Genomic DNA, 72,089 nt, shown 5'->3' with positions numbered 1-72,089 from the left:
AATTCTTTGCTGTCAGGGACTGTCCTGTGAACTACAGGACATTTGGCAGCATCTCAGACTCTACCCACTAAATGCCACTAGATGCCAGTAGAGCTTCCAAGATGCAACAGTCAAAAATGTCTCAATGTCCCCTGGGGGGTAAACCTACACACACACACACACACACACACACACACACACACGCGCATCCCTGTCCTTATTGCCTCTGGTTGAGACAGTGGTCTTTGAAGGTAAGTTCATTGCAAGATGGTAAAAATGCAGAGCAAAGGTAAATCCCCAGATGAAAAATGATGAGATACATTTTATTCCACTTAAATTTGCCAGCAGCTGTTGGAAGGGTATCCCAATACTAAGGAGAAACATTTCTATGGCTCCTTTGATGGTTCCCTTGCATAACTCTATGGAGCCTGAAGGAGACAACTTGAACAATTTTCCATGATCAATGCTAATTAGGATTCTGATTGACTAAACTAATAGCAATCAAGTAAATGATTTAAGGAACAAAGACTTCTTGGACAGTGCTAGTGGAATGGCATTTTAAAAGTTAGCTGCTGGGGCATCTGGGTGGCTGAATTGGTTCAGCTTCTGCCTTGGGCTCAGGCCATGATCTCAGGGTCCTGGGATGGAGCTGCCTCAGGCTCCCCACTCAGCAGGGTGACTGCTTCTTCCTCTGTCCTTCCCCGGCTCTCATGCTCACTCTCTTGCATGCTCTGTCTCTTTCTCATAAATAAATAAATAAATAAATAAATAAATAAATAAATAAATAAAGTCTTAAAAAAAACTTAGCTGCTTATTCTAGGATTATCCTTGATCATAAAGAAACTTCGTTCTCAGTAGAATGTGCATTTCCCGCCTCTATGTTTCACAACAATTTTCTGATCTCCATGACATATTAATCATGTGGCATTTTGATTGTTTGGTAAAGTATCTGTCTCACTCACTGGGCTATGTGGTCTTGATGAATAGTGAGCATTTTAAAGTTATTTTTATGCCTAGTATATAAGGGGGGAGGATCACTAAATAAGTGTTGCCTAAATAAATAAATATTACACTTGGATGATTCATAAACAAACATTTGTTAAGTAGTTGGATATGTCAGAAATTATTCCAAATCCTGGTAATAGATAAATTAGGGCTGCTGCTTCCTCTAAGAATTCATGGCAGAGTGAAGGTGAGGAGCCTACAAACAGGTAGTTAGAATAGAACAGGTAGAAACAAGGTTAAGGGGCAAACTAAGGCAAAATGATGAGCAACCAGTACTATTTTTCAGAGTACAGAAAGTCAGGCTAACTCAGAGTAATACTTTATTCTGTAAATCATACATTCACTTTTGTGTCAGTAGAAGGAAATTCTGCATAAAATGATGCCTTGAAAATCAATTTCAGTTAGAATAATTAAACAAGGAAAAGTAAAAGTTGATTATTCTATTCTAAATATTGAAAAAAATGGGAGCAGAATCACACAGTGGAAAGCATAACGGGAATGGGAGTTAGAAAGTGTGAGTTCAAGTCCAGGTTGGCCCTATCAGGTGAAATCACTTAGGTTTCATAGTCCATAAACATATGGGTTCTACTGTTTTTAATAGATGGGTTCTACTGCTGTCATAACAAATTACCCAAATCTTAGTGGTTTAAACCAATGCTAACTTATTATCTTAACTTCTTGGATAAGAAGTCTGCCATAGATCTCATTGGGCTAAAATCAAGATGGCAGCAGGGCCATATTCCTTCGGGAGCCTTTTCCAGCTTCTAAAGGCTGTTCACATTCCTCTGTGGCCCTCTTCTTCTGTCTTCAAAGCCAGCAACATAGTGTTTTTCTAACCCTGTTTATGAGAACACATCTCTTTCTCTGACCACAGCCAGAAAAATTCTCTATATTTAAGGATTGATGTGATCAGATGGGACTTCTCTGAAGACCACAGAAACATTTCTTCATTACAAGGCTCTACCCTCAATCACAATCTGCCAAGTCTCTTTGGCCATATAATGTTACATAGTCATAGATTCTGGTGATTAGGACGTGGACATCTTTTGGGGGTCATCATTCTGCCTACCACATTGGTAAAGTATAATTGTCTTAGGTAATCTTAAAGATAACTTCAGACCTGAGCCTCTGTGGCAGGGAAGAGCTACCATCCCGTGCCTTCCCTGGGTGGAGTCCTCTTTTCCAGTCAAGTGAATATGTGAACATCTGCTTGCATAGGGCTTCACCATCTGTAGGGCACCATCTTAGGAGAACTTGAAAAATAGAAAATGGGTTCAGATGGAAGCATGAACGATTCAGCTTTATTCTTTAATAAGAAGTTTCCAAATATTTGAGCTTGGTGGAGCAACATTGACGATCTACAGCAGCTTCTCATCAGTCAAAAATGTGTAAGGTTAGAGATCAAGACAGCATAGATGATATTTTGAGATAACAAATCTAGAAATCTTACAAGATTGTTACCTCTGTGAAGAAAAATATAATTGAACACAACCTGAATTCCAGGTACTATATTATCAGAAGAAATTCTAGTATAATAGATACACAAAATATTTTTCAATTAAAGGGAAAGATGCCATAGAGCAGTGGGATCTTTTTGGCAGTTCTCAGCTTTCTTTCTTTTTTTTTTTTGCATTTAACATATTGATAGCAACAGCTCTTTGAGTTATGGGGATGTTGAAAATGTGCATCACCCACAAAATACTCTCTTATTTGGGGCTTGTTCTTCATTGCTGTAACAAGAAAGAAGGAGGAGAGATTGAGGAATATATGGTTCTTTCTATTTATGAAATGGCCTGAACACATAAAAGCTTCCTTCCTGGAAAACAAACAAACAAATAAATATAGTCTTCCACAGTTAGCAATTTTGTAACCAGGAAATTCTGAAACATTTGTTATGTTTTTCTTATCCTACTCTAGTTTGACAACTTTGCAGGAATGACTGTACTTTGAGAAATACTGTCTGGACATTTTTACTGTTATGTTTTTTCTTCAGAAAAACTACTTGGTAGAGAGCAGAGTGGAGAAAAACTATTGAAACAATACGATAATTCTACAGTCTTAGAATTTTAGAGTTTAAAGTAATCATACAGGCTATTTCATTCAAACCCCTACAAAACATGCATCTGCTCAGTACCGTCCTCTATAAATGGCTATCTAAATATGACTGGATGTTCACTCCTTCCTCACCATCAGTGTCTAGGGTTTTACTTCCTGATAACCCACATCTGAATGCATCTGATTGTTTACTGTTCTGAATAGCACCCAGGATAGAACACAACGTTCCTGCTGAGATTAAGCTGGGAATGAGTCTATCATCTTCTTTATCCAAGACATCAGACAAGTCTATTATCCCACCTGTGTTGCAATCACAGAACTTATCAACATCTAGTACAATTTCAGCCACTAAACCCTCAACTACTTGACCATATAAGTTATGCAGTCATGTCCCTTCTACACTGCATTTGCACAGGTAGTTGACACTTATCTGTTTGGATTTCACCTATGAAGATGTGAAGATTGTGACTATCCTTTAAGGATCCCCCTTCCTCCCACTGGCATTGGATCCCACAACTTGAAAAGTCATGCCTCTTGAGCCATTGTCTCTAGAATTCTCTAGCTACTACTGGTGTCCTTGGCAGGGGTACTACTATCTTGCTTATGGCTGATGACCTCAGCATAAACCCATCAAACTGGCCCTGGAATAATTTTCAAGATCTGGTTTTTCCAATGTAGTTTATGGATTTGGTATATATTTATTTTGTTACCTGTTGTCAGAGTGAAGGGAGTTTAAAATGGATACGTATGGATAAAATAATCAAATTCATTAACATGACAGAGCCGGTTTCTTACGGGAAAGCTAGGCTGCCTATTACATAGTCTGGGTTATGATTCCCACAGGGTCGCCAGCTTAGAAGAAACCCCTGCCTGTGCAGTGAGGCTTTGAATTCCTTTAATTTGTAGCTATCGCTTAATTAGAAGTAAGCTTTAGATTAATATATGTGGAAAGTTAACATATTGACATGATTTTATGCTGAAGAAGAAACAACTAATACCAGATTTGTTCCCAAGCAGATTTGATTCAGAATAGTAAGGTGAGGATAAGAGCGGATTGTTCTCAATTTGGTTCTGTAAATAGTTTGTGACAATTCATTTATCTGCACAACTGAATTAAGCGATTCAGGACTAAAATTAGAACCAACACGGCATGTGGCTCACAGTTCCTGAGGCAGCTTCTTCTCACTCTTTCCAAAATACTTTTGAAGACTCAGAAAGAATGAAAAATCTCCAAGAAAATGGTACACCAAGACTGACATCCCATTAACTGCCAGAATTTTGGAAAAAATTCCACCAACCACAAAACCTATGGAGAGGAACACAGAAATATAATCAGAAGCTCTCCCAGCTTCTGCTGCATGGAGGAACAAATTTGTTCCCATGAGAAGACAGGCTAGAGCTTCATTTCTCCCTCACTGCCTACTTCTTGGCTTTGCATTCTGAATCTGAAGTACCAACCTCAGAATGAGCTGCACAGGTGCCACTTTTTGAGGTGACCTGAATAATATCTGTACCCACCCTCCATTAGAAATTTCATTTTAAGCCACTTCTTAGACTTCAAGAGAAAACATAAGAGGGGAAGAAGATAGTCAGAGGTGTCTGGATCCAGGGAAGCTTAGTTAACAATTAGTAAAGCAGAGAGGATGGAAGGAAACCTGAAAAGTCACTCAGTTTTTCCATGTTCTCTAGCTCAACAACTACAATTCCAGTGTTTTTCAACATGATTTAGTCTCTCCCTCTTTAAATGTATCCTGACTCAATTTCTGTGTATCTCTCCCAAGCATGATTTTGTCCAGATTTATAGAACTTAGTTTTGAGCATAAAAAACAATAACCATATGAAACATGCTTTTTTCAAACAACACATCCCTTCCCAAAATCTCTATGCACTTGACCCCCATCCATACTGTTCATATATGTCACAGAGCTAGCCACTGAAAATGGGGCTAAGCCCAGACCTTATCAGTCTATCCTGTAGGTTTAGATCCAGGACAAGGAAGATTCTATTAATCTCCTTGGAATTATACTATTGTCTTTCTATTTTTTTTTTTATGATAGTCACAGAGAGAGAGAGAGAGAGGCAGAGACACAGGCAGAGGGAGAAGCAGGCTCCATGCACCGGGAGCCCGACGTGGGATTCGATCCCGGGTCTCCAGGATCGCGCCCTGGGCCAAAGGCAGGCACCAAAACGCTGCGCCACCCAGGGATCCCTACTATTGTCTTTCTATTAACTTTTCGTGAACAACAAGGAGGAAGAGCAAGGATAAATTAGATACTCTGTCCAGCAACACACAAAGGAACTGCAGACACATCCCATCATTTTAGAAAAAAGAGAGAGAAAAATACAATGGAGTAATTGGTACATCATCCCGAAAAATACCTCTGGAAATTATTTCCCAAGAGGGTTTTAAATATAGTAAGTTCCTTTGTATCTTTGATATGATAGAGAAATTATAAGCTCCATGAATGAGGAACCACAGGATAAAAAGAGACCTGTGTTGGAAGCAGGAGTTCGACGAGTAGAGAGAGTAGCAAGCATAAAGTTGGAATCAGTGCTGGGAGCAGGAGGTAATAGCTGTTGCTAGGGAAAAAGGAAACCTTAATATGAACTATAATTTTGTGAGGCTTTCTGAAAATGCAGAAGAAAAAGAGAAAGAAACAGAATCATGAGAAAAGATGATAGATATGGATTGTAGAGAAAAAAAAGCTAACCTAGGTATCACTAATGTGCTTATAGAAAAGACAGGACAAGACAATACAAAGCTTAACCAAAGCAATAATAAACTTTTTAGCAATGATAATTTTCTTGGATGGAAGGACTATGTCTTCAGACCCAATGAACTCAAGTGGCAACAAATAAAAATGAATTTGTCTTGGGATGCTTGGGTGGTTTAGTTGGCTAAGTGTCCAACGCTTGATCTCAGCTCAGGTCTCAATCTCAGGGTCGTGAGTTCAGGCCTCCATGCTGGGAGCAGAACCTACATAAAAATAAATAAATGAATAAATAAATAAATTAATTAATTAATTAAATAAAATAAATAAAAATTTGTCTTATAGACATATGATGACAATATTTAAATGTGAAGTTAACCAAAATGTCCTATAAGAATCTCACATGGAAGAAAAAGAAGGTCATCTCTAAAGGAATATATCAGGTAGCCTCTGATTTCTCTTCTGCCAAAGAACAATGAAGGAATTACCCCAAGAAACGTGGGAAGGGAGAAAAAAGACTCAAAAAGTTGTATACCTAAGGAGGTAGCCTTTCATATGTGATCACAACCAAAGGGACTTCTTAGGTATGCAATTATAGAATAAGAGTAACAATACATACTCCACATAACCCATCTGACAATTATATAAAGTCATGAATGCAAGAACACTTGACTGCTACCCAGTTCTGCATAAAAAGTGTTTCCTACTGTCCGCATGACAATCACAGATGTTTACTAAGATTAAATTAGGAAGCAGTCATATAAGGAACCTGGCATGCAATAGGCTCTCCTTACTCTTTGTTGAATCTGAGAGACACGGTACTATAACCAGTCATCTCACAGTGGGCATGGGACATTTATATGCTGGTACTGAGACCCATTTTTTGAGCCTCCACCTTCTCTTCTGTAACATGGACTACTGCAGCTAAAATTTTCTCTTATATCTACTGGTCTATGTCATTTAGAATTCTAAGGAAATAAGCAGAGCATATTATATTAGGAAGGGCTATACTTTAATATTCTTTTGTTTCCCATGCTAGGTTTTACTTAAGAGACACAAAACATACTCTAGGCAGTCATGCTGGAGAGGTGAGTAGTGGGCTTCAAATAAATAGCATTTTGATTTTGCATGTCTGGTCAAAAAACCAGGGAAGGGACTTGCTTTAAAATGCTAACAGTTATGCAAATAGGTTCTAGGTGTATATACAATGCTTTAGGCATTATATTTAAGGCCAGATAAAGAGTTGAAATGCAAAAAAAAAAAAAAAAAAAAAAAAAAGAGTTGAAATGCTCTAACCCATAATATAATACTCAGGGTGAGTGAGAGGGGATACAGCCGTGATGGGGTTAAAGAGCAGCACAGTAGTAAGATTTGTTAATGGAATCTCTACGTGGGCTGTGTAGGAACTTAAAACACATTAATAATAAAAGCCCTGCTTTAAAAACTGACCTTGTAGTTGAAAGATATGCACTTGTATCATTACCAATTAATGTGTTAGGTAACATAGCTTGTACTTGGAAAGCAACAAGGAGGAGTATCTAAATGATATTCACACATCTTAATTAGTGTCACTAATAGTACTTTTGCCATCTTTTATGAAAGCAACGGCATTGCGTTGCAAGCACCTTGTTATAAGCCAAACCAGAAAGTTAGATTTGAAGCCAAGTCCACACAAGTGGCTTTAAGTTATGTTGCCTACATGACTGGAATGTTTCTCTAGGGTCTCTTCTTAGCTGCAGGGCTTTTGGAAGCACTCAGCAATAGAGCCAGACCTGAAGGTAATGGTGACTCATGGACAGCATTACAGGAGCTCTGTGAAATCAGGATGCAGAACCAGGAGGAGAAATACTCAAACCACAGATCTTCTTAGAGGGCCCCTACCCATGCCTGACCAGTGATTTTAATATTGTCGGTAAAGAGATATAAATGTGTCATCCGTGAAGTCAGTATCTGCTACTGAATATTTGATGGAATTTTTTTTGAGAACTAGGTTTGAAAAGTTACCAAAAAAGAAGGTCCAATAAAAAGCCTTATTAAAAAATGTTGACACCGGGCGCCTGGGTAGCTCAGTTAAGTGTCTGGCTTTGGCTCAGGTCATGATCCCAGGGTCCTGGAATAGAGCCCTGCATCGGGCTCTGTGCTCAGTGGGGAGCTTGTTTCTCCCTTCCCTCTCCCTCTGCCCCTGCCACTCTGTTTGTGTTCACTGTCTCTTTCAAGATCAAATAAATAAATAAATAAATAAAATCCTTTTAAAAAAACTGTTAATGCAGTAATTTATTGTGAGACACATCCAAACTGGTAGAATTTAGGACCCATCCTGTAATGAGTGTATTTTAATTCTTTTGCCTTCTCTGGAAGCTACAACATACAGTTAAATTTTGTTGTTGGGTTTTCTTCTGACTGTAAAAGTACTACATCCTCTAACTGGTGTTGGAGGGGGAACTGGCACATCACAAAATAGAATGAGGAAGAACAAAAAATTCATAATTTTTCATTCAGCCTATTTTCTAATACCTTCTTTTCTATATAATTATTAATACATATTTATTCATAAATGCAATATTTAGCTTAAATGAGGTTTTCTTTTTGTCAATCTCTTATGTCATTAAAATTTTTCAAAAGTGTAATCAATATAAAGTAGCCTACATTGTAGATATACCATAACTTGTTGGACATTTGAGTTAATTCCAACTTTAAACTATTGGAAATATTTCTGGGTTAAATATATTTTTTCATAAACTTTATTTACATCTTCAATTATTTTATTAAACTAGATTCATGGAAACACCATTTCTGAGCCAAAGGGTACATCCATCATTAAGATTCTTCAAACATACTGCCAAATGGTTCTAAAAGGCTTATACCGATTTTTACTCCTACCTATTGTGCCTAAAGGTGCCCCACTTCAAACTACTTCATTTTTGTTTTTAATATTACTCTTCATTAACAGTGAGGATGATAGTTTTCAGATTTATTAGTTTTCTATATTTTCTCTTCTAAGAAAATGATCTGTTTATACCCTTTTGGGCCCTGGCATGTTCATTATAATTATCTCTTGGAGTCAATTAAATCTTTGTGCATTAATAGGCATTTAAATTTAGGATTTTATGACAATAAAAAGATCAAGATGCCATCCTACACTGTAGAATGAAAACCATATACTTAACCATGATTCTATAAGCAATTAATCACGATATACTATAGTATGGCAGGACTCACAGAAAATCTTCCTAGCATTTTGCTATTAATCATTTATTTGTGGGTTACATTAACACAGTTATATAAGGTCAACTGACTGTATCTCTAGAATGGAATCATATTAAGAACAAAACTGGAGTGATTATAAACTAAAGACACTTTACAATACCAGCTGTGATATCACTATTTTTAAAGACAATTTTTACAACATTAATGTTCATTTCCTCACTCTGTTCCCCACATCCAATTGATTTGTTAACATTCTGCTTTTTTTTTTTCAAGCAGCACAATTATATTTGTTTTTAGGCAACTCTTCTACTCTAATTTAAGCATTCTAGACACAAAATTTTTATAGAAATATACTTCAGTGTTAAAAATACAAAACCAGAATCATGAGGCTTTAGATCCTTTCTGAAACAGAGGAACAGTTTCACTGATGAAACAAAATACAATATTATAAAGCTACATTAATTATTTCATTTCTATGACTAGTCCTATTAACCTGGTTCACAATTGAGGCAAAAGTAATTTTAACTAATAACATTACACATCTTTCTTACTTTTTGCATGTAAATGCAGAGTTACATTCTAGGAGAGTTACTATAGCAATAGTATATTCTATGCTGCCATGTGAACATTTTTAGAAAAGATGGCAAGAATTTGCTCTTGGAAATATCTCTTTCCAACAAAAATAGAGATCCAGTGTGGACAGAAACTTCTGAGGGCAGCCTAACTTTGTGTCTGTACTTATAGAAGTATAGAGTTGAAATATTTTTCTAAAACTGTTTTGAACTTAACTGAAGATGTACTCGGAGCATTTTACTTTCATTTAGCTTTAACTGATCTGTTATAACTAATGTTATTTATTTGTCGTCTCTAAAAAATGCTTTTGTTGTGATAGCCTTCTCCTCTGAGGCTTATACGCATCTCCTACTTGAGTTCTGGTCCTGAGGTTTATACAACGGAACAGTAGGAGTTGCTTCTTTCCTTCCTTTGTGTTATGTACAATAGTCTTTAAAATCTGGCTAACTACATATTATCTAAGCATTTCACTTTTTTTTATGTTTGTACTACTTTCATTCTGTGGTGAGAATAAATCAATTCAGCATAATATCCTATTTAATCATTGAGCAGAAGAAATCTAAACATCCCCATTTTATTCCAGTTCAAATAACCAGTTTTCAAAAAAATTTCTAATTTGGCTATGTCTCTCAGATCTGTTAAGCAGAGCAGGAAATTTTTGGGAGAAATGCCATCCATATGACCATGAATAGAAAGCAGTCTGCCTGTATCCCACACAAAAATAATCCAGACAACTTAAATATATATAAACATTTAGAAATATGGATTGAAGAATCAAATGTCTTCTTTTTTTATTAACTTAATAAACATCTTCTTAAATTGTTTAATTTATGTTTAATCATACTAATGCATTTAAAATTTGCATATTAGTGGGTTGCTGCGTGGCTCAGCTATTGAGCATCTGCCTTCTACTCAGGGCATGAACCTGGGGTCCCAGGATTGAGTCTCGTATTGGGATCCCTGCATGGAGCCTACTTCTCCCTCTGCCTCTCTCTCTCTCTCTCTCTGTCTCTCATGAATAAATAAATAAAATCTTTAAAAAATTGCATATTTGGGGTGTGTGTGTTTGTGTGTGTGTGTGCATTCCTCCTTTCCATTTCCTTGTTACATTAAAACAATTTCCTTAGCTCTTCACCTGCATGGTTGACATCAGTAATCCTTGTCTTCACCTTCCTTAGTGTTGATTTTTGGATGATCTAACAAAGATTTGTGGGGTCCTGTTGTTCAAAGTGGGGTCCTGAATTGGCATGAAACATCCCAGGCCCCGAATCAGGGTCTCCATTTTTAATAAGACCCCCAGATAAGCACACATGGTAAAGTTTGAGAATCACTGCGATAAAGCACATCATCTTCACTTCTAAACACAATTTTTAAAATATAGCATTTCCTTCTTCTGGGTGTGTATTGACAGAAATTTTATCTTGGGGTTGCAAATACTTTCACTGAAACATGAGGAAAAATTTTCCACTTTGTGCTATAAGAGCATTTTCATGACCCATACAACATAACCACTGAGTACCTTACTTTTAAAAATGCAGTTTAATTGACTTACTAAAACAGCATCTAGGCCTAGAAGCTAGGAAATTATACCTCCAAGAATAATGACTAAATATGTATTACATCTATCTTTTTTAATGTTTTAAACCTATTTAATCAGATGATCTTCAGAAGTAACCAAAGCAAGCATTGTTTGAGGAGGTTTTGAGGAAATCTGCTTTCTCCAAAGACAACTCAGTTGTTAAAAAATCAAGTCATGGGTTGGGATGTTGGTAATACCCAGGAGTATAAAAGACTGTAAAAATTTGAATATGAGGAGCATTAATTTGGAAGTGGGTAAAAGCCCTGCCTTATGTTTGGGAATATATGGTTCTTGTTGAACACATTTAAATATAAATACTGGCAGAGCATTTCATCTCTTGCTCTATTTTGGGATGTTCAAATGTGGTGTATCCCTGAAGGTCTTGATAGGCATGAATAAAATCTTTCAATAAAGTAGCTGGAGACATATATACCACATATGCCTATACTTACCTGTAAACATAGATGTCTAGTCACTTACAACACACACACACATACACGATCGAACATATTATGATGGGGAAATAAGGCTTTTAAGAAACCCAGATGCCTCCAGAACCTGGCTTCCCATTAATTTCAACTCGACAGTGAAGGTGTCCGGTGAATCTGGTTCCTCCTGAATTTAGCTGGCTCCCCCGCTCTGTAATTCTTGGGAACCCATCAAGCTTCACAGTGTGACTCCAGGATGCCTCTTTGTTTCTGTTGTTTTTCTCAATCTTGCTGGCTAAATAATGTAGCAAGCCTAATAAATTCAAATAAAACTTCTGATTGGTTTGGCAGCAGTTTAACAATCTAGAATAATTTACTGATCTCAGAGACTTCATGTGAGTCCATAATGTTTAGACTAGAAATAATAAAACGCACTCAATTGATTAAGCTGTTTGTAGATGTCTAAGAATTAGCATATTGTATAATTGCAAATATTTTATAATTACCAAGTGGGGCTGATAAAAGGGTTCAGTGCGATTGACTGCTGGACTGATAACCCTTGATGAGAGGAGAATCTCAATGAAAGGGGAATTCTCTGTGTGGGCTGAATAAGAGAGTGCCTGGGGCCCCACGAGCCCAGCCTCTTCAGATAGCTTGTTACCTGGTGGGCAGCCCAGATTCCCCAAAGCCTGGAGCCTTGGAACCTCACTGCTGAGTGGCTCTGTCCTGAGAAAATGCATAACTGAGACCCACAGCTATCCCGAGACTGTACCTTGTTCTGTGCATTCCTACTGAGCGATTGAAATCCTTAAAATTCAATTATAAAAGCAAAATGAGGAAGACCAACTGATGAGCAGCCATAGTTTTCTAATAAGGTCTCTTTTGCTTCTGTTTGTTTTTAAATAATTCCTTATGATTTTATAGTTTATTTTTTTTGAAGACTTCAATTTCATATTGTCCCTGATACTTTTTCTTTCCTAAACTTAACACATGTTCATGATCCTGAGAACCTCTAATATCACATTAACTCATTAAATGGACAGTGCAATCGCTCACTGCTCCCCCGGTCAAGCTTCTTGGAGGCAAACATTTTAAAGTTGTGTATATTCTTTAAGTCTTATCATCCTAAATAATACATTCTAATCTGTATTTCTTGTTCCATAAACTTTAGTGAACAAGTCAATCCCCTCCCCCTTTCACACCCCCTTCTTACATTTTGTAAAATAAAAAATTTTTTTAAAAACTTTCAGTTCTTCTTTTGTTTACTTTCAAATTTTAAAATAATACAATTGTTCTCCTGATTCCTCATCTGTAAACTTAATACAGAGTCTCTTGATTGTTGTCGGGGTGGGAAAACTTCTCCCTTCTTCCTTTCTAGGTTGCTTGGCCAGGCAAACTATTACAATGACATAAGACAGATTAATAGGAGAAAAACGAATTTAATTACATACAACAGGAGCCTCCTAAAAATAGAAGAGTGGGGGAACAGCCAGGTAACTGAGGCTTCTATAATATTCTGAGCTAAGGAAAGGAGCAGGGGTCTGGGAATACAAAGAAGTGGAAGGCCATTCCCAGAAAGGCAGGGAGGTGTTTGAAAAAGCAAGGGTGCCCTGTTGTGCCAGTACATGTTTTAGGTAAAAAGTTACCTGTGTTAATAGCTTCCTTTCTGGTACAGGCTCATCTCCCACTGTAAACCCAGGTCTTTGAGAGAGAGGTAAAGAGCTTTTCTGAACCTGCTGGGTTTTGATTGCCTTTAGATCAAAATAATAATTATGCCCAAGTGGCACATTTTGAGGAAGACTTGTCCCAAACCTTCTCATTCTCTACTATCTAAGACGAAGAGGAAATTAATGCCCATAGTGTCCAATTTTATACTTTCACATTTAACCTTTACATGTCAGTAAGTTATTCTGTACCTTGTTCATGGATTAGTTCTATAAACCGGAAATGAATATAATTCACAAAAATTTTATAATATATTATGCAAATATAATTTATTGTATACTAGGTCACTTACAGGAAACTACTAAAATCCTAGATTATTAGTCTTAGTCATTTGAAGAAAAAATATTCCAAGCAACAAGGTCCAGTGAACTATCTTTCCCCATATTTGGTAATTTAAGTTATGACAAATCTTAGTGTTCCACATATTTTGATCATTATCTTTTATCGACATCTATTTCTTTCCCTAGGGCTTTGAAGCATCTCCCATTTCTTCCAAGTTAACCAAAGAACAAATAGGTCTTTTTGCCAAACCACAAAGATATTTCAAATTGGATTCTGTTGAAGCAATTATTCCCATTCTTCTTTATATATCAATGCTTACTTCCTCTTCTCACTTGACCTGATTATCTCTGGGCCTCTACACAGCTGAGTCTGTGATTTCATTTCAATGCAATCTTCAGTTTTACTTTTCTTAAAAAAACAGCTTTCCTGAGCTGTAACTCTTATGCCACAATTCACTAACTTGTATGCCACAATATTCACCCATTTAAAGTACATAATTCAGTGATTTTTAGCATATTCACAGATATACATCCCTCACTGTACCATCACCAAAATCTAATTTTAGAACATATTTGTTATTCCCCCACCCCCCAAAAAAGCTCTGTGTCCATTATCAGGTCCTTCCATACCCTGCGCTTTCTAGCCCTAGACAATCTCACATTTGTTTTCTGTCTAAGCAGGTTTGCCAATTCTAGACATTTCATATAAAAGGAATCATGTATTGTGTGACCTTTTGTGACTGGCTTCTTTCACTTAGCATATATTGTCAAGGTTCATCCATGTTGTAATCAATATTAGTACTTCATTTCTTCTTATTGTTGAATAATATTCCATTGTATGGATATTCATTTACCATTTAAAGCCATTCATCAGTTAATGGACATTTATGTTTTTTTCTACTTTTGATCTATCATTATGAATGATGTTTTGAATATTCATATACAAGTGTTTATGCGGACATAATCTTTTTTCTGGGGTATATGCCTAGGAATTGTTGAATTGCTGGGTCAAATGGTGACTCTATGTTTAACCATCTTGAGAAATTGGCAAACTATTTCCCGGAGTGACTGCATCATTTTATATTCCCACCCACAAACTATGGTTCCAGTTTCTCCACATTTCACTAACACTTGTTATGGTCTGTCTTTTTTATTTTAGCCATCCCCTACCCCCAAAAAGTGCTGTCTCTTGTGGTTTTGAGTTGTATTTCCCTACTTACTTGATCATATTTTATGTACTTATAATTTGTATATTTTCTTTGAAAAAATATCAGATGCTTTACACATGTATTAAGTTTTTTTTAAGAGTTCTCCACATGTCCTAGATACAAGTCTCTTGTTAGTTGAATTTCAATAATTTCCTCCCACTCTTTGTATTGTCCCTTCATTTTTTTAGTAATGTCCTTTGAAACACAAATGTTTTAAATTTTGATGAAGTTCAATTTATGTTTCTTTTTCTTTTGTTGCTTGTGTACTGGCATTATATCTAAGAAGCTATTGTCTAACCCAAATCCACAGAGATTGATTTGTTTGCTTTCTTCTAAGCATTTTATAGTTTTAGCTTTTATATTTAGGTCTCTAACTGATTTAAAAGTAAATTTTTGTGTATGGTGTGCAGTAGAAGTTCAACTTCATTTTCTTGGCATGTAGGTAGCTACTTGTCCCAGTGTAGTTTCTTAGAAAGATGATTTTTTCCCCTATTGAATTATCTTAGCACACTGTTGAGAATCAATTGATCATGAATGCCAATGTTTATTTCTAATTCCCAGTTATATTTCATCGATTTATATCTCTATCCTAATGTCAGTGCTACAGCGTTTTGATTACTAAAGCTTTCTAGTAGCTTTTGGGATTGGAAAATAAAAGTCCTCCAACTTTGTTCTTCTTTTCAAAATTGTCTTGGATATTCTGGCTCCCTTGCATTTCCATATGCATTTTAGGATTATCTTGTCAATTTCTGAAAAATAAAAAAAGCCAGCTGGTATTTTGATATAAATTGTGTTAAAACTGTAGATTAATTTGATATTAAGTCTTCAAATCTATAAATATGAGATGTCTTTTATTTAGATCTTCGTCAATTATAGTTTTCAAAACTGCAAGTATTGCACTTTTTTGTTAAATTTATTCTTAAGTATTTTTTCCTTTTAGTGTTATTGTATATGAAACTATTTTCTTAATTTCACTTTTGGATAGTTTATTGCCAATGTATAAAAGCACAAATAATTTTTTGTATATAGTGAACTTGCATCCTGCAACCTTGCTGAACTTATTACTGCTAATAAGTTTTTAGTGTATTCCTTAGGATATTCTAGGTTCGTGATCATATGATTTGTGGTGGAAAGATCTTTCTTTTTAATCTAGATGTCTTTTATTTCTTTTTCTTGACTAATTGCCTTGGATAGATCTTCTAGTACAATGTTAAACACAAATGGTGAGGGCAGATATCTTTGTCTTGTTCTTGATCTTATGGGAAAATCATTCAATCATTCACTGTTACATATAATATTAACTGTTGGTTTTTTTGTAGATGGCCTTTATGAGACTGAATAAATTCACTTCAATTCTTAGTTTCTTGGGTGGTTTTACAATGTAAAACTTTTACATAACTTTTCTATGTCTATCAAGATGATCATGAGGTTTCTGTCCTTTATTTTACTAATATAACATATTACATAATTGGTCTTTAGATGGTAATCCAAACTTGCAACTTGTTTTGGATAAATCCTACTTGGTCATGATATACGATCTTTCTCATATGTTGCTGGGTTTGATTTGGTAATACTTTGATGAAGATATTGGATCTATGCTCCTAAGGGATTGAACTGTATTTCTTTTTATTTTTGTGATGTCTTTGTCTGGTTTTAGCATTAGGGTAATTAAGTCATGCTTCATAGAATGAACTGAGCAGTATTCCTTCCATTTCTGTATTTTGAGAAAGCTTGAGAAGAATTGATGTTAATTCTTCTTTAAATGTTTGATAGACTTTACTGGTGAAGCCATCTGGGAAATAGGCTTTTGTGGAAAGTCTTAAAATTATTAAGTCGATCTCTTTACTCATTATATGTTATTATGTACTATTCTGGGAGTATGAACCAAGATTATACAACTCCATCTAAAATCAATTTCTTTCTACCACAAACCTTACAAGAGATGTTTCCCTTAAATAGCCCCCCATCTGCATCTCTTTCATTGACCTGGAGCCTCAAATTTCTACTACCTTCACCAAGTACTTCCTACGCAGTGGGAGAGATTAAGCCTCATGGGTCTCTACTACATACAATCTGAGGGAACTTAAACAGAAACATCTCATAATGTGTTCTGACATCATGTTTATTTGAATAGTCAAATGCCCTCTATTGCTAGGCAGCCATACTTTAGAATCACACACATTTGGGTCTGCTCTTTCTTCCTATAACTTCTCAGCCTTTTGCTTTTTATTTAAAATGTGGTTGTAAACAAAGTGTGACTTTATGGTAGAAGAACCAGAGCCTAAAGATGCACAATGAATTTTGTATTCTGATTGGAGAATTTTGGTGAATGTGGGTAAGAAAAAAAAAAAAAAAAAAAAAACACCGAAGCTTAAATACTCATTAAGCCACTGCTAGCTATATAGTCAAAAGTCTATTGTGGATTCTAGTCCAGATTAAACTATAACTCACTTGATGGAAATTTTTAGCAGAAAAACAGATGATGGTAGGGAGATAAATGCTAAGGACATTGGCAGAAGGGGACGTCTCCACAGTTTTCAGGGTCTGAATATTTAGGCAGACATTGCATACTAAATCTTCACTTTCCGAAGTAACAGAGCCATGCCAAACATTTTGTAGCAAAATACGCAAGCTGGAGTTGGGGATTACGAGACCTGTGTTTATTTCTGGATACATGTTTGATAGGCAGAACACATGTGTTCATCCATTCTGAACTCATTAACAAAGCAGAAACATTAGTAAAATATGTCTTTTGCTGGTTTCTGGGATGGAAGAGGGAACAATTAAGCTGTAAGACACTCCAGGGTGGGTATTATGACCTAATAATGACATGCCCTGGTAGTTTTGACTGAGTGCCATTAACTGCAAAGGCATATCATTGCTCGTCCATAATATGCACCCTGGAGTGTCTTATTGGGAGGATATAAATATTAATTCCTCAGGAAACTCATTCAGCAAAAGAAGACACCATTGCTCTAAGATGGGGGATACATCAAAATCTCCATGTTGAGTTCAGTTTCCAGAGCCAGAATGTTTATGCATATACCCAGCAAAAAGCGGTTCAATAGAGCCCGAAAGAAAAGAAGTGAGGGAGTCAGAGATGTGGATTTGCATTCCACCTCTGCAGTTTCCACTAATCGGTCCTTGTTTGTTGCTCCAACACTCATACTCTCAGTTTCCTCTCTCTCTAAGTAAAGTTGATGATGCAACCAGCTTATTTTGTAGTGTGGTTGGGAAATCAAATGAGATGGAGATACTTTAAAAGTCGTTATATAATAAACTATGAACTGTTTAGCAATATATATATATATATATATATATATATATATATATAACAGGCCATAATACATAGCAGACAAGAGAATTTAAAAATACAATATCAAGTGTATGAAGGTTTTATTTCTTCTTTTTTTAAGATTTTATTTATTTATTTCATGAGAGACACAGAGAGAAAGGCAGAGACATAGGCAGAGGGAGAAGTAGGCTCCATGCAGGGAGCCCGATGTGGGACTCGATCTTGGGACTCCAGGACCACACCCTGAGCTGAGGGCAGATGCTCAACCTCTGAGCCACCCAGGCATCCCTGAAGGTTTTATTTTAAAGGAAGAATTTGATGTGTATAGAGATTTGGCACCAAGTTCTTTTAGTCAAGCTGTCCTTTGCAATTGGCACTCATTCCCTGGGGTTGGTGCTAGCCTTCCTATTGACATTAAGCCTTCCTCTCAGCAAGATGCAATAAACAGTTCAAGACCACATGGCCATTTCAGGAGAAGAGGACAGTGCAAAATTGCTATTTCCCTTGAAACATATTGCTTGAGACCAAGGGTGAATATTTTGGTTAAAATAAATCTCTATTTTAACTCTGCAGTTCAGTTTTTGCTTTTTTACCTATCTGAATTTTTGTTTTTATTGTGAAGGCATTATCTCATTTTGGTAACACTGGGAGTATGATCTTGTCACTTTTAAGGGATTTTAATGAATATTTGTCCAATGTGGGTAGAGGTTATAACAGAATGTCTACATTTTTTAAGGTCCCCATTTCCTGGCTGTGTCGGCTAGCCACAAAGCATTAAAAAAGTGCAGTTTATTTTGTCCATACAGCCTTGGTGATATCACTGATAGTAACTAAATCAGCAGCACTAATATTTATGAAGGACAAATAATAATATTTAATGCTTCTGTACACATTATGTGAGCACAATAAATAAAAGATTATTGTATATCAGAATTCCTGTTAAATACATGCACAGAAATCAAACAAAATGGGTTGTCCATTGTTTGTAATTAAGGCTCCTCTGAAATACATAAAAGAGATGCTAAAGGTAAGAATTTTTCTTGGTAGATGTGATGATTTTGCCAACTTAGGGGTAAGGAAGCAACATTATTTATTTTTTGTTTTCCCATGGGTCAGCTGACTTTTCTTATCCTGTGAGCAAGCCCTGTAACCCTACTTCAACTGAGCTATTTTATAAATTCACTAACTAGAGAAACAGTATGAAGCAGTGTAAATAGGTCAAAGCAAATTTATCCCCCCACTAAAAAGAAAGCAAAACAAAACAAAATTCAAAAACCCCAAAACTTAGTTCATCAGCATTACCTTTATGAAGTTTCTTTTCTTGCATCCACCTACACCTACTCTGTTCAGAGAGCAAAGGGATAAAAGGAGGACTGGCTGCCCCATAAAGCCCAACGATGTGAACAGAAGAGAAATGTCCAGTGGGGTAGCAGCTGCAGGTTAGGATGGGAGAATGCCTCTTGAAGTGAGCTGTAAGATGCCGGAGAGGAACCAGGAGATTTACAGAAATAGAAAAAAAAAGGCTGTTTTTGCTTGTTGTTTTGGTGTTTCTCTCCCTGTTAGAGGTGCAGTATAAACTGAGATTCGGTAGTATCCAAGAGCTACATTTGACGGAAGTAGAGGGGTTTTAAGGTACAAAAAGAAAGGTTAAAGGATGGTAGAACAAAATTAATATATTGTTTCAAAGAATATTTTTCTGTGTGAAGGCATATGGGAGTTGATGGAATTTAGGAGAATATAAATATAAAGTAGCATGGCTCCTGTTTTCCAGGACTTCGCAATCTATTAGAGATGAGCTAAGCTGTCATAAAAGTAACTTTAATATCACATAAGTTGGGTCAGTGCCGTGAAGGTTGAGAATAATGGGAACTAAATCATATGTGGGCCTCCGTCGAGGGCAGGCTAGGGGTGGAATCTTGTAATGGGCCAGTTATAAGGAAAGTATCAAGGAAGGAGCAGTCATATCTCTGGATGGATTTGACCAAAACAAAGTAATCCTAGAGGATCAGATAAAATGGAGACATGACAATGGACTTACACTATGGAAGAAATAGCAGATGGGGTCCATGTAGAGAAGCTGAACATGCCAGGCAGAAACATCCAAGAAGATATATTGAAATATCTGAGGTGGTGGAGTCCTGCATCAGTCAATCCCTATGACTGCAACTCAGAAGCATGCTGCTTATAGCTGTAGGCAGGCAGTGGCACCAGGTAATTCTGAAGCAGGGGGAGGGGGACACTGACAAGAATCAGAAGATCCTTTCAAGACCGACATGGGTTATGATCAACACTTCAAAGATGAAAACATGAAACAGGAATTCAGTTATGAAGAATAGGATAGGCAATGACAAGCTAGGGTTTTTGATGTGATCATGATTTTGATTTTGCTGTGATGCCCAGGAATGGGGAGCAAAACAGGTATTGGTGAGGTGATAAGTAGAATGGGGCTTCTGGATAGGTTGAGAGTACCTGCTGCACACTCTTTCTTGGGAACTGAGATGTACTTAAAATTTAATGATTTATTTTTCAAGGCCATATCAAAATATCCCTATTGAAATGTCCCTCTATCAAAATAATCACATTAAAATGTCAGGTACCTCAGCATGAAACCATAGCAGAAATTCTGTTGTTATAGTTAGAATAAAGCTTTATGGCTAAAATAGTAGCAGTGCTGACTTAATCTGGAATCTTGAAATGTTGGCTGGATTAATTTAAATCCCTCGGTTTCGGTAAAAATGGTCCTATGCACAGATGCAAAGTTGAGGTTCCCTATGAGCTTTATACCAAAGGTTTCAGTCATAAGTCACAGATGACCATGTTTATAGATAAATGGCCTAACACCCGGACAGAACTTAGGAAAAGGTGCATTGAGGATCGGCCTTGAAAACTAGCAAGATTTTATCTGAAAATGGAAACTTTAACAATTTTTTTTAAAAGTCAATTTTTATGTCATCATCTCTATGGAGTATGACTTTTAGGTTTTAAGGCGATATAAAGATGCACAAAGAAAATAGCAGTTGTTTCTGTTATAATCTTTTATCTTCTAAAATCATATTAAACTAAAAGAAAAATTTCCCTATGACAAAAACTTAATACTCATAGTATATAAAATGCTCATATGAATTGGTAAAAACATGAGACCTTAAAAAATAAATAAGTCTTTATTTACAGCACAAATATATATTGACTGATCTCTATGCACCAGGACTGGAGCTGAGATTTAGTAGAGACTGGAAAATAAGACTGGCATGGCTGTGACCTTCTGAAATTCACAAATGTTGCCAGTAAATAACTTCAGCATTTTATGTAAGAAGAAAATGCTATAATTAAACAAAATATGAAAAAATTATATTTCCTAGTAATGAAAATACAAAAATTCATATAGTAATAAGGTATAGTTATTTTTATTGGGCCAGCAAATTTGTAGTAAAAATAGTGTACTCATATATTATTGGTGGCAGTATAAATTGGTATAACCTTTTTGGAAAACAATTTATCAATGTACATCAAAAACCATAAAAATTTTATATCTTTGGCCTAATTCACTCCTGGAAAGTTATCCAAAGGTAATAAACCCCAGGGAGAATGTTATACATGGAGTTATTAATTGCACCATTATTTATAATAGCTAAAAATTAGGAACAACCAAATGTCTAACTATAGATAGAAGAATGGTTAACTGAATTATGGCACATCTGCTGAATGGAAAATTATGCAACTTTTAAAATGAGAGCTATGAAGATTATGTGGCCAAGTGGAAAAGGATTATAACTAGAATGCAAAAATATATGTAAAATTGACTCTATTTATGAAAATACGTATGCATATGTAAAAGGAAAAGAGAAAGGGCTATATAAAAATTGAAATAATTGTGTTAGGAAAATAAGATGTGTACTTTGATCTCTCCTACTGTCTTTCAATAAACAAACATGGCCAGAGATACAATAGCATATGTAAAAGCGTATGCCAAATTAGATAAAATCGTGGGCCCAGGTATATGACATGGAAACAATTCTAGTTTGGCTCAATCATAAGATAGAAACAGACAAAAGAACAAGATCATTTGTAATGCTATGGTGAGTTCAAATCATAGAGAGCCTTTTAACTCTATTTTGATGCCATTACATAGAAATAATTAATCAAAAGTATGATTTTGGAAAGGCAAACAACAGGATAAGAACTGTGGAGCAGAAGGGTTCATTTGGCCAGCGATGCAGAGCGGATTGAAGAAGAAAGAAACTAGAGGCCAAGAGCCCAGAGAAAAGGCCATCGCAGTAATTTAGATGCCAGTGATCAGGAAGCGGTTATGGAAGATGAACGAAAGGGATAAGTGAGAAATGAACTATAAAGGAATTGACAAGCTAGGTCATGACCAGACATGGGCTTTGGAAACTGGGCAACAGGAAGGATGGCAGTGGCATGAACAGATACAGAAAGTTGGAGCAAATACAGGTTCCCCAGGTTCTAATACAGAGTATGTAATTAAAATATGTTCTCAAATATGTTTTTTCTAGTGAACTGTGACATTTAAATTTGAGCAGAAATGCCCCGGTTAAAAAGGGAAGTCAGAGCCCCACCTGCCTGTAGGCACCCCTGAGTCATGTCAGAAACCTACAAATTATGACCTATCTCTCCTTCAGAAATGCATGATGTAGACACCTGTATTTTATGTGACTTGGGCTCAGTGTTGTTCCATATTGCCCCTGAACAGGACATCTCAGTTCTCATGATTTCCAGCAGCTCTCTCTCCTTTCCTTTCTTGTACCTTCTTTCTTGTAAGCATTCTGAGCTCTTGAATGTTTGACCCACACACATCACTTTTACCTGAGCTGAACGCTGATCTTGTGAGGTCCAATCCCAGAATGTTCAAGGTGGATCTCCCAGACCTACTGAATCAGAATCTCTGAAGAAGAGACTTGGCATGTGAATACATGAGAAACATCTGGCCCAGTCCCTCCTTCTCATTTCACACAGAAGAAAATTAAGGCCAAGAGGCCTCTGGCCAAACTCAGGTTTTCTGACTCCTAATTCAGCATTCTTACCGTAACGTTACCAAACAGCACAAAAAGCTCTGTCACTGGAAATCAAAATGAACAAAGCATGCTTGGGAAGTATTTCCTTTTCTTTTTCCTTTAATAATAACCAACACTATTGCACGGTTACTCATAAAATGTTAATTACTCTCCCCTCCCAACAACATCCTGATTTTTAGTTTAAACTATTAGCTTGAAGCATTAGGCATTTCAACAATGAAAGCTATTCTCTTTTCAATATACCTTCAATTTTTTATTTCTTATAAATATTCAATTGAATATTTCCATTTGTGGTGTAAGTTTGCTAATTTACTGGATGTTGATTCTATTCCCCGGAAATGTCACTTGGGTGGCCCTGCTGGGCTAAAATGAAAAGTCTAAGTACTGATTTTGAACCCATAGTTCTGCGTAGGATTCAACAGCTGTTTGCTTTCCCTAGGGCATTTGAGAATAACTGTAGTTTCAAGAGTAATCAGAAAAGACTCCTCTTTGAAAATAGAAGCTTTCCTTAAGGTAGGATTCGTATTTTTAAAACATAAAGAAGTTAACTCTGATGAGATGATTATGTATAATTCATATTTTATTGGTAATCCAGCATGGAACAGTCTTTCATCAAATAAACTGTAACATGTTGATAGATTAAAACCCTAACAGAGGCATCGTATTTCTCTAGTTGATTACATAAGGAGAATTTGTGGGACATTTTGTTAAAGATCTGCTTGCACTCCTTCACCTCAGCTCTGTGAACCCTCAAAAAGGAATTAGAAAGACATGAGTGGTATTACTAATGATGAAGTAAATGACCTCATCTTCAAAGGCAAATGGCCAATCAGTGGATACTTGTTTTGAATACAGGAAAGACACCACACACCCATTAGGAGAGATAGAAGAGCCTGATAAAATTTAGGAAATAGGATCTTAGGAGGTCTGCAATGAGCATGGGAAGAACAGGCTTTAGCTTCTCTAGCAGATAAACTTAACACACCATGGGAGTTCTCAAACTCTACTTGGTGAAAAATGCAAACTTTAATTTCTGAATCATTAGTTTGCCTCATAATCCATTTAAGAAATTAGTAAGGTATCTTGGGGGTACAAAATAGATATTGCCCTGAAGCCCAGGAAATATTGGTGAAAATATGAATTCCTATACACCAAAGTTTCCTGTGCTTAGACCCCCCACTTCTGAAATGTCAGGGGCCCTTCAGCCACCCTCGTTGGCCAGTCAAGAGTCCATGGGGAACAGGAGAACACACCTATAGCCACTGCAGAGTCCCAGTGAGATGGAGAGTGAGCTGAATGTGAGAACGAATGGATGGACACCAGCTGTCTCTTCAGTTGGGAGCAACCACGTGGTTTCTCTTATTTATACCAGGACTTCAGAATCCTAGGGAAGATCTGCACAAGACCATAGTCGGCTGCTGGGGCACAGCAGGATCTAGAGCTAGTGATGGGGCTGAGGTTCACAGTCATACATACACTGGGACTGCCAGGAAGTTTGCTATAAGACTTGAAGAGAAGACAATGCTATAAATCTGTGCTTGGAGAAACCTCTGTAGGTGGTTCCATTATGACAACGCCAATGCTCTTGTCCACCACCATACATTTGTTTACCCAAAGAACACACAAAAAGGTGAAATTTGTCTTCTTTGTTCTGGTGAATACATAACGTTTTCCCCTCTTGTTGCCTAGAACATTCACATATTAAAACAGGAAAATCTCTTTTTCTATCTACTGAGAAAATTATCTATTTTTTCAGAAGTAAGTCCATTGATACTAATTAATGGTTTATCATGGTTCTAAATGCTCACTGCCCATAGAATCACTCGAGTCAGAAACTCTGGGGGTGAACCTCAGGTATAGGATGGTTTTCAGAAGCACTCCAGGCTAATTCTCACTATGACCAGGGTTGAATCCCTCTGCCATATGGAGTTGGCTCTCAGCACTTTTAATATTGCACAATTTCTTTTTATGAATGTAGAGTATTTAGCATTCAAATTTTCACTGCATTATATTAGTTAGGGAACTAGAATGTGGAGGATGGGAGGCGAGGCAGGGAAGGTACCCATTCTGCTTAGATGATTCATTGCTTCTATTTGCTCCCAGTGTAATCTGTGGTCACCATCAGACGTTGTGGTCTTCATGGTATATCTCATATCCAGTTCTTTCTCAGTTGCTGTAGTAACAGCAATTTGCCATCTTATTTTAAGGAATACAATTGTGACATAAAAAATAAGGTTCAACTTATAGGTGTGCAGATGGCTGGCATCTGGGTGAATGAGAAGTTGTGCTTCTCTTTCTGTCTTTCCAGAACTGTATATTTGCTACATGTTCCAGTTCACTTTCTCAACAATTCTCTTTTTATTAAGGAAATAAGACTGCTTTCTGTGGGATGAACGCAAACTGGGTGAAATCAGAGACATTCATCCTACGGAGCAGAATGAATGACTTAGCTAACAACTGAATTCAAATACTAAGGAGAGTGTGTCCTTATTTCCACTGCCAGGCATGTCCCTGCGGCAGAAACAGATGCACAAGGTTTTTCGGAGCCAATTGTAAGTTTAAATCATTGTTAATAATTATTGTTCATTTATCACTCAGTAATCTATGATTCAGTGTTTTCCTGAAAGAGGCTCTTACCAGATGACAATTTTGTCAGCTTCAGCTCTAGGTGCTAAGTGCAAGGACTTTTAGCCACAGTGAGGAGCTAGCATGAGCCAAATACAAATATAAAATAACACTTAAATGTGAGCTTGTGGCAGAGGGACCAGATGTACGCTGAAGTTCAGGGAAACCTTCCCTGTGGAAGTGATCTGCATGGAGCTGGGCTGTCACAGCAAAGTTAAGTATATAGGGTAAAGGTAATGGTGAGCATTAGCACATCCATTACACTACTATACCACTTGTCATTGCTGTTGGTGAGACCCCTGCAAGTAGTGAATGGGCGCTGAAACTAGCTGGATAGTACCAAACTTTTACCTACCCTGTCTACTTCCTCAAAACTCATCTACACAAGTAGCCATCGTTTGCCATGTTTACCAGATGGGGGACACTGAGGCTCAGAGGGCAAAAGTGAGCTCAGGGCTGCCTCCCGCTAAACTGCTGAAGCAGGATTTAAGCCAGCTCTGTTTGAGTTGGAAGCCCACACTCTTAATCACTGCTCTGTGCACTCAGCACATTTATCTTGCACACCCTGAGATTTTATTGCAGATTTCTTTGGGGGATAAACATGTGACAAATTACAATATTTGAAATCTGCTGTAACATTCATTATACTGTTTTAACTGAAGCTTTCAGGCGGCGATTTCCATCTTGTTTTGGAACAGACTCCCAGACACCGAGTTAAAAATGGTCGTCTTCCTTATGAAGGACACTCAATCAAGTGCTAGGCATTCAAGGTTTCTTGCAGCCAGATCTGAAAGATAAAGTTCTAATGAATTCTCTTAAGAGAGTGTTGGAAATTCGTCCTTTCGAGCCCTGCATATGTCAAAGAATTCAGCATACTTAATTGGAATTAGAAGGCTGGGTGTAGTACAAAGTAAATGGCATTTACAATTGCTGGGTTATATATCTGCCATTTCATCGAGGTGGAATTCGAAAGCTATCATGGCAGATCATCTTTCTTTTTGGTCTTTCTCAGTCTCGCGGCTTCTCTTCTTCGAGATGGCCTTTAAAAGCACTTGACATTTTGTTTCCTTCTGCATGGAACGCTAGTTCCTAATTCACTTAGTATCTCTCTGCAGGACAATGTCTCTGTATGTCTCTGTCTCTCTCCAGGTCTCTTTCTGAATCCTAAGCCTTTCATATCACAGTTTTTGTTTAGTTGTGTCTTATTTTCATTTCATGCTACTTTTCTTTTTTTTTTTAATTTTATTTATTTATTCATGAGAGACACAGAGAGAGGCAGAGATACAGGCAGAAGGAGAAGCAGGCTTCCTGTGAGGAGCCCGATGTGGAACTTGATCCAGGGACCCCAAGGATCAAGCCATGGGCCGAAGGCAGATGCTAAACTGCCGAGCCATGCAGGCATCCCTCATGCTACTTTTCTTATCTTCATATACCTTGAAGTTTCTTTCCAATTTTTCTTTGACTTTTGGACTGTTTCATGTTTTACACCATTTGTTGTTGTTGTTGTTCTTGCTCCTTTCTCTTACATGAAAAGGCTATTCCTCCCTCACTCCCCTTCTATAGCTTGTAGTTCCCTTTCTAGGGTAGATTTATTTCATGTGCAGAAGAGTCTGGATTTATTGGGAGACTCCTAGACAAAAAGCCCCATGAGGGCAGGAACTGTGTTATGCCTGGCATTGAGTACCAAGTGTTCTATATGTATATGCTGCCTGACCACAATTCACATCACAGAAATAGTGACTGGAAGGTTGAGTGCCCATGAAGTAATACACAAGATTTGAATACAAAATAATATTATTTTCATGGTAACTCAAAACAACAAACAGCTTTAGGAAATTACAAAAGATGGATTCTAAAATTGTTTCTGAACAATTGGAATATCACAGGAAGGAGTGTTTAGTCTTTAGCCAAACTACTTTAAAAAGGATGTCTTTTGCTTTAGATATTCAAGTTTTGGCTAAGTAATGCTTGAGTAGCAAACTGTTTGAAGCAACCTGTTTAAAAACATTTATCTCATTAATGTAATTTGGATATGTAAGATATTTTCTTTTAAGTGTTATTTTTAAGTCTGAATTGATTCAAGTAGACTGCAAAGTGCGGAAAATAAAATATGACGACGTCCAGCATCAACCAAGTCAGATTACACAGATATCACTATATTTCCTTCAAACTTGTATTTCTTAAAGAAATAAAGTGTTTTATATAGCCAAAGTTCCATCCAATTCTTTTACTCCATTCTCAGAGGGAACTAGTATTCTGAAGCTGGAAAGTACATTTCCTTCATAGTTTGTTCTTTACTTTTTGTACACCAAGTGTAGAAGAGAGTACTATTCTGTTTAAAAGCTTACAAAAATAGTGTCATACTCTACGTTTTTTAGCAACTTACTTGTATACTCAATATTCTGGATATTTAGCTATCTTGACACATGTAGATATAGTTAATGTTAATTATGTATAGTATTTCATCTCATGAATAGGCCAAAGCCTATTTACTCAATTTTCAGTGTCACTGTAACAATGTTGTAATTAAAATCTTGTATTGGCTTGCTCATTCATTCATTCATTCATGTTTATTTTTTTTCATTCATTCTTATTTACATCTAAGTATTCTAGGGTAGAATTGCTTAGGCCTAAAATATGCATCTATTTAACTTTATGAGGTTCCTCTTGTTTTATTCATATTCTTAAACTATCTCTTTTCTAAGTTGTCTTCTATTTCATTTACTGAAATTTCATTTACATTGAAATCTTTAACCTGTCAACTTAAATTAACAAAGTTTAATTTAAGCACTGTGTCTACTATTCTTCTGAACAATAAAAATACTTTAAAACGCTTTAATTCCACACACTCTTTCCATTTTAAAATGTTATCATCTGGTATTTTATTTCCATCCTGTTTTTCAACTCCTAAAGATAATCATTATCATTATCATTATTATTGTGCTCATTGCTCGGTATTTGTTTATATTTACCTACATGCATACCAATTTTCTAAATTCAGTATTTTTTCTGGACTACTACTGTTTTATTCCTCATTACTTTTGGTGAAGAATTTTAGGCAGTAAAATCTGTCACTTTTTAAAAATTCTAAACTTACATTTGAATAATAGTTTTGCTAAGTATAAAATCCAGTTTCCTTCAAAGTTTTGACTCTATAATTTTATTATTTTTTATCTCTGATGTTTTTGTTGATAAGTCTACTGATATTCTAGTTTCTCTTCCACTGGAAGTGAATTGCCTTATCTCTGGTTGTTTTTAAGATTTTCTCTTTCACTGTTTTGAGATTTATTTTTATTTACTCTGTTGAGGAATTCATTTTGATTTTTTAAATCTGATGATTCATATCTTTCATTAATTCTGAAACTCCTTTCAGTACTGCATCTTTGAATATTCTTCTTCCCAAATTGTTCTTATTGTCTCCTTTTAAATTCTTGTTAGATTGTGAACTTTTTTTTTTTTTTTTCAGATTTTTATTTCTGTTTTTATTTCAGAGAGGCAGAGACACAGGCAGAGGGAGCAGCAGGCTCCATGCAGGGATCCCGATCTGGGACTCCATCCTGGGACTCCAGGATCACACCCTGGGGCAAAGGCAGATGCTCAACTGCTGAGCCACCCAGGAGTCCCAGATTGTGAACTTTTAATTACATCTTCCACATCTTAATGTCTCTTCAGTATTTTCTAGATTTTCACTTGTATTCTATATTCTGGATAAATTATCTCAGATTTATTTCTTAGTTCACCAGTTCTTCCTTCAGTTGTATCTAATCTGTTTGATTTACCTATTAAAGTGGTAATTCTTTACATTTTGTTTGTGGGAGTTTCATCAATATAATCTCTGTGTCAGGCATTATGGCAGTATATATTGAAAAACTTAAATTTTTTCATCTCTTTAAATTATGAAATAATCTTTTAAAAATTATTCCAAGGAACTCATTGGATAATTTTCTCATTGTTATACTATGACAGCAGTATTTCATTGCATAAAATGGAAATGTCTATCAGTAAGGAAATGGTTAATAAGTTATTCACTATCTATGAGGTAAGACAACATTCAGCCAATATGTTAGCAAACAAAACATTACGGAAAAAATATTTAATATATGTTAGGTAGGGTAAAGCATATTGCAAAGGAATATGCATACCATGAGAAAATTTTTGTGAAAGGAAAACAATATATCATCAAATAAGAAATGCTATTAAAATACAAATCACCATGCTAACACTGGTCAGTTCTGGTTGACGGCATTAAGAATGATTTTTATATTGCCTTTTTTTTCCATAATTACTCCAAATTTCCTACAATACCTAAAAGTTTTTGTAATAGTAAAAGAAAACAAGTTTGTTATATAGTGCTCATTTATTAATAGAACATAGAATAATTTTAAGCAGAGGAAATCAAATCCATTGAAAATTTAAGAAGCTAATATAGCAATTAAGACATTAGTGGTACAGTTTCAGTGTAGGCAGAGATATGCAACATTAAATAATCCAAATATGATTTATTGTAAAGGAAAACCTAGTATCAAAAGGCTCCAAAGTGTTGTGACTGGAAGAAGAACAGTTCTAGGAACAAGACACTATAGAATTATGTTTCTGGACATAAAGAACTAAGAACCAAACCAGACCACACCTTATCCCTTAATGGATTCCTCCCTTATGGAGATCTGCTTTGAAGAGCTAGGTGGTGTCCCTCTCTGTTATCATTCTTTGATAGCTAAAATAAGAAAAAACATTCATTAATTGAGAAAAAAAAATGCATTGAGTACCAGCTGTATGAAACATACTGTTAGGTCCCAGTGATATAGCTATAAACAAACATTTAAAGACTACTAGTAAAAGTAATCTGGCCATGAAGTATTTGATTCTTCTCTTTGTCTAATCTCCTTCCTTCAATTCTGTCAAATTGCTTTTAAACCTGACTTCTTATGGAAGCTTTCCCCTATCACCGGTCACCCCAGATTAGGCTCCATTTCTTATGCCAAGTATAATCAGCTGGTATTGGCTGCTTGATACCCTATGTGAAAAATGGTATCTTGGTCCAATGGGACATGATGCCATACTTGATTAGTGATGCCTGGCAAAGCCTCTGGAGGGAGAAGTGTCAGGAAGTGTACTATCTGCACTACATGTCATCCCATTGCCTCCAGTCAACTGTGGCTCCGGATTACTTTTATTAATACGTTATACTTTCAAGAGCATGACCTAAAAAATATTTCCAATTCACAGAGAACCCATATTAAAGATAAGAACTCATATTAAAGATAATACAGACATAATACAAGCTGACTAAGAAGCACTACTTTTGTACTGTATTTTCTGATGGAATTTAAGGACACAAACCTCTTAAAGATCTATCGTGCTTAGTATTACGCCTTTTCTCTGGGAGAATGAAAAGGGATAATGGATACAGATCTATGTATCACATAAATCTTCTTCCAATCTGTCAGGTTGTTTTGTTTGGTCATTGATAGTAGAGGCTTTGACACAGGGGTCTTGGTTGCAACTCCAGATTATTCTTCCATTTGTCTCAAGCCTGCTGGGCTTGACCTGATTTTCAAACAAGACTGCTATCACTATTAGAGGCTTCCCAGCCTTCTGCCCTTCCAGTGAGTAGGCTGCTATTGATTGAAGTTGCCTCCAGGCTGAAACTCTTAGAGAAATTTCAGGATACCTCCCACTTATGCACATGGGCACACACACACATGTGCACATCCGCACAGAACAGCTATTTCATCTAAAAAACTTTCATTAAAATTAAACTCTTGTTTTTGCTTTTGTATTATAGTTATATCAGATATAACCACCAGGAGAGAGTAGGAGAGACTTCCTTCTATTATCTTGGCAACTCCATGTGAATCTATAATTATTGCAAAATAAAAAGTTAAAAAATAAATGAATAAATAAAAACTTTTTAACATACCCACATTCAACTTCTTTCATTCCTTTAAATCTTTTATTTAATCCATGACTATATAATAGGCCATTATAAGCATCAATGGAAGAAAAGTAAGAGCTTTCAAAAGAGGAAAATTTTTTTGCAATAATCTTCTGCAGTAAGACCCTCCTGACACAGCAGAGGAAATCTGTTCCAGCAGTCCAATTCTATGCTGCAAAAATAAAATACTTCAAAGAGAAGGGCTAGACATTTCAACTATTTTTTCCATTTTTAATTGACTAATGTAAAAATGGTTTGTTTATTCTTTTTTCTGAAAAAAATAGTTTTTCATCTAGATGGAAAGTTTTAAAGATACATCATTTTTCTTTTACAGTATTTGAAGAACTTATGAAATCTTCACTAGCTAGGTTACTTTGAAATTTTTTTTTCTCTTCACTTCAACATGTCTCACAAAAATCCCTTGAAAGTTAGGAAAGTGTTAGTTCACTTATTCAGAAAGGTATGTACTTTTTAAAATTTTCTTAGACCTCAGGGCTTTTAATTTCAGATTGACCAAAAGCCATAGTCTTCAATTTCTCTTTTTTGAAGGTGTGTTAGAATTTCTCATGGAAAACATTTATTTCTTCCCTCTTTCTTCCTCTATTGTATTATATGCTATTTTGAAGACACTACAGGTTGTTAAATTGCTTTATTTTATGTATATACGTAAATATATATTATTATATGTGATATAATAAAATACATAAATATATAACATACTCAACCTTCAAATGATCCTCAACTCTTACTAACAGTAATGTTTATTGAAATTGTACTAAGTGAGAAGCACTGTGTTAAGCACTTGACAGGTTTATCTCATTCAATCCTCACAGCCACTCTGTGAGAGAAGTACTGGCCTATCCCTATTGTGCATTTGTTGTCCCAGGGCATTGAGAGATCAAGTATCTTTCTAAGATCACATAGCTAGTCTGTAGAGGAGCCTTTCCCATGTAACTATTGTACTCTGCTTTCTACCCTTAGGTACCTGCTTTAAAAGTTATTACAAGTTTTGAAAACTCGCTGTATTATTTTCCACTTGCTTCCTAGTGAGTCTCCTTGGCTTCATGGGGGCCTATGGAGGGGACTAAAAGAACACAGTGGGGTTAGTCTGAAGTTCTCCCACATCTCATCTATGGGACTTCAAACCTTGTGTGTGCATCACCTGTGTTAAACAGCAGGAGACCTGATCTGGTTTAGTGTGAAGATTGTTGCAGAATTCTAAGCTGGCCAATAAAAGTTTACCAAAGGGTACATTTGTGCATTTGGCATTCTGATTACTGTATAAGATAATAATCTTACATATTAGATTATGAATATGGATGATAATGTTAGAAAGCCCTGTAAATTCAAAGGTGGAAGAGGTGGGCACATAAATCCTTAAGATCTTTAGGATAGCCTTCTGCTAGAAGGTTGCCCCTTTCACCCTCTAGTCCTTGAAGTACATCTCAGGATCTTCTCACTTCTTTCTCTGACCTTCTTGACCATGGTTTAGCAATTCCACTCAAATCCACTATGTCTCAACCTTGTTTCCTGCTGTTGCCTCTGCTTCAGGCTAGGACCTCACCCCTTCTGATCTGTCTAGGTAACCCACAGGCCCCCAACTACTGTTTCTTTAACTTTTAGTCCTCTTCACCCTTAAGTGAATGTGGTGTTCATGCTAATCAGGGTGACCTCCCTAGGAATACCTAGATTCCCTCCTCCACACCTGAAAGAATGCTGAATATGAGTTTTCCATTAGATTAAGAAAAATACCCTTACATTTCCAGATACTGATTCCAATCTGTCCTTGTTTTGATTCTTAAAACATTTGCTTGACAATCTTGAGGACTCACTTTTTTATGATACTTCTAGTACTCTCTGCAGCTATTACTCTAGAAGTACTTGAATACTATAAATACTTGAGTCTTCCTAAAAATGTATTTGCTAATATCTATTTTCATTACCATGCAAATCATGGAAAAGTAGCACACCGAAATAAAATATGTGAGATAAAGTGTAAGGAGGAACCAAACCAGAGAGAAGAAACCTCTAATCATGCTCTCTAAATCTTTCTAACATCTTCCATATCAATATGTTCCCCCTCTTGTGGGTAAAGGTCCTAATGCTAACTCAATGGAGCCATATTCTACTACACTAAGAAAAAGTTATTTTTATGCAGAGTTGGTCCTTCCCATCAGAGTAAGATAGTGGTATGTGCGGAGTCAGAGCCCCCTTTTTAAGGTTATAACCATACGATCCACGAAAATTCTTTTTTTTTAACTTTTTTTATTTTTTATTTTTTAATAATAAATTTATTTTTTATTGGTGTTCAATTTGCCAACATACAGAATAACACCCAGTGCTCATCCCGTCAAGTGCCCACCTCAGTGCCCGCCACCCAGTCACCCCCACCCCCCACCCACCTCCCCTTCCACCACCCCTATTCCTTTCCCAGAGTTAGGAGTCTTCCATTGGAGAAGGACAAACGTTATACGGTCTCATTCATTTGGGGAATATAAATAATAGTGAAAGAGGATAAAGGGGAAAGGAGGAAAAATAAGTGGGAAATATCAGAAAGGGAGACAGAACATGGAAGACACAAAAATTCTTTTATCCACCTTAGGCTTCTTTAATTCAAACCTATAGGAGTGCACCTTGGTTCACACTTATTAAGCAGTACCTCTTGTCTACCAGGAAGACGAGAGTTAAAGATAATCAAACCAGAACAGGTTACTCAGTAAAAATTGCCTTTAGTTATAAATGGAAAGAAAAGTCCAAACCAGATTCCCTCAGAAATATGTGTGTGTCTCTGTTCTATGTTGACATAGAAAACTTGGTGTACCTTATTAGGGCAGTCTCAAACTGCCATATGAGTTTATTCAAAAAATTTTTTACTGAAATAATTTTACAATGATGTTGATTTTGAACTTTTATGTATAAGATTTCATTATTTCATAATGTAGTAGGACTATCAAAAACAACCAGTGTAAATATTTTATAATGAAGTGGCCCAGCTTACACTGATACTTGTAGTTTTTGTTCCTTTATGCACCCATCCATTCACTCATTCAATGTTTATTGAGTGAAACTAACATAGTCTTTATTCAAGGGATGTGTGGATTAAACAATGAGAAAAAGCATGCCATTAAAAATAGGGGATGGGTAAGGAAAATGTGGCACAGAAAGTTTGTTATTTAAAGACACAAAGCTACTAAGGTAGTATAAGGATTCATGAATCTGTGCTGCCTCTATTTGATGTAATTCAATGAGCCACTATGTTTTCATCTCTTGTTAATTTGCTTCCATACCATCTAAAACATTTTGGTATCTTCTTTTACCCCATATATACAGAACTCATCCACCAATACAAAGCCAATAACCAAAATTGACACATTAATTATCTCCCTACAGATGGCATGATTTTTGAACAGTTGATACAGTTAAGAGCATTTGGGTCTCTAATTGAGTAAAGAATCTAAACAAAGTTGGAGGACCACATGAGAGATAGTGGATGATTCAAAAAAAAAGGAGACTTAGTGAATCTTCTGTTGAATCTTAGAAATATAAGTAAAATACCACTGTCTGAGAAAGTGAAGTAAAGCAAGACATCCTTGCAGAAGGCACAGCTTGATTAAATGTAAGACATTCTTAGGTCCCAATGTCTGGCTTCATGAACATGGGAATAAACCATCTAGAGGTGCAAACAGGACCAATGCAAACCTGTGTCAGAGCACAGAGAGGAGAACACTGATGGAGAATATCATGCCAACATTATTAATAAGTATGTAACAGGAGCCAGGATCTACACCTTGCTGAAATCAAGATGGATTATGTCCATAATTTCTGCCCCATCCAGCGGCCCTGCCATTCTGTCATAGATGGAGCTTATATCAGTCTAGAACTGTTCATAAAAAATGCCAATGGCCTAGTCTTCTGTAGATGTTTTCAAATTGATTTTTTGATGATTAATTATACAGTCTTTTCAGTCTAGAAATTATTAGCCAATAATTCTCTGAATTCTCTTTCTCTTATTTAAAAGAAAAAGAAGTATAGTTTACAGTGTCTCCTTCTTGGCATAAGATATATTACTAGCAATTCTTTAAAATGGAAGCCATTAGGTTTAGGATGACTTTCACCAGTCCTTACAGTTCCTTGGTGGCAAGTCATCAGGGACTGTGATAGGATAGATTATGCTTATCTCAGTAATCTTCCATCTATTTTTATTTAGACAAGCATGCTTGTCTGCCTCCTCAATCTACAAACTATCATTTTTGTTCAATAATGTCTTATTCAGAACTATCAAAGCTCTCTCTATTAAGGTCGTCGTTAACATCAGTGATACCTATCATGTGTCAGCAGTCATTTTTTGAGGAAATTCCATAATTCCAAATGGTTAACATGAAAACATCAAAGAATGAAATTTTGCATTCAGTTATATGCTAGAGAACAAATATGGGAGGAGATTTAAGAAAACATTAAGTCAAGGAAATAATCCCAGCTAAGATTTTTACAAAGTTAATATGTGCAGTCTTTATTTTAAACACTTATATATGTCAACTCATTTAATCATTTCTTGACAAGCCCATGCTATAGGTACACTAATGGCCCATATATAACTGATGAGAGAGAAATGATGCTCAGAAAAGTTAAGCAACTTGCCCAAATTAGTCACAAAGCTAGTTCATAGTTGGCTTCCTAAAATTCCTTTGCTCAAAAACACTAATGTATATTGCCTCATCTAAGGAAGTCTCTAGAGAAAGTTTTGTGTTTGCTGTTTTTTACCTTCTAATCTTTTAAAAATTTTATCTCATTGATTTTTTCCATGTCTGATTTTTATTTCATTTAGGACTTTGTTACTACAATTTCTCAAAATATGGTTGAACTATTTTCAAAAAAATATTTTCACTCTTTATTCTCTCATTTTTATCCTACTTATGCCAAATGCACCCACAATTATGTTTTTCAGTCACTATCCCTGGCTGGAAGCATAGTTGCTTTAAACTCATGGCAAAAAAGTATAGATCTGTTCAGTAGCTCCAAATAAGTTTTTTTTTTTTTTAATGTGATGAAGTACACCATCGTCTTTCCTGTCCACTGATGTGCTGATAAAACAGAGATAGCTCTTATAATTATCCATAAATGGTTACTACAACATAAAAAGAGAAATCAGATTCATAGATTTTAAAATGCCTTGCCTATTTGTCATAGTTGTATTTGCCTCTTGACAAATGGTGTATGGCATTTATATGAGAATAATCAGGCAAAAAGCTCATTTAGTTTTATTCAACCCACATTTACTTTTATGCCCTTGATAAAGGGTAACATAATCCTAATTTGCATTTATACTATCTGGCTTCAGCAGGTATAGGATTAAGAGTTAGTCAGAAGATTTCTATGGAGAAGATCTTACCTTCTTTTAGTTATTTAGAAATATAATTTATATAGAAAAAAGTTAGGATAAATTCATAATTCTTTCCTTTTAAGTGCTAGTTTCCATAGTAAAGAGTTGGTACTCCAGTTATGGCTCATTAGTTTACAGTCAAGCTGTGTGTATGTTTTTTGGCTCTCTTTCTCTTATGAACTCATAGGTTTTTGTGTAGTGACTATGTTTGAAGCAATCGTATTCATTATTCTTATTGATGTTCAAACTCCCCTATCACAGCAACTGTAGGCCTCAAATTTCTTTTTCCCATGACCATTAGTCCTGAAAAGCCTCTTTGTTTGAGGGTTCCCATAAAGCATTCCAGGCTCATCTTGTATTTTACCTGCCCAAACCTGATGGGATCAGCCATTCCTCCAAAGAACCCTGGTTCTTTTCGTAGGAAATGGCATTTAGAGTATAAAATCCAAGTTGTTGGTATGTTCATTATTACTGTGTTGTAATGTTTTCTAGGCTCCTCAATGGACAGGCCTAAGAAATAAGTGTTGTTAAAGTAAATCATGAGCTTATATTAATATTTCCATCTGTAAGTAAATATTTCAAACATTTACCTTTTTCATAATTAGATCTTTTTTTCCTATGCTGAAGATTTTATTCCTAACCACATTAACTTCTTTTTTACATATGTGAATATATGTTGATTAAAGTAATATTACTACCATTATTTTAACAATTACACTTCTAAATAAAGCCTAATTTTTTTTGTATCTCTATGAATCATTAAAATATATACCAATAAAGATTTACAGAGTTGTGTGCTCTAAATGACTTTGTATTATTTACTGTGACATTAACTTGATGTAGAATTATGCTCATTTATTTCAGTTTTTTATAAATTTTCAGAGATTGCTTTTTTGAGATTTTGTAATCGGCTAAACTGCATAGTGGAGGGAATCTGGCCAAATTAGAAAATAAAGGACTAGAGTTACCTTCTTTCTAAAACAACTAAAAAAAAAACTGGACAAAATATATAAACCAATGCTTTCAAGACGCTGAATATCAGTCATTGACAGACATGATTGCCCAAGTTTACTGCCTTAGAAGAGGGAAACTAGGCAGAAACAGACTTCTTGAATCTATGAAGGAGAGCTGTGAACACAGGAAGACCTAGATAGCTTGAGAGTTTAGTGAAGAATATGTATGAAGAAAAATCTTTGCAAAGAGAGAACCCTGGCTATAGGGGTTCCTCCTCCAAGAATTCAATAAAGAACTGATCAGCCCATGAATGTGGGAAACATCATGCAAATCTTGGAAAGAACTATCCAAAGGATTGGAATGTTTAATGTACACCTAGGCCAGTTCCCGCAGCTAGCTGCAGAACATCAGAACTCACACAGCATTACGGTGTGCTGAAGGATCTTGCCTCAATATTTGAGAATAATTAACTTTAAAATAAACACTAATCTAGCTTTACTTATTAATCTTAAAAAGCAAGACCCAGAGGATCAAACTGTTTCCAAGTAACTTAAATGCACCCCAGAGTGAAGCTTGAGAATATCCGTAAGAATGCAAAGATATCAAGTACCCAAAAAGCTAAAAGTCACAATTTCTGGCACTTAATCAAGTAACCAGTCATGCAAAGGAGTAGGAAAATATAATCTGTCACAGAAAGTGCAATTGAAACTGACACAAAAATGAAAATGATCTTAAAATTAGCCATCAATGACTAAAAGATATTTTAACTGTGTTCTATCATAGATGAAAAACTTAATGGAAGACATAAAAAATATTAAAAAGATCCAGATTGAACTTCTAAAGATAAAAATGTCAATGATTTTATTTAAAATACATTGAATGGGATTAATGCCAAATTAGACTTTGCAGAAAAAAAGATTAGTAAATCTGAAAACATAGTAGTAGAAAATACAGCAAATGAAATATGCAGAGAAAAAATAAATAAATATCAAGTGATCAGTGGTACAACTTCAAGCAGACTAATATACATGTAATTGGAGTCTGAAGGAGAGAGGAGAAAGCGATTCAGAAATGAAGTCAGATTTGACTAGTTGAAGAAATAATCAATACACAGTTTTCAAATTTGGTAACAATTATAAACCTGTATGATCCTATAAATTCAGAGAATCCCAAGAACATGAAACACACACACACACAAACAACAAGAAGGCACATTATAATCATACTCCACAAAACCAGTGACAAAGAGATCTTAAAAGCAGCCAAAGAAAAGAGGCACACTATATGCAGAGGAACAAAGAAAAGGATGAGAACAGATTTCTCATCTGAAACAATGCAAGCAGGCAGACAATGGGGAACATATTTACAATACTGTGGGCAAGAACCATTAACCCAGAATTTTGTATTCAGCTAAAATGCTATTCAAAACCCAAGAGAAACAATTTTTTTTCAGGTAGATGAATTTCAGAATTCATCTGCATAAGAACATACTACAAGTAATGTTAATAGAAGTTTTTTGGACAGAAAGAAAATACCAGATAGAAATGTGGATCTACAAAACAAAACAAGCCCTGGAAATGGTAACTCCGTGGTTAAGCAATATTTTTATATTTATTTTTTATAGATAATAACTCTTTAAAAGATAATTCACTGCTTAATTAAAAATAATATATAATATGAAGGTTTGTAACATATGTAATTGTGAGATGTATGACTAACAATATCATAAAGGCAGGGAGAAAATAACATATATCTTATAAGGAACTTATATCCAGAACATATAAAAAATTCTTAAAAACTCAATAATAAGAAATCAAACATCTAAATTTTAAAAATGGACAAATTTTAGGATGTGTACTTAACCAAAGAAGAAATTTTTGTCAAATAAGCACATGAAAATATTATTACCATCATTAGTCATTTGGGAAATTAAAATTAAAGCCAAATGAGATAACATTAAACACCTATTAGGTTGTGTAAAATTAAGGGTGAATGTCCAAATATTGACAGGATGTAGAGGAGCTAGAACTCTAAGATGTTATTATTTTTAATGTAAAATAATACAATCATTTTGTAAAATATTTGGCAGTTTATTTTTTATGTTTTAAATTTTTTTGGCAGTTTCTTTAAAATTTAGTGTATATCTACCATATGATCCAATGATTGTATTCTTTGATATTTACTCAAGAGGAATAAACATGTCTATACAAAACTTACCTGTGAATGCTTAGAGCAGCTTTTTGGCAATAACCAAAACATTGGGAAAAAACAAATACCCAGATGCCAGGGAAAAAGATAAATTGTGGTATATCCTTACAGTGGAATACTGTTCTGCAACAGAATGGAATGAACTAGTAACATATGCAACAATATGAAGGAATCTCAAAATAATTGTATTGAGTGAAAGAAAGCCAACAAAAAAAGGATTACATATTGTAGAATTCCATTCATGTGTAATTCTAGAAAGTCCGACTTGATCTATAGCAACAGAAAACAGATTAGTGGTAGCCTAAAGAAGACTGCAGTGGTAGCCTAAAGAATGTCCACAATAGCCAAACTGTGGAAGGATCCTCGGTGTCCATCGAAAGATGAATGGATAAAGAAGATGTGGTCCATGTATACAATGGAATATTACTCAGCCATTAGAAATGACAAATACCCGCCATTTGCTTCAACATGGATGGAACTGGAGGGTATTATGCTGAGTGACATAAGTCAATCGGAGAAGGACAAACATTATATGGTCTCATTCATTTGGGGAATATAAATAATAGTGAAAGGGAATAGAAGGGAAGGGAGAAGAAATGGGTAGGAAATATCAGAAAGGGAGACAGAACATGAAGACTCCTAACTCTGGGAAACGAACTAGGGGTGGTGGAAGGGGAGGAGGGCGAGGGTGGGGGTGAATGGGTGATGGGCACTGAGGGGGGCACTTGAAGGGATGAGCACTGGGTGTTATTCTGTATGTTGACAAATTGAACACCAATAAAAAATAAATTTATTATTAAAAAAATAAATAAAGTCTATCACAAAAAAAAAAAGACTGCAGAGGTGTAGAAAGGGTCAGCGTAGGGGAGAGGTTGGAAGGAGGTATTACCGAGGAGGAGGAGAAAATTTTGTAGATTAAGGGATAAAGTATTATCTTGATTGTCATGGTGGTTTCATGGATGGACTGCATACTCAAAACTTATGAAATCATCACTTTAAATCATCACTTTAGCTATGTGCCATTAACTATACATCAATAAAGCTACTTTAAGTAAAACAAAAAAAGTGAAATAAAGCTTTGGTTAATCTCAAGAATATGCGGGAGTCATTACCAGCTAATTGAACCTAGTTAACAGGCAAGCTGTTAGCAGAATCTCCAAAAGAATGGTCAGTTGACAACAGTGTTTTATGGCCTTAGAAGTAGTAGTGAAATAAGTCAATCAGAGAAGGACAAACATTAAATGGTCTCATTCATTTGGGGAATATAAATAATAGTGAAAGGGAATAAAGGGGAAAGGAGAGAAAATGAGTGAAAATATCAGTGAGGATGACAGAACATGAGAGACTCCTAACTCTGACAAGGGGTAGTGGGAAAGGGGTGGGCGGGGGATTGGGGTGACTGGGTGACGGGCACTGAGGTGACGGGATGAGCACTGGGTGATATGCTATATGTTGGTAAATTGAACTCCAATAAAAATAATAAAAAAAGAAGTAGCAGCTGAGCTGGAGCTTCTTAAAGGACCAATAAGATCATTACCCTTATAGGATCCTTCTAGGAAGTTGAAGGTGAAAGAAGCTTGTTTCAGAACTTGGGAGTATGCCTCTGGATGCCTTGGTCTCTGTAGCTCTTTTTCCCAAATGTATTCTCATCTCCTTTCCCTGTATTAAAGAAATTCGTGTCCTTCACATTGAAGTAGGCTATCTGTATTTGAAACTGGATCCACCATCTCCTAGCTGTATGGTCTTGGGTACTTAACTTCTGTTGAATTTCCTCTTTTAAAAAGGGGATGGGGTAATTGTACTCCTATCAGACAGGATTTCTGTGGGAATTGAGTGAAATATACAAAAAAAATGCTTAGAATGAATGATGCCAGGCACTCAGTAAGCAAATATGTGCTATTGTTTGCTAGTAATCATCACCTTGGAACAAATACTCATTGCTTATGTATTATATGAATTAAAAGAACATTTTTCAGCAGTGTTTGAAATTTAGGGGATTTTCTAAGCTTGTAAAGAGGCATCCATTATAAATATAAGAGCCCTATTATTCATACTATAAATTTACACATTAAATTGTGAAGGATATACAGTGAGTCTGATATTAGACCCCAATTCCTCCTTTCCTTGGAGGTGGCATTGTCCTGAGTAAGCCGAGTCCTTCTATAACTATGGCAACATGAAGACTCTTTACATGGCTTTCAGTGGAAAGACTAACTTCTTGCTGTGTTTCCTGAAAACAAATTCTGGACTCACATAACACCACAGCACTTCCTGTTTAACTCTATTAAACATCCCTAGGCAGCAGTAGCTTAGTGGGTTGCTGCTAAATACTTAATGCCCCTGTAGGTAACCCATTATTCTCAGAAAGGACCACCCACTGGAGACGTGAGATCATGACTGGTTTGATCAGAAGTGAGTGTGTGTGTGTGTGAGTGTGTATGTGTATGGATGTAAAACACTAACTTCAACAGACATTTATCAATAGATGGATAGATGGATAGATGGTTGGATAGATAGATAGCTAGATGATAGCAGAGCAATTCCATTTACAGGACCTTTGTTATTCCTTATTAAATTCTAACTGAGGATGGCTATATTGTTTCTACTTAAGCATTCCACTCTGGTGGAGTCACAAAGAACTCACTGTAAGATGGAAATTTTAATACCAGTGCAGTGCATTTTAATCAGTTCAGTTTTAAATACTTGTAAAGTGGATGGATAGAAGTTTAGTGTGGATTGCAAATATTAACATGATGCTTTTTCTACTATATATTAAGAATATTAATTTTATTTTAGATGACTTAGAGCCATCATTTGTTTTGGACAAAGCAGAGCACCAATTTTTAGTGAAAGGTCCATGGGAACATGATCTGTCTTTAGACTGATGCCAGGCACATAGCACTCAACAAATGCAAGCTATTGTTTCCATACAGACTATCACCTTGGGACAGCCACCCATTGAGCATGCCTTATTTGAATATTTTAATAATCTTTAATAGAGCATATTCCAATGGTTTTACAACTTGGGAGATTTTCTATTTATAATTATTTATATTGTATGCAACTTTATAAGAGTTACCTAATGGCAAAGTATAATATAAAATACATTGGGTTGAAGGTCAACCTAGATTTGAGCTCCAACTCTACCATTAACTGTGTGAGCTTTCCTTGCATGGCACTTTTCTTGTTTCATCTGAAAATTATTAATTTAGGAAAAGTTATCTCTATAGTTGTGTTTACCCAAAATTCTTTATTGTTATTTATAAATTGGAGGCATTCTGCATTTTAAACCAAGACTAACAACCACATGATTCACTCAAACTCTTATAGGAATTAAAAAAAATTTTTCCTATTATTTTAACCGTACATTTTACTCTCATTTGTATGAGTGATCCTAGAAGAATCCTTCATAGTATGGTTATGTGTAATCTACCTCAGCCTGATGTCTCTAATGAATCTCCATGAATCATGTTTCATTTTGTGCAATAGTCAATGGCTCCCCTACCTAGGGTCAAAGGAAAGCTGAAATTTGGGAGAAGGAAGAACTGCATTCAGTCTCACTTCTGCTCCCTGGGCATAGTCCTGATGCAGTTTGGCATCCTCCCAGAGGAAAAAAGTTCCTTCTCCCTCCATATAAACTAGTAGAGATCTTGTTTTTCCCCTTGTCCCAACCCAATTTAGGGAACCATTTGGGTTTAATATGCTAGACACTTCTCTTTCCCCCAGAAGTATGACACTTGGATTAAGAATTGCAACACTTAACCACGCAAAGCAGGCAAAATTACATGAAATATTCAGAAAGATCCTTGGCTCAGGACAAGACTTAATTGTATCCAGATCAATGGCATTTTCACCTCTGTTTCTTTGTCCTCTTTCTAGTTGACTTGCACTATACGGCCAACCAAACTCTAAAACCTGCAACTTAACCCTCATCCTTTTGTCTTCCAGCCATAGAATTAGCACAGAGTCCAGCCACATGGAGAGGGCAGAGGGTTTGGGGATGCAGAGAGAAATATAGAAAATCTGAGGAATAAGAATATTCTGGTTACTGGAGAGGTGGTTTCTGTGGCAGAAAAGGAAAAATGTTTTGGTTCTCTTGCAGCCAAGATGATTTATACTCAATAGTTCTCTGTATGCCAAATAACCTTTACATCACTAAAATGGTTTTCCAGATACTCTGATATCATGAAAGGGCTCACTGTAAATACAGAAATTGGGCCTTCTGGTCCCCCAAAGGGTAGCCTTCTCCACTGTGAATACATAAATGAGAATTTTGTGATTATATCCCAGTGAATTATGAATTTAACTCATATTTCTCAGTCAGTTTGGATCTAAGTAACTATGGGACTCTGGCAAGCTTGTCTTTGGACCTGAAAAGCTGAAGATTAGACACAGGACTACGGTGAATTCACCAAGATAATGTCACCTTGGAGGTATTTCATCAGCAGTCGGTTCCTTTTGGCAATACTTTTGTCTGCACAAATCCCCAAATACATGAAGTTAGGACTGGCAAAATAGGAGTTTTAGTGTCATTGCTGTCTTGAGTGCTTCTCAGTATGCCCAAACCACTGTATTTTCCAGTATTGTTGGAGATCCTTCTAAATTGTGTAGAGGGCTGGAGTATTATTATTATTAAAGTAATGAAATAATACCTCTTTACCAACTCTTTGACAATGCCTTTTCTATTAACAAAACATGCATTATTCTATCTCTGTCTAATTAATATCATGTTTAATAGGTATCTCACTTCATGCTAAGTTCCAGCGCTCTTTTCAAAAGCAGCAAGCTTAAGAATTTTTACTAATTTAATTGAGAGCAGTCTTAAATTAATTGTATAATTAATCTTGTCAAATTAAGTAACATTTCATACACTACCTTATTAAAGAAACTTGAATATTTTAAATTACCATGCTATTAGGCATTAATAAAGAAGTTCTTCTTCTGTATTGTTCTGCTTTAAAACACAAAGAAGGTAATTGCAATATAAATTGCAATATAAAAGCTAATTTCTATAGTACATTAATAATTAGATACACATTATTCCCCATTATATCTTTTTTTAATTCAATAGATGATCTTTTTTTAAAGAAAAATTATCCTCCAAATGCCAGGATTTAACTATTATATTAATGATCTGTGTTAAAACCGGACCATGAAACATTTTCAGAAGCGATCTAGTTGAACCTAAAACACGCTATCTGTAAATAGCCAGTGCCTGTTACCAAAAACTTGAACCTCTTAAGCAGTTGGTTACTCTGATGTGTGTGAATAAATGGCACATCTATTTCTTAGATATAAGTGAAGAGCTCAGATTTTTGATAAGTCTTTGGGGATTGGAAAACAGCTTTCTTAGCTCTGAAACCAGAAGTCTTTTCTTGAGAGACAGTCAAGTGTGACCACAAGGATGCTGCATAGAAATAGAGATTAGAAGTGGTGAGGGGTGGCATGGGCAGGAAGAAAGGAATGCACGAGGATTTGTCAACACTTTATGAAAAGATAGAACTTACCCCAAGGTTGAAATCATGGCTCCTTAACTTCTGTGAGCACATACATTTTCATAAATATTGGTCCTGAATTTTCAGTTTCTAAGGCAGATGCCAGCGATAACCTCAATGAGCTATGCTCTGTCCTCTTCCCTAGGCGTGGAATCTATGCTAACATAACCCAGAAGCAAGTTTATGCACGATTCCAAGCAGATTAGATTACACCTCATTTACTCATGATTTTTTTTTTTATTTTGCTTATTTGAGAGATAGAGAGTGAGCAAGAGAGAGAGCACAAGTGGGGGGAGGGGCAGAGGGAGAAGAGGAAGCAGGCTTTGGCTGAGCAGGGAGCCTGATGTGGGGCTTGATTCTGGGACTCTGAGATCATGATCTAAGGCAAAGGTAGATGCTTAACCAACTGAGACATCCAGATACCCCATAATTTTTAAATATTAACACTGATCACAGGAGTTCAAAGGGTTGACAGCATTTGCCTGGCAAAACCCGCAGCTCTTAGTAGGCATTCAAAAATACTTTGGTAAAATAAATAAATATATCTAGATAATAAACCAAATAAATTAAAATTCTAAAAAATCTTACTAATGGCAGTAGTCTGGTTAAGCCTGATAGAAATCTTTTTTTCTCATATTTTTCTACCCTTACGGGGTCATGTCTGTCTGATACCTGAAAATGGCCAATTGGCTTAAGATCTTGTTTCGTTTTATTTTGTTTTCTTTAGAAAAAATGAAAGAATATTTTTCAAGTTCCTTTTTTAAGAACAACAGTTTTGGGGCACTAGAAAAAGTGTAAAGTTTTTTTACCATGCAACTTAAAACAAATCTGTTATGTGAAAAATGTAAGTTTAATGGGCTAAATCCATTGGATTCTTACTGGTGTCAGTTGTTGTTTATCTTGTGATTCTGACTATGGTTGACATTAGTTCTGTTCATCAAATGGTTTTGGCTTTTCTCTGGAGCAAATGGTCGGATCTGATTTTTCCACCCCTTTATGGTTAGGTATGGCCGTTTGACTTGCTTTGGCTCACAAAATGTGAGAGGAAGTGACTCATGTCACTTCTGGAGGATTATTTAAAACTCAAGAATGTGATTCATCACTCTTCCTTTTCCCAGCACATGTACAGAGGGAGAGCGCTCTCCAGCCTGGGTTCCTGAGTAAAGACAAGTTAGGGCAGGGTTCCAGGAAACCATAGATGGGCAAGTAGTATGCATAAGAAATACACATGTGTTCTTTTAAATAAACTACTGAGATGGGGGTTGCCCATTATAAAGCTCTAGATCTACATATTCTGACTGTGCGACCACATCATTTGACTATGTAACTGTGAGCCATAAATAACTGGAATGTTCGGGATGTGGGTGGATTCATATGCATCTGTGGGGAAAGGAAAGGTAAACGTGATATTTTTAATGTTAGGAAGATATTTCTACCCTGTTTCAACTTTGGAACACATCTCTTACATTTCTGTAAGCCTTTTTGATATCTTAGAAGATTAGGCTTATCTAATTTTTAAAAGTTTGGGTTAAGAATATGCATGGGGTAGAATGTGCATGATGCATTTAATTTTTAAAATAATGAAGGTATTATATATATATAATTAAGGGTTTGTGACTCAAATATCGTTTGTTCTATTCAGTGGTACTTTCAATAATGTTTTAACTGAAAAAGCTATACTTATTTACTGTAAAAATATTGGTAACACAGAAAAGCACAAAAAAGCAGATAACATTTATATCTCATTTTATCAGACTAGGAGAACCAATGTTAACACTTACTCTACTACTTTTGTCTTTTCCTTCATGTTAAAAGAAATAAGTGTGCATATTTAGATTAGGGATGGGAAGTATTTTCTTAAATTATAAAAAGCAAAAGGACTCTCTTTCTCCTTTATCCTCTACAAGGATGTCTACCTTTGAGAAAACCCTATTAACAGTTCTCATTTTTCTTATGCTTACACACACACACACACACACACACACACACACAATATGCCTCTAGATCTATATCATCAATATCTCTATATTAGCATATTTGTTATAATAAATTTACACAAAGTTATTTTTTAATAGAAAGGGATGCATTCAGAACAACATGCTCTTCAGGCAACATGGAACTCTTGGACAAAATCATGTTAGTACCTAAAGAGCTATCTCATTTGTTTAAATGGCTACATATATTTTATAAACAAAGGTATTCCTCCAAGTAATATACTTTATCTAAAAAATATTTTTCTTGCATTTATTTGTTTTATACTAAATGAGATCATGCTAACCATGCTGTTTGGAACTTTTTTTTTTTTTTCACTTCATAACACAGTCTAGACTTGCTCTCATTTCATTATCTATTTTAAAAACACATGCATCCTTCATAAAAGCTTTAGGCTGCTCTTAGATCTCTTCCCACCCTTTCTCCAATAGATTAGGCAAGGGGGACATTTTCCACAAGTGCTTCCTAATTTTAAAAAGAATGACCACAAGTTGGTGATTTTGACCAGTTCTGCTGAGAGCATCATGTCTCAGCTGTAGTCACTGGTGTCCTGCAGAGGCAGTTATCTGGGGTGGCAGGCTGGTTCCTCCACCTGAGGCTGCCCTGTCAGATACATGCATGGCTTTGCTTCAGACTCCATTCCATTCTGTCAGCCTGTCACCACCCTCCTGCCGTTGAGAATGTCCACAGCGTCAGGTAAGTCCTGAAATAAGAATTGGGATTCAACAATGTTTACTCACAAAAAAGTCTCAAATGCCTCAAATTTCCAAATTTCCAACAAAGATTTATTTTAAATGTTTTGGGTATTGTTACACTTTATAATTTGACACCATGGCTGATACTCTTTCCTTTTTAATATATATGTTATTTCACTCTTTATAAGAGCTTTTTCCTTACTGTATTTTAAAAATTAAGTTATAGCAAAAAAATGTTTTAAGCGTATAGTTTTGTGTATTATTAACACAGCCATAGATTTACCGCACAGTAAGGTTACAGAATGGTTCCATCAGCCTCAATATCCATTTCTGAGTTCCCTTACTGCTTTCTTCTCATCATATCGTCCCCTTGCCCAAAACCTGGGCAACCACTGACCTTCATTCCTACAGTCTTTTCAAGTACATCATATACTAGAAGCATACTGTATGCAATATTGTGAGCCTGGCTTCTTTCTCTCAGTAGATGATTTTGATATCCAAGATGTTTCTAGCATCAATAGTTTGTTTATTTTTATTGCCTAGTAATATTTCACTATATTGATATGCCACAGTTTGTATATCCATTCATCTATTGAAGGACATTTTTGTTTTCAGTTTAGGAAATTATTAATGGGGCTGCCATAAACACTCATGTATAGGTTTTTGCATGAATAATATTTTTTTATTTATGTAGGGTAAGTGCCTAGGAATGGGATTGCTGAGTCAGCACTTGGTGTTGTCATTATTATTATTTTTTTAATTTTAGTCATTCTTATAGGTGTGCAGTGGTATTTTATTATGATTTAACTTTATATTTTCCTAACAGCTAATAATGTTGACCATGTTTTTGTAAGCTTGATAATGGGCATTTACTGACACCCACAGCTTATATCTTCCTATGTCTTCTTGGTATAATGTGGTCAAGTTTTTTGCTCATTTTAATTTTTTAAATTTATTTTTTTCTTTTTTTTTCTTTTTTTTCTTTTTTTTAATTTATTTTTTTCTTATAGCATGTTTATTTTATTTATTTTATGTAGTTTCAAGTTTTTTTTTTAATTCTAGTTGCTAAGATACTGTGTAATATTAGTTTCAGGTGTAGAATTTAGTGATTGATCACTTATATACAATACCCAGTGCTCATCACAAGTGCCCTCCTTCATCTCCATCACTCAATTCCCCCACCCCCTGCTCATCTCCCCTACAGCAACCCTCAGTTTGTTCTCTATAGTTAAGAATCTGTTTTATGGTTTACCCCTCTCTCTTTTTTCTTCCATGTTCATCTGTTTTTTTCTTAAATTCTACTTATGAGTAAAACCATATGGTATGACTATTTCACATAGCACAACAATCTCTAGCTCCACCCCTGTTGTTGCAAATTTTTTTGCCCATTTTTAAATTGGGTTGTTTGTTTTTTATTGAGTTTTGAGAGTCCTTTATATATTCTGGATACAAGTCCTTTGCCAGATAAATAGTTTGTAAATATTTTCTTCCAGTTTGTAGATTGTTTTTTGTTTGTTTGTTTGTTTGTTTTCTTGGTAGTTACTTCCACACAGCGAGCATATTTAATTTTGATGCAGCCCAACCTAACAATTATATTACGGTTTGTGTTTTTTGTGTCACATCTGAGAATGCTTTGCCTAACTTTAGATCATGAGGATTTTCTCCTATGTTTTCTTCTCAACACTTTAGAGTATTAGGCTTTCTCTGTTGATCTATGATCTACACGTAAGTTAATTTTTGCAAAAAGTATGAGGTCTAAGTGGAGGTTCATTGTTTTTCATACCAATTTGCCTACCAATTTTGATGTCCAACTTTCCAATTTAATTTGGACAGAAGACTGTCCTTCTCTGTTGAATAACCTTTGCAGTTTTGTCAAAAATCAATTAGCCATGTTGGTGTGGGTCTATATCTAGACTATCCATTCTGTTCCATTGATCTATGAGTCTATGCCTTTGCCAATATTCCACTGTCTTATTTGTTTTAGCTTTATTGTAAGTCTTGAGTAATCTGATTCTTCCAACTTTATTTTCCTTTTTCAACATTGCTTTAGTATTTTAGTTCTTTCACTTTATACATAAATTTTAGAAACAACTTTTCAACATTACAAAACAAAACAAAACAAAACAACAAAAAAAAACAAACAAAAAAACCCTGCTGGGAATTACATCACATCTGTAGATTAATCTGGAAAGAATGAAGATCTTTACTATGTTGAGTTTTCTGTTCGTAAAAAAGTTCTTTCTCTTCCTTTATTTAGGTTGTTTTCTGATTGCTTTCATAGGAAGTATGCTTTCAGTCTACAGATCCTATGCAAGTTTTCTTGGGTTTATATCCTAAAATCATGCATTTGTTTGGGAATTATGGTAAATGCTTTTTAAAATATTAATTTCCAGTTGTCCATTGCTACTATGTAGATATGTCATTGATTTTTGTGTTGACCTTGTAATCTATGTTCTTACTTAACTACTTACTTCTACAATCATGATGCCTGCAAATAGGAATATTTTATTTACTGCTCTTCAGTATGAGTGCCCTCTTTTATTTCTTGTTCTTACTTTATTGCACTAGCTTGGGCTTTAGTTACAACTTTAACCAAAAGTTGTGAGGGTGAACATTCTTGTCTGACTCCCAACTTTAGGGGGAAACAATTCAGTTTTTCACCAGTAAGTAGGACGTTAACCTGTGGGTTTTGGCAAATGCCCATCTTCAGGTTGAGGAAGTTCCTTTCCATTCCTGCTTTGCTTGAATATTTGTTTTTATATCATGAATGGATGTTTGACTTTTGTCAAGTTTTTTTTTTTTTTCATATCAATTGATATGCTCATAGGTTTTGCTTCTTTAGGCTACTGCATATGGTGGATAACATTGATTGTTTTTTCGAACATCAAACCACTCCTGAATCCCTGTAATGCACCCCCACTACTCATGATGTATAATTTTTTTATATAATGCTGAACTCAGCTAAACTTTTGTTAATAATTTTTGCATCTATGTCCATGAGGATATTGGTCTGAATTTTTTTTTCTTGTGATGTGTTTGCCTGATTTGTTATCAGGGTAATTCTGCCTTCATGAAATGAATTACTAAATATTTCCTCCTTTTCTAGTTTCTTGAAAAAATTATGCAAAATTGGTTTTATTTACTTGCTAAATGTTTGATAAGGTTAACCAGAAAATCATCTAGATCTGGTAATTCCTTTTTTGGAAATTTTTTAAACTATGAATTCAATTTCTTTAATATTTATGCCACTCAAGTTATCTCTTTCAACTTAAGTGAGTTTTGGTAGTTAGTGATTTTCAAGGTTTGGTCAATTTTATCTAAATTTGTGACTCAAGTACACATATTTCTTTGTGGTATGCTCTTACTGTCATTTTAATGGCTTCAGAATGTAATGGTATCCTTTCTTTTATTCCTAATTTTGAAAATTTGTTTCTTCTCTCTTTCTTTCTTTGTCAGTATTGCTAAATTTTATAAATTTTATTGATCTTTTCAAAGAACAAATTCTTACTTTTTATTGATTTTTCCCTATTGGTTTTGGGTTTCCATTTCATTCATTTCTGTTCTAATCTTTATTGTTTCTTTCTCCCAATTTGCTTTGGGTTTATTTGCTTTTATTTTTCTACTTTTTAAAAATGGTAATTTCTATTGACTTAAGACTTTTTCTTTTCTAATATAAGAATTTAATGCCATGAATCTCCCTCTAAGCACTGCTTTTTAGCCCCATCACATAAATTTTAACATACTGTCTTGAAAGTGAGTCACTGCCTTAATTGATGGACAAATAGATCTCTCTTCAATAACTCATAATGAACCAAGTCCTGCCAACAACCATATGAATGAGTGGAAAGCAGATCTTTCAACCACAATTTAACATATAAAATATTTTCTTTTTTGTTGTTTTTAGGGTTTTTTACCTTTTGAAAATCTTAATTCCAGTATAGTTAACATATAGTGTTATATTAGTGCCAGGTATACAACATAGTTGTGCAATTCCATACACCATCCAGTACTCATCATGACAAGTGCACTCTTTAATCCCCATAACCTATTTCACCAAACCTTCTACCCACCTCACCTATGTTAAGCATCTGTTTGTTCTCAATAGTTTAAAGTCTGCTAATGGCTTCTCTCTCTTTTTTAAATTTTGCTTCTTTGTTTTGTTTCTTAAATTCCACATAAGAGTGACATCTATAGAATATTTAACCCAACAAAAAAAATATACATTTTTCTCAAATGCACTTGGAACACTGATCAAGATAGACCATATCCTAGGAGGGAAAACTATTTTAACATGTGAAATAATCAAAATCATAAAAGTAGGTTATTAGATCTTAATGAAAGTAACCCAGAAGTCAATAGCAAAAAGATAACAGGAAATCTCTAAGCACTTGTAAATTAAAAACAGACCTCCAAATAATGCATAGGTTAAGTAGAAAGTTATCTTCTTATTATTGACTTCTAGTGTGTTGAGAGTTAACAGGGTGTCCATACTACAACAGAGGCCATGTGGCCAATTTTCAGATGAGTTTTAAATGAAGTTCAAACTCTGGGTAGAGAGTGTGTGTCCTCTTGTCCATCAGTTAAGGCTATGACTCACATTAAAGAACTTAAAAGGATATTAAATGGACATTTTTTTTCTAATGATTTCCCTATGGAGGGAAATAGTATATATAAATGTCATTTAAAAAAAAATTAAATGTCATTTAATTTTCTAGAATTAAGTTGGTCTGATCCTTATGGTGTGTACCTTCACACACTTTTATACATCATAATGACGCCTATTTTAAGCACAGAAAGTGTAAATGTAAGTTTACAATGTAAGTTTTGAAACACAAAACCAAAAAACAAACCTCAAAATAATATATCTAGTGTGGTTTCAAGCACCTTTTAATAATCTATTTAATTAAAAATTGGTAAAGGGCTCTGGGGTGGATCTGTCAGTTGAGCTTCTGACTTCTGCTCAGGTCATGATTTCTGGGATCAAGCCCTGCATGGGGCTCCCTGCTTGGTGAGGAGTCTCTCTGCCTCTCCTCCTCACTCGTGTTATCTCTTGATACCTCTGCTCTCTCTCAAAAGTAAATAAGAAATATTTTTTAAAATGGTGAAACAGTAACTTGATATTAACCTAAGTGGCCTTCTTCAACTACTATGTTAAATAAAATATGGTTTATAGAATTACATGTCAGAATTAAGGCCTCTTCATGATCGTTGATGGTTTCATTTTGTGTATGAAGAACAAACGCTTTTTAAAAAATAAATATTAAACTACTTATCAGAATCTCCTCTTTTCTGGGCTCAATGGTGAAAGCCTTTTCAGTAATGTTTTTAAAATTTAGTATTGGGCTTCTGAAGTCAAGGCATACTTGTCATGTGAAAGAGACATTAAGAGCCTACTCATGGAATAAAGTATTCTTATCCAGTGATACATGTCACTTGTGCTGGGATTTCTCCTACCTAGTTTTCTGAAAAGAAAGCAGATCACAGGAATCAGAAATTTTGTTGTCTTTAAAACAGTGCAAACCACAGTTACTGTGTCCATTTTATACATTTCCATTATAAACATATAGTTTCATGGGCTTCCAATGGATACAGTTCAGTGAAGCTCACTCACTCATTTCTTGTACTTGACAAATCACCAACAATTAAGGAGAGATCCAATCTGCCTGTCATTAGACATCACAGAGTAAACATACTTCAAAAGCCAGGGCAGAAAGGAAGAACAAAATAATACTTGGCTAGAATCAGATCCAGGTGATACCTTACCATGACAGAGATGCTCCTTAATTTGAGCATCCACTACCAGTAATACAGACACTATATGGGACACTGTCTCAAAACCAGATAGCAAATTTTGGACTCTTTTGACACTGGCCATGGTTATTTTTGTTGTTATTATATATTCTTGTATTTATAATGGAAAAACAGGAACTCACAAATATTTGTATGAGATTTTAATAGACTTCAAGAAGTGCAGATAAGATTATCTCCACAGATTTTTCTTCCTCTAGCAAATGATCTTTAGACTCAAGTGGACCAAAAGGAGTTCTGGGATGCCTGGGTAGCTCAGCAGCTGGGCGCCTGCCTTTGGCTCAGGGCGTGATCCTAGTCCGGGGATCAAGTCCTACATTGGCCTCCCTTCATGGAGCCTGCTTCTCCCTCTGCCTGTCTCTCTGACACACAAAGAAAATATGAAATGAATTCATATATGTTCAGAAAATCTGGAAGATTTATTAAAGACCACTGAGAAAAAATTTAAAAACCCAACACATCTCACTGGATGAATATCTCTGATCTTCATTCTCTTTAAAAGGGGAGTTTTGAGATTGCAAAGCTGAAAAAGTAGATTGGAGTGAAACTAGAAGTAGTATTTCACAAATATTTTGAACAGAATTGCATATCTATATTCTTAGCATTTCCCTCCTACATAGATAATATTAAGGAGCTCCATTGAAACAACAGAAGACTTCCACCTTCTGGGTTCGGTTTTCTCTGAAATCTCCTGGCAAAGGAATGGCACCACTGTAAGAAGTTTAGTAATTGCATAATTATATCTCATGAGCTTCTTCTATGGGAGGCAGCTTTTGGCAGCAAATGTGATTTGACCACGTGACTAGAGTTACACTACTATTTGGGCTGGTATTAAAAATTATAGGAAGACACATAGGGAAGACTGTATAGGAATGTTGGTAGTGGAAGGAGAAAATTGCAAGGTATGTGATAATGTCATGGACTTTTTACTTTTCTTAACATTTCCACAGATTTGATTAGTAATAATAAATTACATATCTAAAGGAATTTATAGTTCCTCATACAGCACCTAATTTGATCCTCATAATTCTGTAAGAGCAGGTATTATTATTACAATTTTATGGATGAGGTGAAACAGAGTAATTGAAGAGACGAGTAGGGTTAGAATAGAATTTATAGATCATTATGTAGTTCTCAATTTTTTCCCTTTTTCTCTTTTTTTTATTGGCCAAGAAATATTTTTTTCCTAATCACACTATTCATGTAGAAACTCATCTTATAAAAAAGATTAAAGTGCTCTTTTCTGTATTTTTAAGTTCAAATTTATAACATTTTCTATTTGTAAAATCAATATGAGAACAATGAGACTGACAACTCCAAACTTTGAAGTTGGTTATTAAAATCAGTAGTTATATTATATTTTCCACAAAATCCTCCTTTGATTCCATTATTTATGAATAAATTTTATTTTTATCCTACTTTCTGTTTATTTCTGTATCATTTTTTTTGTTTCACTGTACTCAAAATAATTGTTATTCATATCAGTTAGTTGTAACTGCTTAACATTTTTTTTTTCTTTTAAAGACAATGCCTTGTGATTTCAGAGTATCCTTAAACTAAAATGATTCAAAAATCTAAAATATGGGGCAGCCAGGGTGGCTCAATGGTTTAGCGCTGCCTTCAGCCCAGGGCCTGGTCCTGGAGACCCAGGATCGAGTCCCACGTTGGGCTCCCTGCATGGAGCCTGCTTCTCCCTCTGCCTGTCTCTCTCTCTCTCTCTCTCTCTCTCCCTCTCTCTCTCTCTCTTCCTCTCTCTTTCTGTCTCTTATGAATAAATAAAAAAAATTAAAACAAAATCTAAAATATGAACAATTTAAAGACTTCACTTCAAAGTTGAATCACTAAAAATCTCTAATTGCTATTTTAGTCTGTATTACAAATATAAAAATCAGACAGACAATATCTCAAACTTTCAGTAGTTTATAATCATAATAATTAGATATTTTCATGAAATAGTAAGTTATCAGTTTCTGACTATCATACAATACACCATAGTTTTATCATGATCAAGTTACTGTAAGATCATGCTATAGATACCACCAAGCCTCTCTTGGCAATTAAAAATGTTGTGTGTTGGAACAGCTAGTAAAAAAAAAAGTGGTCAGTTCGAGCATATGTATTCATATTACTCTTTCATTGAATTCTACTAAAGTAATAAGTAGAGAATTTTTTTTAAAGAATAAACTCTTAAGGACAAAAAGCATAGATGAAGAGACAAGAGCTATTAAAAGATATCACCAAATTTTAAGAAGATACTAAAGGTTAGCAACTGACATAGAAGAAGAAAATATGTGAAACTCAACATTTCTGCACAGAAAAAATCAGGGTGATCCACTCCACAGAGTCACGAAAAGGCTCTGGTGTAGAAAGAACTGGGTGAATTGGAAAGGGGCAGGAATCTCAAGGTTGAATCTAGAGGGACTGACTGGACATCAGTATAAAGAATGGTTAGATATGCAGATGCCTCTCCTCCTCCACACAAGCATTTACAAACATGCCCTAAATACTGCAAGGGGCTTTAACTTTGTGTTATGGAAAAATTGATCTAGTGAGATCCTGGATTGGAGGACATCAGTCCAGTGGTGGTTAAAGTTTTCATAGTGATAACAAGGATTCTTCTTTGAGTTGTCCCAGAGTAGACCCACAAAAATAGACATTTCTATGCCTCCATGAAACTGCCAGTTTATGTTTTTATCATTCTAGAACACAGCTCACTGATAACAAGCTCTGTCCTTGTAAATAGACTTTTCCAATTTTCTCCCCCCCCCCAGGTATTTCATTCTTTTTGGTGCAATTATAAATGGAATTGCTTTCCTAATTTCTCTTTCTGCTGCTTCATTATTAGGGTACAGAAATTCAATTTCTGTATATCAATTTTGTATCCTGTGACTTTACTGAATTCATTTATCCATTCTAGTAGTTCTTTTGGTGAAATCTTTAAGGTTTTCTGTATATAGAATCATGTCATCTGCAAATAGTGAAAGTTTTACTTCTTCCCTACCAATCTGGATGACTTTTATTTCTTTTTCTTGCATAATTGCTGTGGCTAGGACTTTGAATACTATATTGAATACAGGTGGTAAGAGTGAACATTCTTGTCTTGTTCTTGATCTTAGAGGAAAAGCTCTCAGTTTCTTCTTCCTTGAGGATGATTAGCATGGGCTTCAGGTACCTTCTTATGGCCTATTCTTTAATATAAATGGCAGCCAAAATCATCCTAGATTATAGGAAAGGCTCCAACCTGAAATACAGAGACGAATATAAGAAAACACTATAAAAGGGACTCAAGAAACAGAGACAATCCAAGGAGTAGAAGAAAATTTCAAATATACTCACTAATATTGAAGTAGAAAGAAGACAATATTAATTAATTGAAAAAAGCTGATAAAAAATGTTCAGAGAAAAATTAATAGTCATCTAACAGATATACTGGGAAATAATCCTTATGGGTATATGGAAAACTAGGAAAATTTTTAAAAAGTAATTGCTAACCCCAGCAAGGTTAGAAGAAGGAAGAGGAAGAGGAAAAGGAAGATGAGAAGAAAGTGTGTCAAAATAGAGAGTGAAAAAGATCAGGAGAAGAGAACAAGTAGTGGTAACTACACAATAACAGAAGCAATATGCTACTTGGCTCAAGGGGAAAATGTTTCAAAGTCAAAACAAACTAAATCTTTAACAATGTTTCTACCAAAAATGGAGGTGTAACTTTTCAGATGAAGTATATAGGTAACTGGAGAGAGAATTTTTTTTCTCATTTTTTTGTAAAACAAGAAGTCTGTAAGTAATAATTATGAAATAATTATGAAACAGAAACAGTAGTAGAAACCTGCTTTTAGTGAGTGGAATTTAAGATTGGGGAGGTTCAGACAGAGCTTATTCAACATCTAATCAAAGATTCTAATACTGGGATGGCTGGTGGCTCAGTGGTTGCGCGTCTGTCATTGGCTCAGGGCATGATTCCCAAGTCCCAGGATCGAGTCCCACGTTGGGCCCCGCCTTGAGGAGCCTGATTCTCCCTCTGCCTATGTCTCTGCTTCTCTCTGTGTGTCTCTCTTGAATGAATAAATAAAATCTTTTAAAAAAGGATTTAGAAAAAAAATAATGAAAAAGGATTTAGTACTATGTTCCCTCTGTCTTCCTTTTTACACTATAAGCATGTGTTGCTTTGATATACATGTAGACAAGTAAATAAACAAATTTCCAGAAGTAAGGTCCAGCCTGGGACTGGTAGATGTATGCAAAAAGTGTTCTAATTTCTGGGATATTTATGTATTTATAGATATTGTGAAACAAAATATTTGAAAGGAAAATATTTGGGAAGTACAGGAAATAGAGTTATTACTGGAACCCACGAGCTGAGTCTGGTGCAATTGGAATCTTTGTGGTTCTTCTATAAGAACAGCCTTCCTTTGTCTTATTTCCCAATCTGGTGGTTATTCATCTGCTTACATACTAGAATGAAGGATTCCAGAATGTTCTATAGCCCACTATCATGCTTACAGACTTATAAATATTATGGCAATTCTACATTAAAGCAAATGCTCTGGTTCTAGTGTGTCATCTTCAGGGACGCAATTTGCACCTCACATGAACCAAGAACTAATCCTGTAAGTATTGGCTCTGTGGACTCAAACGCAAAAATATGACTGTAGACTCTGGTTAACTATACTATAAAGAAGATGTGTTAACAGATGTTATATAACATCAACAGATGTTGATGAATTTGTTCAATTAGCTAGTAGGAAGTCAGAACTCTGAGATAACAGGGCAAGGGATTTCTAAACATTGATTTGGGGACTAGGAGAAACCCTGGTCAGTTAAATAGGAGATTGGATGAATCACAGAAAGAATGAAGGCATTGGGCATTTGAGAAGAATGTGGTTATTACAAAGCAAGAAGTAAGGGAACTCAAAAACCTGTAGAAGCAGGTAGAACCAAAGACAATGTTCAACCAGATTCTGATCTCTACTAAGACTTGCTCTCAGCAGCTGATTCAAAACTAATTTTTAGGGCAGCCCAGGTGGCCCAGCGGTTCAGTGCCGCCTTCGGCCTGGGGTGTGATCCTGGAGATCCGGGATCGAGTCCCACGTCGGGCTCCCTGCATGGAGCCTGCTTCCCCCTCTGCCTGTGTCTCTGCCTCTCTCTCTCTTTCTGTGTCTGTCATGAATAAATAAATAAAATCTTTAAAAAAAAAAATCTCAGCTCTTCAGGAGGCGGTGCACCACCTAGAGAATCCTTGATTTAAAAAAAACAAAAACAAAAACAAAACTAATTTTTATAACTAATTCTATTCTAAACTAATTCTTATTTTCATATTAAATAAGCAAGGTAAGTATAATGTTGCGAACCCAAAAATGTGCCCAGCCCAGCATTTGTGTCAAATATCAGATACAAACACCATGAGGGGCAAGATACTGCTCCAGGGTCAACCTCTGAAGCATTATCCATCATTACGGGTTTTCTGAATTGCAGTAAATTGTGTCATTCCCAGTAGCAAATTGAACATTTTCCTTGAGAGAGGGAGAAGTTGACATTAATAATGAGCTATAATTTCTCAGAAAAATGCATTTAAACATTTTTTTGAGAAAATAGTTTGTGAGTAAATAATAGAAAAGAATACAAGAGATATAAAGTGAGGCCAAAAGTTATAAATTATTAAAAATCTATTTTTGATTCTATGAGAAGCAGCACAAAAACCAGCTAAAATGTTCAAGTTGTTCAGATAGTCTATATTTTTGCAGACAAAACTGGTATGCAAAACAACAACAACAACAACTGGTATGCATTTCCAGATACCAATACCAAAGTTTAATATCATAATCAAAAGTCCTGGACCTGGAGTCAGAGCCCTGCCATCATCTTTACCCTGCTCTCTGGGAAACCACCTCTTGTAACCATGGGCATGTCCCTTGGCACGAACACGCACATCCTTAGCTGGAAGATGTGTTTGTCCTCTGGTGGCAGAGAAAGAAAAATGGCTGGACTGTGGAATATAATCTGTACTCTTTAGTTAATGAAAAAGATTCAACCAGTATAATTTCATTCCATGCCTTGTCCTTCAGATGCTCGTGTTTTTCTAAATCCAAAATTAATATTTTATTATGGTTGGTACAATTGGTAACTTTGACTTTTTGGAACCTCCACCTTTTGACAAATTAATGACATATTTCCACTGTTTCTGATTATGGAGTGAATATTTCCACCAGAAGTGAAGATTTTAGCTCACAAAGAAAGCCATTACAGAAGGTTTGTTTCATTAAATGTACCCATTCTAGAGCCCAGTGGACAAATCCTTGACCCATTGCTCCTTTTTGTAATTTTGCAAATGTAGTACAATTTCGAACACATATAGATCTCTCTTGTGTCCCTATCCGACTTTAGCTTTGGGACAACAGAGATAGTAGGAGATATTACACCTTTTGAGTTCTCAAACACTTGTTTAGCAATAAGCTAAATCAAAGATACATTGGTTAAATTCAGATTCTATATCATCTACAAAGAAGATTTAGTATTATTGGACAGTACTGAGACTTGGCAAATTTAAAAAGGAAACATAAATTGCTCAACAGCATCAACTAGGTACTTTCTCAAGTAGTTATCCTTATACCCCAGTGGAATGGCACTTTAAAAAGTGACCATCAGTTCCATTTCCTACTGTAGTTTGTCATTTCATTGCACTCCAAGACTATCTGGGGCCAAGGAGCTCTGTCAGCTAACAAAGCCTGTGGGGGTTGAATGCCATGTGCAACACCTGGGCACTCGTGTTCAGTGGCAGTAAATTGTACCTTTTATGCTAATAAGTTTCCCATACTTTTAAGAGCAAAAGAGAGGAATTATGCACAATGCCATTACTACCATAATTCATAAAATCTAAGAAATCACTGGATATTCAACACTGTGTAAATTTAAAGTATAAAACATGTTGATCTGATACGTTTATATATTTCAGATATTGGAGATGTCAGAATGTGGAAAGAAAAGCCTCTAAAATTGCTGAACTCCAGTATTTGAAAAACAATTCTGGCACATGGCTCTAATCATCATGCATCATCACTGGCCTTCTTCAAAAATAAAAATAAACACCAAAACATGTTGGGTTTTTTCAGTCACAAATTCCTTGGGATTACTCCTGTGAGCAACTTTAGCAATAGCTTGCGATACCATTTGAAGATTTCTGTACTGTGACAAATTTCATTTCAGTTTGAAAATGCCTAGTGATTGCACAGTACTATTTGCATGGTGCCCCTTTTAGCTTTTAGGTCACTTATATTTTGTCAATCAGTCCCACAGTGTTATTTATTTATCTATCACTTAATAACCATGCAGCAGAGAATAATTTCTCTAGCCTAGCATGGTAATTTGTACTATAATTTCACCCCTGCTGCTGTAAACTTGAATTCGGCCACAGCTATGATTGCTAAAATTAAGATTTCTAGGTCACTTTTCAGCCTCTGTGGCTCCTGTCTTTCATCATTTCATCCCACTCCATCTTCTCTAGTTGAAGTATGGTTCATCAAACATATGAGCAATGAAAAAAATGTACCATTTGTTTCTTTCAAAATGTTGTATGTACTTGGCAGAGCAGATAACACTGGAGTATGTATGTGAACTTGAGTTTTATGGTGCAGTCCTGTGTACCCCGAGGTGAAATTCAAGGAAATGTGAAAGGAAATATTTTTAGAATCACAGTCAGTTTACTTCCCAGACTCTTCCACATTAGGAAAAACCAAATGGCTAAAGATAAAGGAATCAGTCTTACTAACTGGGAAAACTAAGTGCATTCCAGGAACAAATGGGCATTGTCCAGGGTAGGATGTCTCAACATCATTTCAGTAGTAGAGTCTTATGAAAAGAGATTTTTTTTTCTGTTTTCTATTTGCTTACAGGAAATAGTCTTTGAATTATGCCAAATTAAGTACAGTATGGATACTGGTTTGACAAACAGTAGAGTCTTCTCAAAGCCATTCTAATTAATATTTGAGAGTTCAAGAGCTACAGTGTGAGTTTGTAGAAGAATTCCCCATCAAGGTGGCAGCAAAATTCCTGAAATACCAAAGAAAGCCTTGTACTTTATTTTTCCAGACTCATTCGTTTTCAGTTGTTGCTTAGTAGGAACTCTGCAAGTTCCCTTTGTCTCAAATTTCTCAGTATTTTCAGTAATAGACTCTGGCTTGTTTATTTCTCCTTTTTATGGGATTTTCTCTTTTGGGTCTAGTCTCTGATTGTTTCCACCAATGTGGGCTTTTAACTGGTTGGAATAACTTTATTATAAATCAGTGTCATTCCCCAAAGAGATGGGAATCTCATCTGCAAAACAATAAAAATGAAGCGTATCTCCTTCTTAAAATTCACGGTTTAATTTTTATGAACTCCTTTGCTAAATATAAGCATGGAATAGAATGGATCAAGGTTCTTGGGTGCTCTGACGCCAAACACAGAGACTTGGACAACAAGTCCAAGGCAGTTTTGCCTTTTCGTAAGTTGCAGGTGTTTGGTATCTTAATAGCTGCTGCCTGATTTAGAGACAACCCATGCAAAATAGAGGCTCTCCAGCAGAAGTTCTGAGTTGGAAATGCAGCTTCAACACTTTCTGACTCTGACTTTGGACAAACCATTCACATTTTCTAATATCTGTGTGCTTATCTGAAATATAGGATAAATAATACTTGTCTCTTAAATATATCATAAGGAATTAATTTTTTATCTATAAAACTTCATCCTTCCGAACTGCACATAGTCAGCATACAATAAATGTTGGTTTCCTTCTCCCCAGGTAAGAAAAAGTGCTTAATAAATTATAAAAGCTATATGTGAATACAAGCCATTTTTTATTATACTGTGTTGCTTCAGGATTCCGATTTTTTTACAAAAAAAAGTTTTAGAAAGAAAAATTTAGTTTCTTACAATTCTTGGCATAATATAAGTACACAATAAAAGTCATCTTTCTCACCATTTTCCAAACTTTTTGGCACTTATTAGAAAAGACATGGCATGTCAAACAAAGGATTTTCCTACATCAAAGCAATTTTTCTTTCTTTGTTTTGTCTTTCTTTTCTAACATCAAAAATATCCTTTTGAAGGGTCATAAATATGGTAGAAAAGAAACACCAAATCTATATCTCCCCTCTCTCCTTAGACAAAATTCAAGATGTATGCATCTGAAATACAGAGAAAAATAATTGAAAAGGTGCGATGATCCATCCAGTGGTATCTTTGGCTCCATGTGTATGCTTCTCAAAGTGGACAGGTACTTCTATGTTTGCAAATACTGGTCATGTTTTCATTTTCCATCCTTACAGGAATCAGCACAAGTCTGCTATGGATACCTTATACTAAATCAATGCAGGGTATCTGTGCTTTCCAGGTAATTTTCTTGGCTCTCTCATCACTATTAAAATCACAAATCCAGGGTTTATGTTCCATATTAATCCTTTGCTGAATAATTTTTAACAAATTATTTGTAGATCTAGTTAGAGAAATAAGGAAGTATTGAGGTCAGTTTCCTAGCTGGTACATCGCTTTATTTTTGACATTTTTATCTTATCATTGTAAAACACAGACTTTCAAAATATATTTTAATTTATTTCACAGTCTCATCGAATGGCTTTATATAAATGGTAATAGCATGTTGGAAGAAGATAATGCACGTAGCCTTTCCTTTACATAGGACCTCCTCTTTCCACATAAGGCCCTATTGTAACTTCAGCCACTTGCTTTTAGGCACAGGACTATGCTTCATTCTCACTGCGTAAAATCACAGATTTTTAAAATGGATTTAAATTTAGAAAGTTAGACCAGATATTTTTTCATTAAATATGGCTTGCTAATATATAGCCATCACAACAGAAATTTTTATCTATATAAAATACATACTTATTCTAACAACATATACTTTTAAGTCAAAAAAAAGAGGAAAAGACAAGGAAAGGAAAGAAAAGAAAAGTCACTGCCAAGGTGCACCTTTTATTTGCAAGTTATTTTACTCTGTGTCATTTTAGTAACACAGTTTGTTAATGTCACATAAATTTTAGGTAGAGCAAAGGTAAGTTAGGATATACAGAACTAAAATCTATAAGAAATAAAAAATGTATTATCACCAATTTTGACATATTGTTGCCAATTAGAACATCTATAAGGTGTGTCAGCTGTTGATTTGAGAAATCTAAGTTGTCATATTAAAATTCTACTCAAAGAAGCCTAAAGAGTGGAAATGTTTGAAGAAAATTTTCTCTATTAAAGAGTCTTCATATATCTTACAGACATTGCAGAATAAAAAACATGAACCAGAAAACCCATGAAAATATATAAAGCCTGTGGGTGTAATAATCATATCTATCAACTAACTGATGTATTTTACTATATTGTATCACATACTTTCCACAAAATAAAACATGAGATTTAATAAGTGTTCTTATTGTATCTGAGATATGTGTCACAGTTAAAAAATGTATTAATAAATGAATGAGCCATGAAGCATAATATTAAAACAAGCACCCATGAACCTACTACCTGACCTAAGAAATATGACCTCCCAATGCTTAGTGGCCCTCATGGGGTCCTTCTCCACTCACTCCCTGGCCTCCTTCTTAGAGGTAGCTGCTGACTGGATTTTGATTTATTGTCTTTTTTCTGCTTTGCTTTAAAATTTTACTACATGTATTTATAAACCCTTGTCAGTATATTGTTCAGTTTGTTTTTGAATTTAACAAAAATACAGTATGTATTCTTAGCATCTTTTTCCTCTCAACTTTATGTTTCTATAATTTATTGAGGTCAATTAATATGGCTATAGTTCACTTGTTTTTACTCATGTATGGTATTTCTTTAAATGGTTATATCACAATTTATCTATCCTTCCATTAATGAACATTTAGTTACTACATTTTTTTCTTATCACAAACCATGCTGCTATAAAGAGTATTATAATTATATATGGATGCAGGCATGCAAGCATTTTTCTAGAGTATTTATCTAGGAGTGGATCTGCCACATCATAGAGTGCTTTAGTTTGAATTCCACCAAATCCAGATCTTGAGATGAGAATTTGGATGCATGAGTTTATTTGAGTTGTTATTCCAGGAAGCGTGGGAAAGCAATAGGGAAATGAGGCAGATAAAGAAGGAATGTCCCTAAGTGGTGTATTCATGAGTGGTCACTACTGTGGGCAACTGGAACACAATTCCCATGGGGAACCTTCAAGGGGCTGTCAAACTTACCTCAGAAGTGTCCTTTCAAGGGGTAGGAAAGCTAGGTTAATTATCCAACACTTTCTGCCCCTCATTGCTCAGGATTGGTCTGGCGGGCAATGAAAACCTTGGCACTGCCAGCTTGATCCAAGCATAGGCTGAGCAAACTCCTGGCAGATGCTTTAAAAGCCATTAGCATGTCTGGAACCTGTACCTGAGCCGCTGCTCACATCCAGGGTTGACTATGTTGGTAAAGGAAGGGCCCTGACAATCTGGACTACATTATGTATATACAAGTTTAACTTTGTGTAACAACAATAAAGCAGTTGTACCAGTATAAATCCTATCAACAGAGGATTAAGGTTTCCTTTGCTCAACATCCCATTACACTGCCAGAGTTTTAAACTTTTGCCAATCTAGTGGGTATCACACAGTATTTTTAAAAAGATTATGTTTCTTTGATTGCTAATAAAATAGAGCATTCTTATATAAACTAATTAAATGTTTATATTTTCTCTCTCCAAATTGCTTTGTATGACCTTCATCTGTTTTAAACATATCTATTATGTATCTATCATCTCTCTTTCTCTCTCTCTCTAACTAGCTTGTAGAAATTCTTTATATTGGTTACTAACCTTGACAGTTATATAAGTGTAAAGAAGTTCTTAACTTTAATAAAATTGAATTTACAAAATTTTTTTCTTATGGGTACTGTTTTTTATATTTTGTTAAAGAAACCCCTTTCTTCAAAAATACAAAGATACATTACTATATTGTATTTTAAACTTTTATATATTTTGTTTTTTATATACAGATATTTAATCTTCCTGGAATCTAACTCTATGCATGCTGTAAAGAAGAATCAAGTTGTATTTGTCTTCATATGAATAATTAATTTCCCCAGCACCATTTATGAAAGGATCTATCCTTTCCCACGCATCTGTAATTCCACTTCTGTACCATATGCTGAGCTTCCTTATGTATGTGGTTCTGTTCTTCCTGCAGAAACATCTCATTATTTTAATTACCTAAATCTTATATATAGTTCTGATATCTGATTACCGTTTTCTTCATATAGAATGCTTTTGCTATTATTGATTTTTTGTTCCTCTCTATAAAATTTTAGATCTGCTTTTGAAGCATGAAACTCTCATTGGGATTTTGACTGCAATTACATCATTGAATATAGATATCAACTGAGGGCAATTGACAACTTAATGATTCTGAATTCCTCAATATATGAACAAAGATTATCTCCATTTCCGTATGTCTTATTTCTAAATAAAGTTTTATAAAGTTAGCTGTTTTTTTTTTCTTTTAGATACCCTCTGTCAAGTTTAAAAGCTTCCTTTCTATACTGCTTTTCTAAAGTCTTTCATCATGAATGGATCTTAAATTTTTCCTAACATTCTTTGTGCATTTAAAGTGATAATTATACAGGTTTTCTCTTGTATTTATTTGTGGTATATTACATCAATAGATCCAGTGTGGAACAACCTTATGCTATTGTGATAAACATGACCTGTTCATGATACTCTACTTTCCTGGGTAGTAAGTTTATAGTGGTGAATAAGGCAGTAAGCAACTTCGTTCTAACAGAGTTACATACCAATGCGAGTAGGGAAGAAAAAATGATACACAAATGAGCATCTGGATGTATTATGCAATATAAGGTACTGATATTTAGTAAAAAGACATACATATTAACGACTCTGCCACAAAAACAAGGAGATATCAGCTAATCAACTGAGATTACAAAAAAAAAATCTTGCCCATATATTTGAACATGAAATTGTGCTAGAAATCATTGGGTATGACTTGCCTCACCTCAGAGTCCATTACAAATGTGGACAACCATAAGGAACATAAAGAAACAACACTGAAAATGTGAATCAACTAAGGAAATAACAGTAGGAAGGGTTGTCCATTATATGCGGTAGAGGGATAGCCAAACTGAATTAGAATTCCTCAAGTTACATTTTGGCTTCATGCTTCTTAAAGGTGTTCTTTGGACTTTACCCTACAATTTACTATGTAAGTATAAGTAGTATTAAAGAAAATTTGTTGCATTAATTTCATGATATCACTGTGGAAAAAACAAACAAACAAACCCCTAGAGGGAAGTTATGCAGTCTCTTTCAGAATGCTTAGTAACAAGACATGGGTATCCATCAATATTTATAAACAAGTTTATCCACCCAACATTAGCTATGAAATAAGTATCCCTCAGGCTCCTCTGGCTGTGGGTAGATAAACCAGCATATCTTTCTGTGCTGTGGCCTAGGATTCTGGAAATGAATACAGAGTAAAAGAAAGGGCAGAAGTTCAGCTGGTCAGTACCACTGAAGAAAATGTGATCAGATGAATGCACGGCACCCACACAACAGAAAACTGAGGGACTCTCCAGGCAGCAATGCAACATGCAGTAGTGGAAATGAGAAGAAAGAAGGAATGCTAAAATATGTTTGACTGGGAAAGAGACACAAGAGAACCATGTGGACCCAAACAAAATTCTATTCACAACTGCCCAAGGCCTCAAAAGGAAGTGAATTTCAGAGAATCTTAGTGGGGAGAGGCTCAGGCCTCAGGGAACACGGAGATGACTCCAAGGTCCAGCAGCAAGGGTCTGTGGAAGACTGGTTTTGTCTGGAAGTTTGTTGGAACTTGTACAATAGAGAGGCTGTTTTGAGAGAAGGGACAGTGACACAGCACCAAGTGCCCAGTCACTGGCCATGAGTCTGGGCTTCCAGACCTTCCGAGAGACACTGGTTGGTTCTGGTGGCTGGGACTTAGAAGAAACACATTAGATAGACATGCTTGGGGTCCCCTGGGAACTGGAGCAACTTGTGACAGTCTTAGAGTGAAGAAGAATCAGCACTGGCCAAGAAAAGGGCTCTGCATGGAACAGAGATGCAGGAGGAAGATGGCTTCCAAGTTTTTCATCTCCGAAAACCTCGACAGTGTTTCATTGACCACAGTGGATATTACTATGTACATTAATTTGAATCAGACCAAACTGGGTTTAAATTCTGCCTTTGCTTTCAATATGGTTTGACATTCGATGAATTATTTAACCTTCATCAGCCCCGGTCTCCTGATCTGTACAATCCTACCTGCTTGGGTCCTTTTGGGAATATCAAGTGAAGTAATTCACATCACGTGCTTACCTGCTCACCAAAATGCTCAGCCAAAACAGAATAATTCTTTAAAAATCCATAAATGGTAGCTCATATTCACCCACAGATGCTGGAGGAAACAAGGGAAGGTACTCTTCACAGGCACACCATGAGGTGAGCAGACATCTGTGAAAAACCTGGGGAGGGGCACCTGGGTGGCTCCGTGGTTGAGTGTCTGCCTTCGGCTTGGGTCGTGATCTTGGGATCCTGGAATCAAGTCCATCATGAGACTCCCCACAGGGAGCCTGCTTCTCCCTCTGCCTAGGTCTCTGCCTCTCTCTGTGTGTCTCTCATTAATAAAGAAATAAAATCATAAAATAAATAAAATAAAATAAAATAAAATAAAATAAAATAAAATAAAATAAAATAAAATAGCTGGGGAGATGGCATGGTGCTTTGGGAAATGGGTATCTGGGCCTGGGATCCAAGGTAAGCCATGTGGGGCACTCAGCCAAGCCAACCATTTGTCTTACCCTGGCCCTCGATTTCTTTGCAGCAGATGAGTCCTAAGAAAAGTAAGGTACATTTAGATTGGAAAAAACTGTCAAAGGTGACCTCATCCACTCTCTAGCTCAATGGTGGCCCACATGCGAAACTTTTTCTCTCCTCAGCTTGGGTATCTCTAGTAAGAGGGAGTTCATAAACATTATGCAGCTATTTCCTATTGATGTCTGTCTTTAATTTGTTAGAAAGCTCATCTTTTGATGAGCTGAATCCACCTTCCTGCTACTTAGTTCAGCCATCCTGGAGCAACACAAAATAAATATCTTCCTGCTCCTCCCCTTGTGTCCAAGTGTACGAGGCTTTGTCCCTAAGTGTCAGTGATTGTGAGAAACTGGCTTACAATAAAAAGGAAAACTTGGGGGATACTCTTATTACTAGAACTTTTGAAATTGATTTACAGGGGACCTTTACTGAGACCAGGAATGAAATTGCACTTGACATGGGGCACCTGGGTGGCTCAGTGGTTGAATGTCTGCCTTTGGCTCAGGTCGTGATCTTGGGGTCCTGGGATTGATCCTGGGATTGAGTCCTCCATTGGGCTCCCCACAGGGAGCCTGCTTCTCCCTCTGCCTATGTCTCTGCCTCTCTCTGTGTGTCTCTCATTAATAAAGAAATAAAATCTTTATTTTAAAAAAAGAAATTACACCTGACTCAACTCAGAATAGTGAATTTTTATTAAGGGGCCAGATGGGATACAAGATACTTTAAAGAAGAAAAAAAGATGCAAACCTTGCCTTTAAGGAGCATAAAATCTGATTAATTTAGCCATGCTAATGATAGTAGAAGAAAGTCTGGATGAGTAAAGGACACAGTTCAGATACGAAGAAGAAGAAGGAGAAAAAGGAGAGGAGAAAGAAGAAGAAGAAGAAGAAGGAGAAGGAGAAGGAGAAGGAGAAGGAGAAGAGGAGGAGGAGGAAGAGGAGGAGATGATGATAGGAGAAAGAAAAGAAAGAAACTCCCTGAAAGTCTACATTTATTAAAGCTAAAAGGTGAAATTTTAAATTAATATAATTTATTATTTTATTATGAAAGCAATTTATGGTCATTGTAGAACAAATGAGAAAATTAGCAAAAAGGATAAAACTACAGAAACATATAACTCAACTACCCAAATATATAACCAAGGTTCATTTTGTTGATGTAAACCTCTACTATGGATCTATGTAGATTTTTATTTGGAATTATACTGGATGTGTTATCTTATAAACTTTCCCTTCACGTTTATTATGAGTATTTTTGTTAATAAATACTCAATCACCTGTGTTTAATGGCTGATTAGTATTTCATTAAAAGACTGCATCATCTTTTATTTGACAAATTGCCTATAGTTAACGTTTTGGTTATTTCCAAATTTGGATAGTGTAAATAGCACTCTCGTGGCTAAATCTTTGCATACTCTTAATTATTTTTCTTAAGATACATTTCTGGATGTGGAATTGCTGGGTCCAAGCATAAGCACATATTTGAGCCTTTTTATAAAGAGTGCCACACTGAATTCCAGAAATATTGTATTATAAGGGGATAATACTGATAATTTCTCTATCATTTACCAATGATGTGAGTATTGTTGTATTTAAACATCTGCCAATGTAACAGGTGACCAATCATATGCCATTGTTTTAACTGGATTTCTTTGATTACTAAAATGAAAAAGGTCTTTAAAGATGGTTATTTTGCAGTCACCTTCCTTCTTCATGAAATGCCTATTTTTACACAGGGTATTAATTTTTTTCATTCGATATGTATATTCTGAGTATTGCCTATATGCCACAACTATCCTAGGTGTTGAGAATATGTTAACAAACCAAAAGACAGGCAGACAGACAGAAATCCCTGCCCTCCTGTAGCTTACATCCCAGCGTGAGTCTATATTCCAAGAGGCTTAATGTGGAAAGGATATTGACCACTTCATCATATTTTTTCATCCTTGATTTGTCATTTGGAAGCAGATGTGTGTTTTTAGGGCAAAGGGCTAAGAGGGTGATAGAATATCAGAGGTGGACCAGATCTCAGAGGTGGACCAGATCTCTGCAGTAAATCCCATCATTTTATACATAAGGAACTAGAGGAGGCCCACAGAAAGAAAACACTTGTCCAGGTTCACAACAGACTAGTGACCAAGAACAATCCCAGAGTCCAGGGCAATATCTAGTTCAGAAAACTGAAAACAAAATCCTCTTTAATTCGCTATATTTATTTCACTTTTTGATTCTGCATTATACAAATAATAGCTAACATGTACCAGGGGCTTTCTTTCTTTCTTTTTAAGATTTTATTTATTTATTAGAGAGAGAGAGCACCAGATGGAAGAAGGTCAGGGGGAAAAGCTGAATGGGAAGCCCAATGTGGAACTTGATCCCAGGACCCTGGGATCATGACCTGAGCCAAAGGCAGATACTTAACCACCGAGCCACCCCGGTGCCCTACTGGGGGCTTTCTACATTCCAAGCATTGTGCTAAGCACTCTGTAGGCCTAAATTTCTGAAACTCCCCCTGGGAGGTTGGACCGAGCATCATCTGTTAAACAGATGGGCAAACCAGGGCTTGGAATACATAAATAATAGAAGCCTTAATAACTAGTACTTGGCAAACTCTGACTCAGATCTAGGTCCATCAGTCTCCAAAGGCCACCACCATCCTATGCCCATCCCTAGAATGGTCCTAGGGAATCTATTGGTGTGAGAAATGTGCAGGGAAAGGAGAGATTAAGAACAAAGAAAAGCAAGCTGGCCACATTCTAAAATGCTGTAGATGTGGCTGCTGATGTGGCATGAGCAGTCCTGGGGAAAGAGCAGGTGTAAATCCAGCCTTGAGATAACACTGAGCCAACAGATTCCGGGGAATCTTTGAGGGCCTCTGCTTGTCCATTTCATTCTTTTTCTCCTCTGCTCAGCTTTAGGCTGCCCAGTGCCTCCAGCTCCTTCCCCATCTCTTCTCAAATCTTTCTGATTCCACTGTCATATCAAAGTCTAAAAGATATGAGAACAAAGTAAGAGTTATTCACCCAATCTGCATGTGACATTTTCATTCTTAAACAAGTCAGGATCTCAGA

The 72,089-nt window shown here is 35.6% G+C and overlaps 2 long non-coding RNA genes across 3 annotated transcripts; one reads left to right on the top strand and one right to left on the bottom strand.

The window, feature by feature from the left end:
- Positions 1-23,641: 23,641 nt before the first annotated feature.
- LOC144314189 (uncharacterized) lies at positions 23,642-45,878 on the bottom strand. 2 transcript variants are annotated; one of them, XR_013379977.1, is made up of 4 exons: positions 45,689-45,878; positions 41,719-41,840; positions 30,335-30,418; positions 23,642-26,491 (listed from the first exon to the last, which is right to left on the bottom strand). It is a non-coding gene; the product is annotated as an uncharacterized LOC144314189 (long non-coding RNA). The 2 variants fall into 2 exon arrangements; XR_013379979.1 differs by lacking the exon at positions 41,719-41,840 and having other exon boundaries at positions 45,689-45,874.
- Positions 45,879-63,305: 17,427 nt separating this feature from the next.
- On the top strand, positions 63,306-66,622 carry LOC144284443 (uncharacterized). Its single transcript, XR_013352878.1, has 3 exons — positions 63,306-63,418; positions 66,172-66,337; positions 66,484-66,622. It is a non-coding gene; the product is annotated as an uncharacterized LOC144284443 (long non-coding RNA).
- The last annotated feature ends 5,467 nt before the right edge of the window (positions 66,623-72,089 follow it).

This window comes from Canis aureus, chromosome 1 (assembly GCF_053574225.1).
Source record: "Canis aureus isolate CA01 chromosome 1, VMU_Caureus_v.1.0, whole genome shotgun sequence".
Classification (NCBI taxonomy): domain Eukaryota; kingdom Metazoa; phylum Chordata; class Mammalia; order Carnivora; family Canidae; genus Canis; species Canis aureus.
The sequence above is the reverse complement of the archived record's forward strand: the minus strand, read 5'-3'. Positions and strand labels throughout refer to the sequence as shown.